The 70515-nt window shown below is 41.2% G+C and overlaps 6 protein-coding genes across 10 annotated transcripts in view; 3 read left to right on the top strand and 3 right to left on the bottom strand.

Annotated features, from left to right (window-relative positions):
• LOC111855777 (inositol-pentakisphosphate 2-kinase-like) overlaps positions 1 to 874 on the bottom strand; it is a 17763-nt gene extending 16889 nt beyond the window's left edge. The window contains exon 1 of the mRNA XM_023835142.2: positions 615 to 874. Coding sequence (XP_023690910.1) covers positions 615 to 695 — 81 coding nt within the window. The 5' untranslated portion in view covers positions 696 to 874. The remainder of the gene's footprint in view (positions 1 to 614) is intronic.
• Positions 875 to 7398: 6524 nt separating this feature from the next.
• letmd1 (LETM1 domain containing 1) lies at positions 7399 to 15387 on the top strand. The gene is made up of 9 exons (XM_023835001.2): positions 7399 to 7580; positions 9119 to 9273; positions 9486 to 9601; positions 10497 to 10579; positions 12173 to 12359; positions 12939 to 13040; positions 13428 to 13580; positions 13671 to 13767; positions 13963 to 15387. The coding sequence occupies exons 1-9, from the start codon at positions 7462 to 7464 to the stop codon at positions 14034 to 14036; spliced, it is 1086 nt and encodes a 361-aa protein (XP_023690769.1). The 5' UTR covers positions 7399 to 7461; the 3' UTR covers positions 14037 to 15387.
• Positions 15388 to 16087: 700 nt separating this feature from the next.
• Positions 16088 to 28707, bottom strand: cd63 (CD63 molecule). Its single transcript, XM_023835003.1, has 8 exons — positions 28554 to 28707; positions 27255 to 27341; positions 17750 to 17938; positions 17386 to 17460; positions 17184 to 17279; positions 16801 to 16944; positions 16605 to 16688; positions 16088 to 16521 (listed from the first exon to the last, which is right to left on the bottom strand). Exons 2-8 carry the CDS (start codon positions 27318 to 27320, stop codon positions 16456 to 16458), a joined length of 720 nt encoding a protein of 239 aa, XP_023690771.1. The 5' UTR covers positions 27321 to 27341; positions 28554 to 28707; the 3' UTR covers positions 16088 to 16455.
• Positions 28708 to 41733: 13026 nt separating this feature from the next.
• On the bottom strand, positions 41734 to 50014 carry LOC111855658 (NGFI-A-binding protein 2-like). 2 transcript variants are annotated; one of them, XM_023834869.1, is made up of 7 exons: positions 49449 to 50014; positions 47380 to 48255; positions 47031 to 47164; positions 45896 to 45947; positions 45164 to 45308; positions 44379 to 44512; positions 41734 to 43349 (listed from the first exon to the last, which is right to left on the bottom strand). In XM_023834869.1, exons 2-7 carry the CDS (start codon positions 48247 to 48249, stop codon positions 43065 to 43067), a joined length of 1620 nt encoding a protein of 539 aa, XP_023690637.1. In that variant the 5' UTR covers positions 48250 to 48255; positions 49449 to 50014; the 3' UTR covers positions 41734 to 43064. The 2 variants fall into 2 exon arrangements, with proteins under 2 accessions (XP_023690637.1, XP_023690638.1); XM_023834870.1 differs by having other exon boundaries at positions 43116 to 43349; positions 44354 to 44512.
• Positions 50015 to 55097: 5083 nt separating this feature from the next.
• On the top strand, positions 55098 to 60825 carry nemp1 (nuclear envelope integral membrane protein 1). The gene is made up of 9 exons (XM_023834845.1): positions 55098 to 55257; positions 55770 to 55903; positions 56201 to 56420; positions 56495 to 56567; positions 58035 to 58128; positions 58287 to 58401; positions 58591 to 58816; positions 58904 to 59080; positions 59157 to 60825. The coding sequence occupies exons 1-9, from the start codon at positions 55146 to 55148 to the stop codon at positions 59362 to 59364; spliced, it is 1359 nt and encodes a 452-aa protein (XP_023690613.1). The 5' UTR covers positions 55098 to 55145; the 3' UTR covers positions 59365 to 60825.
• Positions 60826 to 61087: 262 nt separating this feature from the next.
• LOC111855637 (uncharacterized) lies at positions 61088 to 69896 on the top strand. 4 transcript variants are annotated; one of them, XM_023834834.2, is made up of 7 exons: positions 61088 to 61241; positions 62183 to 63776; positions 63980 to 64086; positions 64821 to 64940; positions 67440 to 67600; positions 67738 to 67840; positions 67962 to 69896. In XM_023834834.2, exons 2-7 carry the CDS (start codon positions 62232 to 62234, stop codon positions 68230 to 68232), a joined length of 2307 nt encoding a protein of 768 aa, XP_023690602.1. In that variant the 5' UTR covers positions 61088 to 61241; positions 62183 to 62231; the 3' UTR covers positions 68233 to 69896. The 4 variants fall into 4 exon arrangements, with proteins under 4 accessions (XP_023690602.1, XP_023690601.1, XP_023690600.1 ...); XM_023834833.2 differs by having other exon boundaries at positions 62180 to 63776; XM_023834832.2 differs by having other exon boundaries at positions 61088 to 61348.
• The last annotated feature ends 619 nt before the right edge of the window (positions 69897 to 70515 follow it).

Below are 70515 nucleotides of genomic sequence, written 5' to 3'. Positions count from 1 at the left end.
CACAAAGTCACACATCCCTCCGTTCACAATGAAGAAAGTTTGGCTAACACGATATCCAGTGAGCTACCTCCTTTCGCAGCGATTAAACAAAACCTTAAAAACCGTCAGAGGTTACTGTTACAGTGTCAATTCCGCCTTCACTTTCGATAAAACTACTCTATGCTACATAGTAACCAGACCATAAGTATATGAGAGAATCTGTGGCATGTAACAACGATGGCTAAAGTTAACCGCATAAACTTTTTGGATTAAAAAAAACTCTTCGAACCGTTTTAACCACTTTAAATCCTGTCATAACGGCTAAGCTATCTATTCTGTACAAACATGAAGGCGTATCTTTTATGACTGTACTACATTTGGCAACATACACTTTCAGTTAAGGTAACCTGGTAAATCACAACGTGACCATAAAACCTGTCCGAAAGTAGCGCTTTCACACCTTCCATGAGAATTTCAATATTCAATTTTAAAACATGGCTCTTTGAATTGAACTGTCAGGTGACTAGTATATTTAACCCCAGTGTCAGTTTTGCCCAGTGCTTCCGTAAATTAATATACTTGCATTCTACATTCAAGAAACAGTAGTTAGCTTGATAGTTAGCTAAGCGACTCACCTGAATATGAGAAACTACTATGCTCTTGTTTCCTTCGCCGTGGTATTTCCAGCCGTTTTCATCCATTTTGTCCAATTCCATAACAAATACCGCCCAGAGCCCTTATAAATTAATATCAGAATCGCTTCAGCTCAATTAATCACCACAAAATTAGTCCGATCAAGTAAAAACAGCACTCCTTCCACACACACAAACCGGTTATCACTGCCTCATTCGCCTGTAACCCATTCCATATTGAAAGGATGTCCCACCCATAACCTAATTTTCTATTGGCTTGTTTTATGCATTGACGATTCCGATTGGCTAGTAATTGACTAAGAATCAGACGGTTTGTATTTATACCCGTAAATGAACTTCCCGAATGTACGGAGAAGTTATGACTGGTACTTTTTTTATTGCTTTTTTCAACAGTATACATACAATGTAAAAAGCATAACAAATACAAATTACATTTTAAAGAAAGAGGCGTACATATTCTTTCTCATTAACAAAAGATTCTTCAGGACCTTATATAAACTGATAGTTTTTACAGCTTTTCGTTTTTTTTTTAGTCCATCCAACGTGTTATAATAAAATTCCAATTCCAACTTAAACTGGCATATCCTCCTGAGACCTAAGGAAAAAAGTGTCCTTCAATTTTAGGTTATTTGTCTTCGGAGGAAATTACATCTTACAATTTAGATTTTTTTCAAATTTATTTTTATTTTTAATTTCACAGCATGTCCTCTTTAGTGTACACCAGGAATAAATACGTTTCCTTACATCAGTGAAAAGATAGATGTAAAAACAAAATGTCCACTACAATGGACATAAATGAATGGGTGGGGTCTCAGGAGAATATATTAGGCTTCTTTGAGGACTATTTGCATTTGTGAACATAAAATTTACCATATAAAATAAACAGATTTAAAATAAAAACATAATTACTATTTTTTCCCATAATAGAATAGAATATCTTTCCCATCTAAAAAAATCTTACAACAAGACAATATTTCAAACAGATGAACAGAAGTGCGGAATGGTTTCTGTGCAGATACCACAAAAGGAACAAACATCAGATATTTCATTTCTGAATTTCTTTAACTGTTTGTTTATGGGATAGATTAAGTGTAAAATTTTAAATTGAATTTCTTTTACTTTATTAGTTACACAATATTTGTTGCTTAAAGTCCATGACGTATTCCAATTGATATTTTCAAACTGGGAATTCCAAAAGAATTTAGACCGTAAGCTAATAGGGTTATGCAGTAATATTCTGATAAATTTATTATTCCACTTCCTGTCTTTTATGTTAATACCATTAATAGTGATATCTGTTCTAGATATTGGCAGTCTGTTTGGTATGTTGTTATCTTGCAGAAGTTGCATAAGACCTAAAGGAATTGCGTCCAAAACGATAGCAAACTCTCTAGGAGATATTGGAACACTGAATTTGGTCAGAAATTCAGAATATGAGAGCAACTGCCCCTCTTGATTAGACAGCTGGGACACTAATAAGATGTTGTTTTCAACCCAATTGTGCAAGAAAAGGGATTTATTCTTAAATTTGATATATTTATTATTCCAGATTAGTTGTCTATTGGGAGGATAATTATGATTATATACAAGAGGTCAGGATTCAAGTGTTTGCTTGTGAAAGTTAGATAATTGGATTGGAAGTTTATTCACAGTAAAATTACACTTTAGGAGGAATTCAATGCCACCAACTTTTTCAAAAAGTAGATTTGGAATTAAGTACCATATCTTATTTTTATTTTCAACATATTGTTTAATCCAGTTCACCTTGAATATTATATTGGATGAATCAAAGTCAAATACACCCAAACCTCCTTGAAAGTTGTGACTGGTAGAAAGGCAAGAGCTGTTTCACAACGCATCAGCTGCATTTTTTCTGGATTCATTGTGCAGTCGTAGGTTTATTGCCTCAGTCGAGGCACCAAAAAAGGGGAGTAAATCATGCGATGACTATTCATTTGCAATGAATATTCTTCCAGGAGACTGTGTGAGGTTAACAATGGTATGCTATTCCACACAAACTCAAATAACTAATAAAGAACAGGCAAAATAACGGAGAATAGTTTGTCGCATAAAAGTACAAATTCCCCAGTCCTATAAGAGCACCCAATTCTCTGAAACTGTATGATAAGCAGCACACCATGACACTCTCACTGATGGTGTGAAACACTGTAATTAAACACTGGCTAATCAGAACTTTAAAACAGAAGGAATTTACCCTTTGTTCTACGCTACAATAGGTAAAGTAGATGGCTAGCCAGTAGTCACCATGCTTCAGTCTATAACATAATGTACACTTACAGGGCTGGGATTCAGACCCTGCCTCAGGATAGTGTTTACCCCAGCTATGTGCTGTGGGCTGCCTGGGGTAGTCCCCAGACTCCCCCACAACCCTGAGCTAGATAAGCAGTCAGAAGTTGGATCAATTATTTTTATTAGTCTAGCAATGTTGTCACCAGAACATTTAGAAGTGCAAACTGTAAGGTTCTAGGGTCTGTCAAAGAACTTGCAAGATGTAAAAATGTAAGATGTGTTCAAAGTTCGGAGAAATGATTCAGATAAGCAAGAACAAAAACTGACTGGGTAGTTTTTCCTCTGACAAGTTTTTCAAGTCTTATTATTACATGTATTCCCAGGAATGCAGCGAAATACTTAAACTACAGTTGCAGGGTAGGGTATCGGGGGATGGGACAAATGCTAGTGTAATCCAAAACCAGACAATACAAGCAGTGCAATACAATACAAGACAGTGCAGGACAAACAGCAGTGAGAGGGTAACCCAAAGCTCCTTAGCCTCCCCAGGAAGAACAACCTCTGCTGAGCCTTCTTGAGGATGTAGCTGATGTTTAGAGACCATGATATGGAATCAGTGATCTGGACCCCCAGAACCTGAAGCTGCTGACTGTCCCGACAGGAGATCCAGCTATGAAAAATGGAGAGTGAAGGCCTCTGGTCATTCATAAAAATAGATATAGAAATAATTATCAGTCTTATTTTCTCAGTCTTTATTGCCTAGGATCTATATGGGGAATTCAAGCTAAGTGATAGACCCAATTAAACACTTCAAAGTATAATGAGTATTAGGGAATCTACACACATCCAGCTCAGACATTTGCTCTATGGGGGGGGGGGGGGGGGGGTCATCTCTTGCTTATTGAATAAAGACCCCTACTAGGTTAAATTGTTCTGCATTTGCAGGCAAGGAGTCTTTTGCTGTGTGATTTGATGACCCATCATGGAGGCGTGCATGGGGTGAGAGGGGTTGTCCATGATACTGAGAAGCTTTTTCAGCATTCTCCTCTCAGACACCTCTGCCAGCTTCTCCAGTCTGACACCACAATGGTAGAGTCATCAGAGCATTTCTACAGGTGACATGACTGAGACCTGCATCTGAAATCAGACGTGTAGAGGGTGAATAGGAAGGGTGATAGGACAATTCCCTGCGGTGCTCCCGTGCTGCTCAGGATGCTATCAGAGCAGCAGCTCTTCAGTCGGACATGCTGTGGTCGATTGCTTAGTCCGTAATCCAAGCTACCAGTGGGGCATCCACCTGCATGTCTGTGAGCTTATTCCCCAGCAGTGACGGTCTGATTGTGTTAAAAGTACTGGAGAAGTAAAAAAACACGACCCTCACAGTGTTCCCAACAATGTCCAAATGAGAATAAGCCTGGTTCAGCAGGTAGATGATGGCATCCTCCACGCCGATATGGGGTTGGTAAGCAAACTGTAGGGGGTCCAGCCAAGGTTCCACCTGCAGACGCAGATGTTTCAGGAGAAGTCTCTCCAGTTCTTTCATTATGTGTGAAGTCAGAGCCACTGGCCTGTAGTCACTGGGGGTCTAAGGGTGGATCTTTTTAGGGACAGGAACCAGACAGGATGTCTTCCAGAGTGTTGGGACCTTCTGCAGTTTCAGACTCATGTTGAAGATCAGATGTAGAACTCCACACAGCTACACAGTTCCCTTCTGATGTCATCTGCTTCCACATGGGACATACCTTTGCTCAAACTGGATATTTATTATGATTCAGCAAATTCTTGGGTCCATGGGTCAGTATATGTACATTTAGGACCTGGAATGTGGATAAACTGGCATGTTGGCTTTAACATGTGTAACCGGATTTTCATGGTGCGATAAATTTTTGTTTCTACATTTGTTCTCTAAAGAATCTTAGTAGTTAAAGCTTTTATTTGTATTTCTCAATAAAATTTTCAATTAAAGTTGAAATTAGTCCATTAAAGCAACACAGATATTTCAAAATTGTGTTTACAAGTTTGACAAGGAATTGATTTACAAATGTTCTGACCATCAATAAAAATCATGGATTGTCAAAACACTTCAGGTTCCAGTCTGATTTTGTGTACGGTATTGTCATTGACACTGAGCACTGAGTCCTTCTGCACTGGAAGCTTAAGGCAATCTTTTGACCTTTTTATGACTTTTCAGTGTTAAATTACAGATTGTCATGCTATGCAATAACTTGTGTGGTTATGCATGACTCAGAAATTAGTCATCAGCCATGTGTTTTCCATGTGTTACACAAGAATGACGTCTTGGGCGTGCCAAGGGCGGACTGACTTAGTTGAGATTTAGACTGACATCAGCATGGACACTCAGATGCTGCTGATTTAACAAAATGTTCAATTGTTCCAGAGGTGGCACAGGGGCCAATGTTTTCTGGGTATCTAGGATAACCTGTTCATTAATCTATCCCTGGGGTAAAATAGGCATATAATACTATAATAAAATATAATTCTATAATTTACCTTACAAAAAGTTGTCATACTTTTACGGTACTATGTCAGTATGGTTGTGCTGGATTGTACTTTCAGTGTTTTTCTATTTTGTTCCTTCAGTTTTTGCTATTGAAACATTTATATTGATACATGGATACTTAGTTTCATGCATGTGGCTATTAAACTGTTAAAGTGTTTTCTTCGCTAAGGCAAAAGATACATTTCATGCATGGTACATTTAATTAATTATGATGTTGAATTTCAGTGCTGTATCATTACAATACTATGGTAAACATTACGTAAAATACTACTGAAAATAAGCTTATATTACCAGAACATAGCATATTTAAAAACATATTATTACATTGGTACTATATGAAAAGCTGTATTTTCATTTCAGATACACTACCAGTCAAAAGTTTTTGCACACACTGAGATTTTCTATATTTGCATGTTACTAACTTAACATTTACTCAAAAATCATTCAATATTCGTTGCTAACAAATAAATGTACACAATGTTCACCATTTGAGTGCCTTTATCAGCATGAAAATGTCATATCTTTGATTCACCAATGTAACCTCTAGCTCTTATAACAGCAAAGAAAATTTGAGGCATTCTGTCTAAACGGGACATTAAATACTGCTTTGTTTCAGGGGATGAAACAGTTAACTAGTGCGGTTAAAGGACGGCCTAGAATTTAACAATGACGTCACCTCACAACCAGTTAATAGGATGTCAGACATGCGCTGTTGCAAGCTCTTTCCATGGCATAAAGGAAACTTGTTTTATTTGAATTATTTTTTCATTCATAGTTGTTCACTCAACTTTCCAATGTATAGGAAAAACAAAAAAATCAAATAAATAAGTAGTTAAAAACCTGTGGTGTGCAAAAAAAATTGACTATGTAGTATACCATGGTATATAGGTGGCCAAATTACAATGGTTTTATCATAATGTTTTCTACTATGCTATTACTTGATGATAATACCATAGTACTTTTTGTAAGGGTTAACTGTGTACAGAAGGTATGGTAAGATTAACCAATTCGCATTGGTGCACCACAGGGGCGTTTCTAGCTACTGCAACGATCAGGGGCTAAGCCAAGTTTACCCGGATCTTGACTTTTTTTTCTGAAGGAAGATTGGCATCTGGGCTAAAACTCAGGGCTAGGCTTAAAATATTCGAGGCTATAGCACCAGTGATTGGTCCTAACGACGTACGTCCCTGATGCACCAGCAAGTTCACGATGCGTCTGCCCCAATTAAAACAGTTTGCACCGGATACAATTCGGAATGAGCTTGCATTGTTATGATGCATTGTTTCTAACTTCTTCGCATCAGTAAAATCAGTGTGCGAAATACGGGGTGGTCCGACACTGCCGATTAACCCATGAGACCCCCTGAAAGCATCAAAAGCAAAATTTCAAGGGCGTCTCAAGATTGGTATTGCGCAACAATAGGGATATGGGGACCCCGCCGAATATTGACGGGTATTTCGCACACTGAGTAAAATCCTATTTGTTAATATATAATTATTAACAGACCAATAATTTTACATTTAGATTGATTCCCCTTTCCAAACTTTCTGTATTTGTAATCAACTCGTCGAATCGATTCATATAGTATCGCATTAGTAGTTGCTTCATGTGCATCTTTAATGTATAGAATCATTGGCAATACATCGACATGTGTATTGCTTCGGCTTCAGTGATGGAGATGCACATCCATAATTTACAATTTTTTATGTATTGCCGTGACTGACAACAGTCATTATTAAAGTGCTGAAAGAAAATGTCTATCTCGTTTGGCAGTGAAACCCTACAGCTGACGTCAAGAATGCGATAGCCGCAAATCGTACGCGTTTGTTAGCTTTGGATGTTTCCAACTGATAGGAACAACTACAACGACAAAAAGAAACTATAACGCAATTCGCGCTTCTCTTGCATCGGGAGGTGCCGCTTCTCAGCTGACACCCTGACGAAATCTGATTGGCTCCTACCCCTGAACTCCAACGGCAGCCGGCGAGCCTCAGCCAATAGCAGCACAGCTCCGGTCGTTGTTGCACTTCCTGAGGCGACGAGCAGCGCTACGCCAAGATGTCACTGTCCCTGGCAGGGGTGTGCAGAGGTTCGGCTCTCGTGTTATTGCACGGAATTCGACCTGCCGGGGTTAAGAATGGCATATGTACCCCAGTTTTGGTTTTCTCGAGATTAAGGTACATGTCGCCTTGGTCTAAGACCTAATATTTTGCGCTGCTAACCTAGTCATGGAGAGTGTCTGCTGGTATGCTAGTTAGTTTTGTTTTCACGGACTAGATCGTGTTAGCGTTAAAACCATTCAAACCTAAAAATATTATATTGTGGAGCTGTCAAAACAGAGCGACACTAACATCCGAAGCGGTTTTTTCCCCTGTAAATACACTGTGAAACGGTTTTCGCTGTCTAGCATGTTAGCTGGATTTGGCCAATTCTGGTTTGCAAAGCCAGAGGGTGACATTGGCTGGGGTCTTTTTCAAGGCATAAATGTAAAGACTGGATCGTCAGATCTATGCAGCAGGTCATTCTGAGTAAAAAAATAATGTCGAAGATCAGTTTAACGATTTCATTTTCGGGAACGTCAAAAATATACTATTCGGTAGAGGTCCTTAAATTGTTTTACCTTGGTTCAGTTTATACATTTTCTTCATACCAATAATCGCTTCCCAACAGCTATGAAAAATTATCGTGCAACATAATAGCACAATACAGGAGACAGGAGGGTTAGGTTTAGGCAGGAGGCTACACTGTATTAACATGATGCACCAAGACTGGGATCATGGGGCACTTGAGAGGCTTAAAAGATATTGGTAATATGATTTGGCGATATTCCAGGTTAGCGCTCAAAGTTAAAGGAAAACATGGTGTTCCACGTGCTATGTAGGTGCACCAAGGTCTGGGGCTATCATGGTTTCAGTATCACGGGTGAAGGTTGGGGGCAGCTGGTTAAGGCCCTCATGCCCGTCGTCTGAAGGGTTCTGCTGAATAGTCATTGGGGCCTTTGAACGCGGTCCTTAACTCTCCGAAAAATGCTCCGAATAAATGGCTGACCCTGTATATGTGTAGGTCTATGACAGAAATATGGATTATGCGAAACTGAAGAATTCCTGTGTACCCGGACTCGCACTTGTACAAATGACAAATCATTTAGTTTAATGTAGGATTATACTGCCACAGTTGTACATTTTTACATTTTGTTGCTCTGTTTCTTATCTTGGTATTTTTGCATTTCCTGTCCTTCCATCCCACAATGCTTATCACCTCTATCTTTCATCTGCAGTCTTTGCCCTGCTAGATCAGTGGTCACCATTGCACTGATCATGTGCTGCCTGTAGCTTGCAAAACACTTCTTAGAAATCAGCTTGAATATGTTATATCCACTTTCAGTTTTTGTGTTTTTGAGCCCCAAACTGTCTTGGCCTGAGTGGATGTGAAAGACGACACCTCCCCCCCCCATCCCCATGAAAAACTTTTAAGACCTCCATCCCCCTCCCACCCTCATTGGTTGACATAAACTTGTGTCAAACACGTAGCTGCGTAGATATATATATATACAGTATATATATAATTTTTTTGGTAGAAGTAGCTCTCTGTAAATACAGTTGGCAACCAGTGTACTACACCCTTGCCCTTATACTGTATCACCTGTATTTTTTTTTGCCTTCTCCTCCTGTTTCTAATGTCATTGTCTCATCCTTTAATGGTTTCCCTCTCACAGCCTGACCCTGTGTAACCATTACTCGTCCTCCAAAGCCAGGCTAGGGCTGAGCCGACACGTGGCGTCCAGGCTACGGTGGGCGAATGAGAAGTATGAGAAATTTCTTCAGCGTCGTTTCCCCCGCTTTTATGTTCTGTATCACACTTTTATGACAGGTGAGTGACTTGTTAAGGTTGCCAAACCCGTTAAAAAATCTTTTGGTTATTGTTGTGCCATTTCTTCGGCTTTTAAATTTATAGTTGTGACCGCACAGCGTGCTGCTTTTCATCAAATCAAATATGAATAATTTGACTAAAGTGGCCTCGATATCTGTGATAAGTCAGTTGTGAGGGAATTGCAATAAAACGAAACCTTTTATAAACTTTAGGATTTCGGCTTCTTTTCCAAAACGCCAAGGAGGTCAGAATAATAAAGACCAAGATGATCAGCAACAATGTAAAATTCCAGAATCTTTCCTACCGTGAGATGGAGACACTGAGACAGGTGAGTTTGTTTAATTTTTTTAACATTTTTAGTATTTTAGAAAAGATGCTGCTCTTTATAGACTCCTTTTCACATTAACTTAGAAGTTCTATAGATCTTACAGAATCCCTGATTTGATAAATATGAAACAATGTTTTTCATGTCTGTATTGTCTTTTTAATAGATTTTTTTTTTAATTGTGTCTATGGTAGGTTTGTGAGTTTAATGTATTCCGAAATAGACATTAAAGTTTTTGTAGATTATTCTCCAGCATTTTATAGATTTAATTTTCTGTGAAGTAATGCAACATGGTACCTTTTGTAAATTTGGTGTTTTCAACTACAGTTGTGCATTTAGTGTCAGACAAGGCACAAAGTAGGGCTGCATGATCTTGGAATATTTTTTTTAAATAAGATAGACATTCAGGCACCAATGTTATGCTCGGTGGAAATAAAATTCCAATTCTGCTACTAATGTTCTTTACTGAGCTGTTCTACGCCATTGATATTTTTCTACAGAATTGCATATCATATATCATGTGGCACAGTGGTGCAGTGGTTACCTCTGGGACTAGGGTTTGAATCTCTGCCCCAGCTCTGTGTGTGTGGGGTTTGCATGTTCTCTCCATGTTGTTGTGGGGTTGCCTCCGCCCCCCTCCCCTCCCCGGTCCCCACAAACATGGTCAATTGGAGTTGCCAAATTGTCCATAGATGTGAATGTGCCCTGGATTATTCCCTGCCTTGTACCCATAGCCTCCGGGATAGGCTCTGGACCACAGCAGCCTCGGATAGGACAAGTGGGTATGGAAAGTGGATGGATGTCATGACTCATCACTCCCTGATCTTGTCTGTTGCTTGTTGAATGTCCTGTTTAGACTAGTACTTATACTTTGATTGTCTCCCTCTCTCTACCTCAGTTTCGCCGAGACATGATAAAAGCCATCCCCCTGGTGCTGATCTCTGTCCCTCCTTTTGCCAACTACTTGGTCTTTGTTCTCATGTGAGTCATACAGTGATTTTTCTCCAGCACACAATCTGAATGCATCTATATGTAGGTCAGCATTTCCCGTCTTAGGACCTTCCAGAAGTAAATGTGGCATAACAATCAGAATAACAGCCTTGTATTCTATAGTGTTGTAATGTTTAGTCATCTCTTGATTAACACCCCTCTAGGTACACACGGGTCAGGTGATAGCCCTCAATTAAGTGCAGGTCTTTTACTTGGAAGGAATGGTTTATTTAAGCTTCACATTGCACCTGGAATTTATGTACAGAAGTGGTCCTTCAATTTTGTATTTTCGGGGGAGAAAAATCTAGCAGTTCCACATTAACTTCCCCTGTCTCACTAAAATAATTGTTGTGTCAGGGCAGCTGTCTTTTGTCGGAAAAAGATACATTTTACAGTTCACCTCAGATGACAGTGTGTGTTTTTAAAAACAGTCTAATTGCAGCTTCAGCTGATCAGGCCCAACTTGATGATTGACTGGTGTTTACCTACATTATCTAGATAAACAAGTGGAGATATGCAGTAATTTATAAATTTTCTAAAGTGGCATATGTACAAAATATGATGTTGCCCTTTATTTGAATGCATCTACTGATCACCTATCTACAGGGCCCCTTAGGTGTCACAGTAGAAAATATTAAAATAGAAATATTAAAATACAGTAGAAAATATCTCAGTAATTTGTGTGCTCGAGTCATTAATCTGTGCTCTCAAGTTAGTAATTCATGCACTCGAGTTACTAATCTGTCCTCTCAACTAAGTAATCCATGTACTCAAATTAGTAATCTGTACATTCAAGTTAGTAATCCATGCACTCAAGTTAGTAATTTGTGCACTCGATTTACTAATCTGTGCTCTCAAGTTAGTAATCCATGCACTCAAGATAGTAATTTGTGCACTCAAGTTACTAATCTGCCCTCTCAAATGAGTAATCCGTGCACTCAAGTTAGTAATCTGTGCATTCAAGTTAGTAATTCATGCACTTCAGTTACTAATCTGTCTTCTCAAGTTAGTAATCCATGCACTCAAGTTACTAATCTGTGCACTCAAGTTAGTAATTCCAGCATTCGAATTAATCACCTATCAGAGAGCACGATTTAGTAACTGGAGAGCACAAATTAGTAATTTAAGTGTACAAATTAGTATGAGAAAATATTTTTTTTCTACCATGACACCTAAGGGGTTCTGTACATATCCATAAAAAGCCTTTGTAAAAAACTTTCGACTTAGTTGAAAATAACGTAACAATACTTTTTCCTAATATGTTTGCCGGTGTACATATAAAGGACAATGTGACAAGTACATTCGCTCAATTCTTATATTTAAGATCTGTATTTATTGTGATTTATATAATTTGAGCATTTTGTTAAAGTATGTAGATCTTAATGCACCAATCACATGACAGAATATAAAGTACTCCATTGTCTTTGACTGTAGCACTAATATCCATGGTCAATTAAACAGCAGCTCACTTTTCTTAATATAAAAGTTACTTATATACCCTAATGATAATAATAATAATAACTTTCATCAGAATCCCCCCCTCCATTATACCCCTCCCTAATTTCTTCTCCTTCTTACCGGCAGGTATTTCTTCCCCCGGCAGCTCCTGATTCGTCACTTCTGGACGCCACGACAGCAGGTCGAATTCCAGAGGATCTACCACAGCCGTCGAGCCGAGAACCACGTGGCCATCCTGACGGGTCTAACCAAGACAGTGCCAGCTGTTGGGGACAGCCGCTTACAGAGCCGGCTTCTAGACCTTTGCAATAAGGTAGAAAACACAATCGGCTGCGCATGTCTGTCAAAATATAAATAACCATGCAAGTGGAAATGACATCTTTTGGTGGATAATAAATTCAGAGAGTAGTGTGTGGCTCAGTGGGTTGGGCCTTTGTATCTGTGATCAGATGGTTGCTGGTTTGAATCCCATGCTTGGCAGAGTAGCTGCAGTTCCACTGGGCCCTCGTGCAACGCCAAGTGCTCCAGGGCCACTGGATGGATGGTTGACCCTACATATCACTCTCACCCCTATGTGTTTGTATCTCTTTAAAAAGGAGAGCAAGATGAAAGACATTTTAATGTACCAGTTCTTGTATTTGTAGAAATCCTCTAAGAATTGTAAATGAAAAACAGATTTACATGTACACAATATCAGTTCCTGAATAAAAGCATTAATTGTATAGATAATACCCCCTTCAGTTCCCAGTCATCTGGGAAATATAAATGTTTAGGTATCTGGTGAATTTATCTGCTATTGTTATGGTTAGGAGGCCCGACTATTTGCCCATGGGAAGAGGGGAGCTCACTACTTCATATGTGGTCTATCCCCCCCCCCCCCCTCCGTCTGCAGGTACAAAGTGGTGCACAACCTAGTGTGCCCGAAATCCAAGCAGTCAAAGGCCTCTTCTCCGGGCCGCCCCTGGGAATGAAGAGGCTGGACGCCGATCACATGGTCTGTTCACAGAATGCTCCGGCACAGCCTATCTCCTTGTCTGTCTATATCGTTCATTTGAAAAATGCAAATTGCCGTACTTGAGAAACGGGTCACGCTTTCCGTTGCTTCCTGGGTATTTGATTATTGCACGGTGCACGGTCCAGGCAATCAGATTTCGGATTCTTCCTGCCACTGTGTTTTACGAACAATTTTCATGATATTGCTGTCTCCGTAATTTGATGCATTTGTGGAAATCGAATGTTTGCAGTAAGATTATGAATCCTGCGAGTTTTGGAATCACTTTTCACATTGAGCTGCATCGCTGGCAAACTGTGTGCTTCATTGATACATTTTGTATATATGGCACCTTTGGGGTGACCTGCATCCTGTGTTCCTTTCGTTTAGAGACTTCTCTGCCCCTTGTTCTTTTTGACCCCCTGGCTTCCAGCCTTCGCCGTCAGCCACCGTCTGCGCGGCCAGGCTTTGGAGCTGCTGCAGCTCGACCGCGCTCTGCATCGGCTGGGTGTGCATGAACTTAGCGAGTCTGAGCTCCGGCAGGTCCGCCCACCCGCTGGGTCGTCCGTCAAGCACATGCTTTCACGTGTTGGCTTTGCGAAGCCTCATTCTGTGCATGTGATTACCCTGCAGGCCTGTTACTTGCGAGGGGTCGACTCAAGCCGTCTCAGCGTCGCTGAGTGCCAGGATTGGCTGATCCAGTGGCTCAAGCTGTCCAATCAGCTCAAAGGTAATTTCTCCCTCAGTGCAAAGGCATCACTCGAGTAGGGTTTGGCTTAGTTTTTGTATGTATTTTAACACCCAAGTGTTTTGAACTGGAGGGGAAAAAAAGAGTTATACATGACCTGAAATTGAAAAACTGCAACTTTTTCATAAATAAAAAGTGTAATCATGCTTTCCTTATCTTTCTCTCTTTTTTTAACAGAGTCAGAAACATCTTTGCTGTTGCATAGTATGGTCCTGCTATCTGCCAACTATCCTAAACCATTTTACCTCTGACTGAAGATGATTGCAGTCTTCTCTTCCATTTCTACATTGCAGCCATCTTTAATGACAGACAGCAAGAAGCGTTGGAGGAGGGGTGATGAATTTATTTTTAAAGGGTTGAGTGTCATTCACACACCTTCATGCAAGTCTCACATCAGGCTTGGTTAAAGCTAAGGCCCCTTATGTTGTTTGCACTCTGGACGTGTTCGTATAAATGGCCACACTTTATTTTTTGCACGGGTACAGAGTACATGGGAATCATAAAGACAATAAAATGTGAAAAATGTCGACCTACCTTTCTCTTATAAAAGGCATTCCTTTTAAAACACAGTAGTGAGGAAAATGCATTTCCTCCATTTGCCTTGCTTAACACACGAATGTGTAGTTTTACTGTCCATAGCTGAACTGTGTCGCTAACGGGTATTTTTCCTTTGTGATGCATGACTTTCAGTTGCGGCCAGAGCATGCTTCTGCAAAAAAAGGAAGCATTCTATAATTGTTTCTAAAACAGTTCCCCAAGACCATCTTGTTTTTTGATATTTACTTTTGACCTATGCATGGATCATCCTGATAATTCAGTGTTTGAATTATAAATATTAATTTATACTGAATTCTTTAAATTGAAGATGGGTGTCTAGATTTTTGTATACAGAATTGGGACACAGAAATTATGTATTATAGTTCAAGAGAAATTATGTTTACGGTCTAACTTTTGGCTTTTAAGCAGTCTATTTCTGTTGTGCCCTGAATTGTATTTGTCGCTTTTAGTACAAGTAATTTATTTCATTATTCATTCCACTTCGCTTGAAATTTTATTTGTGCTTATCACCATATTGAAATACCAAACAAAATACAGTCCTTGGAGTGGGAGCAATGGGGTTTAATGATCACCAGTTCTACCAGTGATCTGTTCTTGGTGCTTTTTATTTATTTGGCTTATAGTCTTTGTGCTACATAATGTGGAGTTTTTTGTTTTTCTTTTTTTACATATTCAGGCAGTCATTTTCAACAATACTGCTTTAATATTTACAGCATAAAATTTGACAGGTGTAATGTAAATATAGTTGGTGTCTTCATGTCTGGACTGAGTTCACTTTCAAGTTTACTCTGAGTATTTGTGCCACAGAAATTAAATTGAATAGAATATTCAATAGAAGACTTTATTTTTGAGTGAGAAAAATGAAGGCAATGCTAATATCACCCAAGTAATTGGAAATATCTGCCTTTCAGATATATTTAGGCTTAAATTACAGAAGGAAATAAATTTCAATGGTAAATATTTTGTCCCAGTTATATAATGCAGCATAATGTGATGAGCAAAAGAGAAATAAAACCAGGTAAAATAAAATGCTTTTTGTCTTCAGCCAAACTCAGTGAGTATTTTGTGCAATTTACACAATTTGCTGGATTAGCAAAGGACAGCGTGGATCATGCCTAAAATCCCATTTTGTTGTGTACAGCTTGACATCTTGACCAGACAGGAAAGACTACATGTTCAAGATCACCTTAGACTGCAGGAATCATGGTGTTTTATCAAAACATGTAAATACTTCTAAGAGGGACACGGAACAGAAGCAGTTTGATAGGGCTGTGATATGCATGAAATGGGAAAGCTTGCAATTGTGTCGGATTTGCCTGATTCTAATTAGACTTGATCAGTGACATGCAAACAGCAGAAGCGACTGCACTAGCTGGCTATGATGTCATATGCCGCAACGAGTCAGAAAGCAAAGTGAACATTGCATTTTGCAGTATTCCATGACAGTACCATACTTGACTTCACCCTGTTCCCATTCCCTCACAAACATTTGTAAACCTGAGTGCATGTCTGGGTGCTTGATATTATACACCTGAGGCAATGGGTCTGAATGAAACACCTGAATTCAATGATTAAGAGGTGTGTCCCAATATTTTTGTCCATATAGCATGTATAAATACATTTCACATATATATGTACACATACATATATACATATACATACATACATACACATACATACATACATATATATATATATACACACACACACACACACACACACAAACAGCACACATGGACATGGAATAGATCCAGGTTTTTAATGAAATTGGGAAACAACATTTTATAAAGGGATATTCTGAGTTTAAGGAGGACTAGAAATTAATGAATGGCACTTTTCTCTTCATAGATTGTGAGAAGTCCTACTATAACATGAAATACACTGAACATTAGTATAAAGACATCTTAAAATGATTAAAGTGCCCCCACTTTCATTTAATTTCTAAACAGCATTATAAGAAAAATATATTTTCCCAGCCAACACACAGATAAAGTTTAAGAAACATAGAAAAAGAACAGTAAATACAGTAAAGAACTTGCTGTACTTTTTAAAAAAAATTACGACAGGTACTATTTAAAAAACTGCCTTTTGCATAATCAGTATAGGGGGTGGTCACATGACTTCATATCCACTGCGGATGCCCTTCATCAACATGCAGGCGAACACAATGCCCATGATCTGAAACAGAGAAGTCAATGGTGTCGGCTGACCTGACAGACCAGCAGTTCCTTCGTTCTAGACTGTACATGTGGGTTACTCACCTGAATTACAGCGATGACAAGGGCTCCCACAATCACCCATTTCATGTTGGTCTCCAGCAGGGTCTCCAACGTAGGCTGGCAGCCCTGTGTTAGAAGAGCAGCAGAGTTGCCTCTGGTTTGTCTTCACACTCGATGACCCCCCCCCCCCCCACCACCACCACCACCTTTACTTTCAACTGAAAGCATGAAGACTCACCTCCTGGTACACTTTGTTGCCATCAAGCATGTTCCCCTTCCCACAGCCTGTGGTCTGGTTTTTACAGCAGGAATCTGGCACGGACTTACCATCTTGCTGGTACATTTTCCAGTCAGACGAGGAATTTAGGCCACAGCACTTCAGCTAAAAGATAAGCAAAAGGGCCAGCTGGAGTTCAGAGGAGGTTGGCACACAGCAGATAAGCAGAACACGGAAACTGTCCTCAAGAAGTCACATGGATGTGTAACTTACAACAAGGCCACAGGATATACACATGAGATATGTAATACGTGGAAGGGTTACACACGGAGAAGTCAACCAGGAACTCCCTTTGTACATTGTCATGACCTTTAAAATACAAACGTATGCTTCATACAACTCACATTTTTCTGCAGAGAATTCATAGTCTCTTGGATTTCTTTGCTGCTGTTGTATTTGCTGATCAGGTCTTTAAGCTGATCATTAACTATCCCATTCAGCTGGATGTGGCGGGAAAGAAATATGTAATTAAATCCATATTCTCATTAGGGAACAGGGAAGGTTGGGGGTTAACAACAACTGTGGAGGCAAAGACAGCCGACTCACTTTGCCCCTAAAGACATATCCTGCGATGGCAATTCCAATCTCAGCGAGGACGATGATGGAGAGAAACACGGCAAACTTTGAAAAAGAAAAAAAAATAAATCCATTCAATTACTTGTAAACATATTTTGAAATCAGGAAAAGGCCACAAAAAAAAATCAAAGACCATCTTAAAACAAAGCAAACCAAAACTTAGAAATTAATTCCTTTCAGCACTGTCTCTAAGCAAACCTTTCAGTTTTAGAGAGAAGGATATAAGTCTATACATATTTTGCCACTGAATTTCATTTAGAAAATGTTCCGATTATCTAGTTCCTTCAAGAACGTAGAAATGTTTGCAAGGCAGTGAGCAGAGGTGCGTCATTACCATGGTGACCATGCAGTGGTTCTCCTTCCAGGCCCCACAGCAGCCGAAAAATGAGACGAAGAAGATGACGAATCCCACCACAATAAGGACGATGGGTGCAGCCGAGCCAGATGCATTTTTCATCACAATTGTGTTGTTTATAGTCAGCTGCACCAGGATACCCACTACGATTACAGCCAGACCACAGAGCTGGAGGGAGAAATTGAGTTGCACGTCAGACGTAGAGGTTAATTATTTAATCGCATGTATTGTACAGCTGTCTCTCACACTTATGCACTGTTTATTTTTTTTTTATATTCCGGAGTATATTCTGTAGTATTTCCTTGAAAGAAACAAATCTAATCAGGTGAACAAAATGTCAGTAAAGACATGGAATAACTTCAGCGCAACATGCAGAATGGTCTCTCTCCTCCCTAGAGTAGGAGTATCTGAAATTACCCGGAATAGTCGATTAAATTACACAGTTGCAAAAAGTTTAAACTTAAGATCCTCATCATTCAATATCCAGAGCTGTAAACATTTAATCTGCCTTTCCACAGCAAGCTCTAATGAGCTGTGTAAATTTAAAGTCAGTCTCACAGGACCTCAGTAGCTGAATAGTCTATGAGAGTTACATCCTTCCTCCTTAGAGCCAATTTATACTCGACGCTCAGCGTGTTCACATCATGGCCACCACACGTTTCCTTTGTTGATTCCACACCAATGTGAAGAAGTAATACGATGCATGCACCAGTTGCAGCAGCACCAAAATTTGAATGGCAGTATGGTCACCTTTTGTCGCGGGACTGTGTGCTTATATACGGTACAGTTAGTATTAAAGTACCATCTGATTTTAAAAAAATTAATGGGTGGAAGAACTGTATATTTTCAGAGGCAAGAGAGAAAATATTCTGAGCACTATCGAGTCCCTCTGTGCACAGCATCTTCAAATGGCAGTTTAAGTTTCAAAGGGTGTTTTTCCATCACACCAAGTAAAGTACTTTTGGTATGGTACTTTTGGTGCTTTCACTTTTCCATTGACCTCTGATCCAGTACCAGTACCAAAAGTTCCAGTACCAAAAGTGCCAAAACAGCTGGGGTACTTCTTTGGTACTTCGGTACTTTGGGGTGGGACTTGGAACACTTTCTTTGTCGACTGGTTATGCGAATACCCTGCCTCTGAAACAATACAAATGCCTCCCTGAAAACAGTTGCGAACTCAGAAAATGAGAAACAAAGTTAAAATGCGATTTGGTCATAAGAACATACACAACAAAAAGATCTGGATGGCATGACAAGTATTTTGTTGAATATACTAATATAGCAAATATATGCATGCTGTCCCAGTGATGTGATTTTGTTAGAATATTGATATTTTGTTGTAATAAATATTGGGATATTTATAAAACAAAAAAGGAGTATATTTCTCACAAACCCATCTTTGAGTGATTTAAATGGCAAGGATGAAAATGATTACGATTGTCTTGGAGAATGCATGCAAAGTATGCAAAGTTTTTTTTTTCCCTATGAGAGAGTAAAAATATTTTAGCTAGACTTCAACTCCCTGTGCTATAATGTCCGTATAGAACTGAAAGTATGAAAAAGCCTTCTTTTAATATAGCTGACTAGCAATGAAAGAATTGTATGTGCATAACAAGTGATGTTGGTATTATATTGCACACCGTATAATATACTACAGCCATTTTTTCGAATTCAGTATAATACACCCCACCTTGCGTCATTCGGCACCGGTACAAATTTTTTATGCTAGTGGAAAACCAATGCTGGTGCGATGGAAAAATGCCCTAAGAAACTAGTGTTGTGTACAAAGTATAATGAAATCCTAACTTGAAATTCTCACAAGACTACTTTCTTAAAAAATGTCAATTTTCAATACAGTTCTGATATTTATAAAACTTGGTCATAAAATTGACAGAGTGGGGTTTACATTTCGCTAGATCTTTTATGTTCTTCATGGAAAGAAAATTTAGTAAGCTGTGCAATTTTAATGGCCGCATCTTTTCAGGATTATGCATTATACATTTAACATTAGTTACTACTTTTGCAACGGCTCTGCATGTGCTGAGAGCCAATCCTAATAATTTTCATCCTTGTTGTAAAAAATCACTCATAAATAGATGTGTTTGTGAGAAATTGATTTTGAACTATTTCTTTCTTTATAAATGCTGAAAAAAACTTAAAGAAATGGATTTTCCCTCAATATCGTGCAGCCAAATCACGAAATCCTAACTACCACGAGATATCTAACAATATATAATGCAACATTCAACACGGGTAGTAAAGCGATATGTGGCAGAACGAAGTACCAATATGATGTGGAGCAGTGGGCAGAATGCAGCAGAATTACAAAATTAGCAAGTCGATTATTGTGGGGGCAGCGAGTGTCACAACCTCATGCGAACAAGTGAGACCGGAAACAAAGTAAACGACCAAGGTGGTTTTCCCACACTGCCCCCAGGTGGACATGACCTTTAATCCTTCAGATAGATGTAAACTGTGCTGAAGTACAGCCAGTACACTACTTGCGTAGCATACGCATCGCTTCAAGTATATCTCAGCCCTTAGTCTAACATAGTGGCCCTGAATTCACAAGGCTAGCTGGTGTTCTATCAGGGAGATGAGTTATACAGCTTGATTCTTCTCCATCATAATGCTCTACAGCAGGGTTATTTAAATCACGGTCCTCGAGGTCCGAGCACTGCTGGTTTTCCAGCCTTCCTTTACCTGTCAGTCAGGTGTGAAGCCTCTGACCAATCAGAATCAGTAATTATCAAACTACCTGGGAGAACTGAAAACAAGGCCTGGATTTGGAATCGAGGTCCAGATTTGAAGAACCCTGCTCTACAGTAACCATGTTCCCACCATGTTACCATGCTAATTAGGCTCCCAAGGACCACTTGGCCCAACACACAAGGGTGTCCTGCCTATGAGAAACATGGAGTTTTTAGGCACACCATCTTAACTCAAATCAGGGAAGCAACTCCCTTTAAGATAAATCTGTGCATTTGCATATTTCTGTTGCACAGCTGACTTGCACAAACACAGTTAGCAGTAGACAGCCTCACGACAGCTTGAACTTTGCTTTCCTAAAAATGGTACACTAGGAACCTGTTAAAAATAATTGACACTATTTTGTATCTTAGCATCATCATCCTCTGCAGTCACTGCTAACAGAATGGTATGAAGCCTAGCTACAGCAAGGGAGTTAGATCTCCACACTACTCAGCCTGACAAACATTAACAGATCAAATTTCACTGGAACTTCCCTTATGAGAAAGAATGAAGCAGCTGACAGTTCACCCTTCTGCTGAACTGAATTAAGATCAACTGCACATGCAGGAAAACTTGTTAGGGACAGGAACATACCCTCCCCTGCCTAAAGCAAATTTGTATTTGTTGACTGCTCTTATTATTTACCAGGATTTTTAGCTTCTTGGTCTTTTTGGTCCTTGGGTGACTAGGAAAAGATTAACTAGATTAACACACACACACACACACATTGTCATTTCTGAAAACAAGACTTGGCTGTGCAAAGACCCACACCTTCTTTCACATATACTGCAGTTGCATTATGTAGTCATAGATAGACACGCCCCATTTAAGAGCTTCAGAGTTAAGGGGCGTGACAACCCCTGGTTTTCCTCTGAGCTTGGAGACATTCTTCATGACCGCAATTTAGCTTGGGCCAAAGCAAGAAAAACGGGCTCTTCGTCTGATTGGCTTGTTTTTAGGCAGTTAAGAAATAAATGCTCTTCTTTTATTAAGAAAGCAAAATCTGACTTATCTGTCAGCCACTACAGAGACTTTAAATGATCCCAGAAAATTTTGGAAGGCTATAAAATCACTTTCACTAAACAAAGATAGTATTAATGTTCCTTCTTTTATTATGAAAGAGTCTGCAGTTGTTCATGATAAGCTGGAGATATTGAACCATTTTAATGAGCATTTTATTCAGTCTGGTTCTTTGTGTGACATTGCTGGTCCTGCTACTGTGGCACCTTGTAGAGATGTACCAGTCTCTACAAATGTCTTTAATTTCTCTCCATTTTTAGTGGCTGACGTTTACAAAGCCCTGAAAAAGCTGGTTCCTGAAAAACCTCCAGGACCTGATCTTATAGAGCCTTACTTTTTAAAAATAGCTGCTGATTGTGTTGCAAAGCCTCTAACGTACCTTTTTAATCTCACTTTAGAGAGCAACACCATTCCCAAAGTATGGAAATCTGCATTTGTTTGTCCATTATTGAAAGGGGGTGACCTGTCAAATTTAAATAATTATAGGCCAATTTCTAATCTGTCTGTTTTGGCCAAAACTCTTGAAGCCCTGGTGAGTAATCAGATGACAGACTTCCTGCATGTACAGGATATTTTATCCCCAGTTCAGTCAGGTTTTAGAAAAAAACATAGTACCATCACAGCTGCAATGAAGGTGATAAATGACATCTTTGTTGCTCGTGATCAGAAGCAGCATTGTGCATCACTTTTTATTGATTTGTCAAAAGCTTTTGATACGGTTGATCATGATGTTTTAAAGATTAGGCTTCTTAATTCACGGTTCTCAGAGAAAACTGTCTCTTGGTTCTCAAACTATCAGTGACAGAAGCCAGTGTATTAAGCATGATGGTGTTCACTCTAGTATTTTACCAATTTTTAAAGGGGTGCCACAAGGCTCTGTGTTAGGCCCTCTTTTATTTACTATTTATATAAATAACCTTGATCGGCATGTGTCTGATGCAAACTTTCATTTTTATGCAGATGACACAGTTATTTACTGCTGTGCACCTTCTCTAAAGCAAGCCATTGAACATTTACAGAATGCTTTCACTGTGGTTCAAAACACTTTGCTACAGTTGAAACTTGTGCTCAACGCAGATAAAACCAAACTTATGCTTTTCACGGACCCTCGGAATAGACCACTGAATGTTCCCTCAGTTGTTACTCTTGATGGACGGGAAATACAGATTGTTACAGTTTATAAGTATCTTGGTATTGTTATTGATGATTGCCTGTCTTTTAAGCCTCATGCTCACAGCCTAGTGAGAAAGTTGAGGCAAAAATTGGGTTTTTATTTTCGAAATAAGCTGTGCTTTTCTTTTAATGTTAAAAAACGGCTGGTGGCATCCACTTTTTTTTATCTGTGCTGGACTATGGTGATATTTTATATATGCATTCATCTGCTCAATGTCTTCATATGATCGATGCAGCCTATCATGCCTCGTTGAGATTTATCACCAACTGTAAAGCTCGCAGCCACCACTGTGAGCTGTACTCTCGTGTAGGATGGTCTGCTTTAGCCACACAGAGGCTCTGTCATTGGTACACCTTTATATATAAGGCTATTCTTGGTGTGCTTCCATCCTATTTATGTTCACTTCTTTTGAAAAAAATGACTGGTCATTATTCTCTCCGTTCTCAGGCTGTTGTTTTGCTTTCTGTTCCACATGTTAGAACTGAGCTGGGTAAAAGGGCCTTTGTTTATTCTGCACCCTTTACATGGAATTTGCTGCAGAACAACTTAAAACTTAGTAAATTGATTCCTTTGAGTGTTTTTAAGTCAAAAATGAGATGTTTTGAGTTGGATTCCCTCACATGTCAATGTTTTAACTGAGATTTCATTGTAAAAATTGGTCCTCGAATTGTTTTTTTCTTTATTTGTTTGTTTTTTGTTTTTGTATGTATGTACTGGCATACTGTTGTGATGTAACTTGGCTGCCTATCTTGGCCAGGTCTCCCTCGCAAAAGAGATTTTTAATCTCAATGGGCTTCTCCTGGTTAAATAAAGGATATAAATAAATAAATGTTACCCGTTACTCTCATCTGCATTTGAGAGATAAATTTACAGGAACTAGAGGGTTTGTTAAAAATTACGCAACCAAGATCTCTATCATTTTTTAAAAGTGCACAATTTAGTTTTAGTTTAGAATGCAAAGATCCAGTGAAATTCTGCCATTGCCTCTGAATGGAAGCCCTCCCAGAGCTGCATGATAGCTGCCTTAACAAAAACAGTTCGCACAAAAAAAAAAAAAAAAAAAAACACGCAATGAAACACACAAAAAACTGGAAGTGTATTAATAACCTGGGCAAACTCGTCCAACCACCAAATTATCTGTTAATCTGCAGTGTAATAAATGCTTCTTGAACTTCCCAAAACAGGATCAAGCCAAACATACAATGGGCTGACTGATTCCCAAAAGAAGACAAGGAGAAATTACTGTAGATCACAAGAATCTGGTGTGTGGACACACAATTAAAAAATTTGTCCAATATTATGCCACACAAAAATCATGGAACAAGAAGAGATTTGCAAGTCTCACAACTACTGAACCAGTCTTTATGCTTCATCACATTCCTGCAGGTTAAACCACAAAACTTCAAATGCCCATTGGATCCCAAAATGGTACCAGTAAAAACTTACAGGAACATTGCATTTATTTTTATTGTAAAACATTTACTTCCTTAACATTCAAATATTCTGTTTCAAAGGATATTTGTGTAAGGTGTCCTTTTTGATTTGTTTGCACTAGGTGTACCATCTTTACACTATATATGTATGTTTGTCTGCACTCTACGTACCTGCTGTATGCACAAGAATTTCCCCGAGATCAGTAATGTTCATCTTAATCTTAGGAACACTAAATGGTTTATAGAGTGGCATATCCACATTACAATATATGCTAAAAAATATCCAAAGCATAAATATTTTTCTACAGGAACAATCTTAGCAAGATCATTTTAGCTGTGTTCTTAGAGTGCAAAAACATAGGCACACTAACTTAAATCCAGTGTCTCACCAATAACACCTTCTGTTGCTTAGCACAAAAGTTACACCAGTACAAATATTTGAGGGTGGAAACAGCATGGATAAAGCAGGAACTTCCAAAATTACATGGCAGGAATGAAGGGATGTGTACCAGTCTACCACAGATGTCCACTGAGAAATACTCTGAAGCTAAACTAATTTAAAAAGCTTAAGCAAGTGTCATGTTTCACAGATGTAAAGGGCATGTAAATTAGTATGAATAATAAAGATGCACTGATTGCATCGGCCAACTATTGGTATCGACCAATGCAGCAACAATCGGCCATTGGTCGATAGCTAAAAATGATCCAATATTTACTGCCGATAATTCCCTTTAAAATGGTGACCCATATTGGGTTGCACACCTGCGTACTAAACACTCAGAAAAAAGTCTGCTGTGTGGAATTAATGTTAGTGAAAATGTTAGCAGAAATGCATTTCTCACATTTCACAAGGAGGATCTACTAAAAAACATTTCAACACAACAAATTTGATTGCTTTCCCTAAAGCAAGACAATGAAGAGAGAAGGCTGCAGCAGTGCCAAATAACGCAATTACTCGGAAAATCACACACTTTTTATGAACAGTTATAAAAGCTTATACAATTATAAAATATAGTACTTTTTTATATTTTTGGCATGTAATTATTTTTTATTTTATTTAAGCAGAACCTCCCAAGCAAACCAGTATCGGTGTCAGTTTTCGAAACAAATGGCCTTTCGTGTCAGCCAAAGATTTCCTTATTGAGGCATCAGCAAACATTGTGGGAGATCTGTATAGGTGGTGTCTTAAATTCTCATAGACCATCGGTTTGAAATCACTGAAAAGGATCCAATGGAAGCACTGACCCCAAAACATAATGCATCACATGACATGTTATGACACCTCCACACAGTCATAAGATTCAGATTTCATCACTCTTCCACAGAAGTCTGGCCATCCTGGTTTTAGTGATGGTTATTTTCAAATAAGCAATGGTTCTGTATTAGGATCATTCCTTCCCTTGAACACCTGCTTTAAGACTGATTGCCCTAATCTCACTATTTATTTAAGCACTACATGATAACTGCACCCCTTAAAGCCTGTGCAGAACCTTACACACCTTGAAAGGCTACAGAGAAAAGATGGCAGGTTTTTATGGATAGATGACCCTTATAGCAATAAAAACCATGTTTAAAAGATATTGATATAACAGAAGCTAACAGCAGCGGGGCACATTTTACTTTCTAACCATGTGACTAAAGTGAATTATTGCCACAACCACAACACATTTGCAAATGCCTTCATGATAAGAAAGATTTCACAGTCCTTTTTAAATGCTTACTCTACTAATTTTGGTTTTTAATATCTGGGGCAGAAGAAAAGGAAAAACAAACATCACCTCTGCACTACAAAACAATAGCTGAAGAATTGCCAGCTTTCCGGCGTTTTCCGCCAAGGTCGTGTCACATGGCACTGGCACAGCTCACCTGTGTCAAGTATACTGTAAAAGTCAAGCTATATGTGACAGTCAAAGACAAAACTAATAAAAAACAAAAACACCTCAAAAAGGTATTTACTTAAAGAGCTCTTAGTTGAGGATGTCATAGAATCCATCTGTAACTTGAATGCAGAACAGAATAAATTCTCCACTACAATAAACACACAACCCAGCCTATGAAAAAACAATAAGCAGCATTCTCTCAAATATTTCATGTTATTTAACAAGCCCATATTTTAAGTTCAGTTCACATACTCCTTCCGTGACGAAAACCCACTAATAATGTTAATGACCATTACTAAAACATCTTAGCATTAGCGACCCTTACTCAAATGTTGATCAGTGGTGAGAAAAGCGAACACAGATGGTATCTGCAGTGACAGTGCCGTTGAATATGCAGAAGGAAATTGTAACCGTTTAAGATGGCGCAAGTCTGCGGTTACATCAAGCCGGAACAGTAACAAGATGTAGACAAAGTTCTTTCAAAATATGTTGGACAGTATGCAGAACTACCAATCCTACAATTATTCTAAGATAAATGAGTAAGTTACTATGAAAAACATAATTGACTTAGAAATTTTGTTGTTTCTGGTTAAACAATTGAAAATGCTAACAAATGTTGGATAGCTATTTACGAATAGATGTTATCATTAAAAATCTTATCACAATGCAATTCACATAAAGTAAAAAGAACCTAATTCTATTTCTTATAGGACAAAAGCTTTTTCAAGGCATTGATCTTAAGTTATACAGATATATATGACAAAGATTGACATTCAAAGAAGAACTGAAGAAAAAAAAAAGTTTACCACAGCACTCCCTATGCCATACTGACTAAAAATATATAAATGTCATACACAGTCTTATCTCTTGGTTGTCAACATTCAACAAGGGTGTGGACAACAAGCCCAGCTGAATGATGATTCGAGGGGCAAAAAAAACTCCCCACAAAGTTAAATAAATGAATAAATCTTGAAGAATGGAAAGGATGCAGGGTGCTCAAGATTTCAAAAATTTGCAAATTCAAGCTAGAACCATTAAGGAACTTAAAACAATAAATCTCTCTCTAACACACACACACACACACACACACACACACACACACACACACACACACACAGGAGGAACATAACTTTAGGTTAATCTGGTCACGAGTTCTCACTGACCTTGTGAACAGATATTCATACAGATCAGTAACGCCCCCGCCCTCCCTACACCCTGGTACTCACCCAGAAAATAAAATTAAAAAAGAAAAGCAGGAACTTGACACATTTCACCCCCCCTTCTACAGCCATGTTGTCTGTTGATCCAAGCTCCTAGATGAAAAAAGTACATAGAGGAAACAAAAAAGTTTAACTATAAATCAGCCGAATAAATAAATGTTTAACAGACCTCAAACATTGATGATGAAATTAAAGCAGGGAAACACATGGTTTAAAATCATATTGCTCAAACCCATAAATGGCCGTTAGTCACCAAATTTCTCAACCTGTTTTTGCCACAAATGCATACGTTATGGACTAGTTTCTGTACATCTTTTGATAAAAAGAACTCTTCTTTCCGTCTTTAAAACTAAAGTGGAGCCCATACGGCGTGACAAGTATGAAAATTTATGTTAAATGGCTTAATAAGGGCATGGCGATCCGGTCTGAAAAACATATGTAGATAACCCGAGAATCCCACTAGAAACTGACAGGCCAGTTTTTTTTCCGTTTCCTAATCCTAATTCCTAATTAGAGCAGATACTGTAGTGTTTAATGGGCGTTATGAACAGTTAAAGGAAAAGCGTGGGCTCAACGAACACATGACTAACTCTCTCGTGTTAACGTCTCTGGGGAAGGAAACGCATGGCAATAAGTTCCTGTACAGGATCACAAGACGTCAAATCTGAACGAGGCATGATCAGTGGTGTTAATTAATATCTAATAAACGAAATGAGGCCCGTAACAAGTGCCAAAGGTAGGTTTGATTTAAAGAGGTGCCTTCTCTGCATTGGTAGACATTACTCAAATATGATGGAAATTAATCCGGCATCCATTTTGTTGGCCGTAGGTACAAATAATGGGTAACATCTGCGACCGTAAAAGCCCCCTCTCGTTTCTTCACGTCAGTAAACGTAAACGTCATTAAAGCAGCAGCACCGCCAGTTCATTTATGTCGCCAAAGTTTTCTCCGCGAAGTAACTCACGAAGATGAAACTTGACGAAATTACACAGGAAGCCCGGATTCACTCAAAACTTTACATTTATATCCCAAGAATTGGTTAAAAAGTGTGAAAAAACGTATAACGACATATTTTGCAAAACTCATTTAAGGAAACAATTTGGTAGAGCAAAGGCCTAATTAATATGCATATATCGTGTTCAATAGTCTTTTAACCAAACTGGCACAAACACAGTCTTACCGAGAAGGGGAAACTTTCCCTAATGCCACGAACACATCTCTCTTTGTATAACTGATTTTGCTTATTTAAACTCAAATTATATTACAGCATATTTTTTCAAACACTACAATAAACAATGACTTACCAAAAGGCTTCTCGAGGGGGTAAAAATCCCAGGCTACCTCCTTCCGACGTACAGCAAACTGCTCGGTTAGATGGGTCGTTTGTTAGCGATTCCCCGGGCGTCTTGCGACGTCAGCTCGTTTATCACGCGGCCGCGCCCCCTCAAACTCAAAGCTGCGTCTTCGTCTTAAAAAATCGTCTTATACTCAAAGTACTGTTCTGACTTGCAAAACATTCAAGATTTATTTTTTACTATAACAAAAGTTGGTGAGAAAAAGGTTTAATATTTTAGTATTATCAACAATCATGAAGGACATATTAACTTTTATTCTTTGTTTTATTATTTAATTTTATTTTCTGTTTCTGTTTTCGTCATTGGTGTTGCAATACTCTAGATTATTTTTTTGCCCTCTATCCAACGGCACAGATCAGAAAACCTAGATATTAATAATTATTTTGACCTAGGAAGTAATTCTCCACAATTTTTTGTATTTTCAAAATATCTTTTTTTAAGTAACACTAATGACATGAAATAAAATGACAAACATTAATTTGAAATAATTTCTAATCTTAATTATTTTGTTTTGTTTATTTACATATTTGGTAAACCTTGTATCTACATTAAGTCTGACAATATTATTAATAATATAATTAATAAAGATGTTAATCTTATAAAGCAAAAACTGTGAAAAGTAGTTTTCAAAATCTACATGTATTTAGCTTGCTTAAGTTTTCATCTCATTAATTTGAATTTCGCATAAAATGACAAAGTATTGAAATTCAGTAATTTAAATGCAATCTGTTAACCTCATGAAATGTTTGTTCAAATCAAGCCATTTTTTAAAACTTTTCTCTACACAATCCAGAAGGGCTGTATATGTGAACACGAATGTATGAATCAGTTGTAACAGACATTACACAAACTTTACCCTGCTAGCTCCCTAGTACAAAGTCTGGGTAATTTTCAAATTCACCGCAAACGAGTGGGTGGGTGTGATGATAACATTTCCTTCTTGCAACTGGTACAAAAATGGAAGAATACAAACACTGAAGGGGCGAAGAACTTTTTTTTTTTTTTTTTTACACAAAAAAGATCCCAACAAACATGGGTAACTGGAGAGACAATGAGATTCTGTGACTTCTATTAGTAGTGCTGACATTGCGATTTCTGCAGCGTACTTTTTGCATCATGTCCTGCCTCCTGCATGTTCTACACAAATACCACCACTTGTTCAAACCAACTGTACTATATCTAGTAGGTGTGAACAGGTCTGACACGGACAGTCTCCATTTATGTGCCAGATGAGTGAATAAGAGGAGTACATGTTGGATAAATGAAAACTATTATGAGACATAAGGCCAATCCCAATGTTCACACTCATGGACTTTGAGGTGCATTCCCATTAAGTTCTTGAGGGCTTAGGGCTGTCCCACTGTGAAATTGTCACATGCACGAGGGCTCTCTCGCAGGCATTTTGAGTCCTTTAAGCACACTTTCTGTAAGTCTGCATTTCTGTACACTTTGCCTGAGGGAATTATCCACAATTCATATCACTATGTTGTAAAACTCTGGGTTATCAGGGAAAGCTGGGAAGCGTAAAAAATCATGTTTTACCTTTTGATTAATGATGATATTTTCATTTAAAAAGAGTAAATTGATTACTCTCATTTCTCAATTACCTCTTGTCCGCTCTGTAAGGCAAGCGTAGTACGCGTTCAGATTAGGGAGTTGGTCCCTTAAATATCTTGGCTGTGAAGTAAGTACAAATTTAAAAATAAAAAGCCCCAAGCCCAGTAAGTAAGGAACATATTTTGGCATGGTCAAGCTAACATCGCAGTGTACTGTCCCATTCCTATTTATGACATTTCGAGCCCTTGCAGCTTCTCGAACGCAATCACTTACCAGGTGACGCCAGTTAAGTCTGTGAGGGTTCAGGGCTTAGGGATCAGGGGGGATATTGGGATTAGGCCAGATACTCCTATATTTTATTCCATTTTGTAATATATTTTGCATTATACACTTGTATCGTTATTTTGCAACTGTATTTTGCTATTAAGAAATAAGGTATTCAAAATAAATGGAGGTTTTGCTGGATGCAATATAAAGAAACACAGGTACTGCATGGCAACTTCACCAGTGCTCTGTCAAAAAAAGAGAGGGACCTAGTATTTGAACAGTTGACAGATGCCGTTAATGCAGTGTCGGCTAGTGAGAACGGTGACAGAGGTGAGGAAGAAGTGATTTGATCTGAAAATAAGCATCAAAGAAAAGGATCGCAGTCCATAGATCCCACAACTGTGCCACAGGGGATGACCGAAGCACCACGTCAGTGTCACCTCTGGGTGATAAAATAGCTGCCATCATCCCTAACAGGAATCACTCCAGATGGTGACACTAACAGCAAAGCTCCACCACCCATGGATGAGGAACCGGTAAGATACTTTTGTGGTTTTGTTTAACTAGCTGTAGCATGAAATGTGTGTCATACACCAACAAGTGGCTTATAACGATGCTCTAAGACTATTGCTAAAGAAGCCCAGATGGACACGTGCAAGTGAACTGTTTGTGTCAGCTGGTGTCAGCATGTTGAAGGCTGTTTTAAGGAGCTTTATGTGTTCATTTATCTGTCGACTGAATAAGTCTGATAATAGTGTAATTTTATTATTGACTAATAGTGAATATAGTGCTATACGGTACACCTCTGAACTTTGGAAACATTGGTTTGACTGACTCTTGAAACATTAGGGGTATTTTTACAGTTGATCTGCCTATTTCTGTTTGAATGGGTTTTTTTTATATTTATTTTATGGATCATGAGTCTGCAAATAAATAAATATTCAATATTCAATATATATATATTCAATATGAATATTGCGGAAAATCAATTGTCAGACATTGCAGTTGTCTTGTAAAGCATATAGTTAGTGACACTGATACATAATTTCTTTGGGCATGGATGTTATATAGCTTTGGAACGATACCCTTGTCATTGGCATGACCAGCCTGCACATTCTTTGTGTGTACATAACAATATAATTGTATTTGTCAATCTATCAAGGTTGATAATTGACTGGGAGTCCATGCGAATCCTCTGTGTAAATTGCTTTGCTTCACATTTCTCGGCCGCTAGGGTTTTTTTGTGTACGCATAGTTTACACACAAAACTGTTGTACGCACAGCACAGTTGATAAATGAGACCCCTGGTGTTAATGATTGTCATCAGTGTTACAAGAAAGATATACATCACCCAAGACAGTAACACCAATGACAAACTCCCATAAAAAGATGCATTTTCGAAGATGTGTCAATAGTAGGCTGACCTATCCATGACTAATCACACTAAACCATTTATACCATTAAATACATTTTTGTTAAAAAAATATTCTAAAAGAACATAAAATCATGTAGCACTAATTACACAATCGTGTGGGAAAAAAAAGTTTCTATATATATCTACTTACATAGAGCTGCTGTTTTCTTTCTTTTTTTGCTCCTGCTTTTGTTTTTATTTAGTACTTTGGTATAAACTTTATAAAATAAAATGGATTGATTGATTGAATTTGATACTGTTACTGCTTTGACTCGTCGGTCGCCTGCAGGTCCCCCCACTCCGGATCATCGGGGGCGTGGCATACGAGGGGATCAGACGAACAGGTCATGACAGAACCCTCCCAGGAGGAGGAGGGGACCTTGTAGGGGGCGAGGAGGAAGGCAAAGCCGCGGAAGGTGACGGCACAGCCACAGCCGGCTAAGGTGCAGCCGACCGATGATCCGGAGTGGGGGGACCTGCAGGCGACCGACGAGTCAAAGCAGGAGAACTTGCAGGTGATCCCTGTTACGCTGCTGTGATGCATTCGGTGTTCGAATGCAGCCTTAGACGGCTGCAGCCCCTGAATTGGGACACAGCTTATGTACATTACCTGAACAGCCTCTTCATGTGAATTTTGACCTAGGAAGTACGTCTCCGCAATTTTTAATATTTTCAAAATATATATATTTTTTTAAGTAACACTAATGACATGAAATAAAATGACAAACATTAATATGAAATCATTTCTAATCTTAATTGTTTTGTTTATTTACATATTTGGTAGACTTTGTATCTATATTAAGTATGAACCAATAAGATAAGTGAAAGATATTTTGGGGGAAAAAAATAAATCATGCGAACCAGTACAGAATCAAACCCTTATATGTAATTGGGCAAAAAGCTGACTGTTTGTTGCATGGACCTCCTTGAAAAATTAAAGCTTTTACATAACCAAGTAAGTCAAGGGATGTAGTATCCAGGCGCGGTGCACGGAACGCGGAAGCAGGAGGGGGACGCGTAGGACTGGGGAATATGGGATTTAATGGAGACAGGGAGCAGGGACAAACAGGCAGCACAACACCATGAGACTTCAATGATAAGACTGGGGAAACATACTCGAATGGACTGAAATACACAGGACTAATTGGAAGTAACAAGAAACAGCTGATGACATTAGGATTTCACACGAGGTTGACGAGGGGGGCGTGGCATACGAGGGGATCAGACGAACAGGTCATGACAGAACCCTCCCAGGAGGAGGAGGGGACCTTGTAGGGGGCGAGGAGGAAGGCAAAGCCGCGGAAGGTGACGGCACAGCCACAGCCGGCTAAGGTGCAGCCGACCGATGATCCGGAGTGGGGGGACCTGCAGGCGACCGACGAGTCAAAGCAGGAGAACTTGCAGGTGATCTCCAAGCAGGAGCCCAGGGGACCACAGGCGGTCACTGAGCAGGAGCCGGAGGGCCCGCAGGCACCCCTCAAGCCACAGCCAAGGAGACCAAGGGCGAGTGGGATCAGACCCCGACGCAGGTGTCCCCTCCCTTTCTGGGAGACCGAGAGGCAGGAACCTGGCCGAGATCTGTCCTGCCGTGGCGACAGGGGAGTCATTCCCCCGGAGGGTTCCAGTGGGGCCAACAAAGGGTCCCACTCGAGTTCCTCCGCCCCCAAGGGAGAAGGAGCAGTGGTCGCGCAGTCCGGGTCCTCCTGGGGGACAGGGACTGGGGTCCGGGGAGCTGGCTGCGAGGGAACTGGGTCAGGAGCCGGAGGGACAGGAATCACGGACAGAGCAGGAACCTCAGGGAAGGGCGGAGCATCAGCCACCGGGACTGGAACCTCGCAGGCAGGCGGTGGAGGCACAGGGACAGGCAGGCCAAGAACTGCAGGGGGCGGAGCATCGACTGCCGGTGCAGGAACCGCGGGGGGCGGAGCATCGACTGGCGGTGCAGGAACTGCGGGGGGCAGAACAGGAGATTGCACCCCGGCCGTCGCCTTCCTGGGGATTTTGGGGACCTGCAGGATGGCATCCCCAACTGACCAGGCCCCTTTAAGGGCCAGGCGTGTTCCCTGGAAGGGGTGCGCTGCTGGCATTGGTAACTCAAGCTTGTGCATCAGCCCAGCTGCGGTGACAAACAACGGCGCGTAACAAAGACAGACTGAAATACACAGGACTAATTGGAAATAACAAGAAACAGCTGATGACATCTGGATTTCACACTAGGTTAACGAAGCGGGCGTGGCACATAAGAGGATCGGACAAGCAGGTCATGACAGGGGACATGTGTGTCAGCATATTTTGAAAATGACTCACTCATTATAACCATTATGCCCCCATAAACCTCACATGGCTGGACAGTGAGCCAGGGTAGGGCGGAGGCAGCGTCGAGGCATTCATTTCTGAGATGTCCGACGTGTAGGAACTTCCAAGTTAATTTGTGTAAGCCATAGCTGTCAAGTCTCCCGTTTTGGCCGGGAAACTGCCGTATTTCACCCCTCTTTCCCGCCATCCTACCGTATTAGTATTTTCCCGTAAATCTCCCGTATTATCATAAAAAATTTCCTCTGCCTCTCCAAACTGAACTGTCAGTAGCCTCGCGAGAACTGCCACCTACAGTAGTCTGCCGGTCATTTACAACATTAACCAGGTCATAAATGCGGAGGTTAAAATGGCAATGCTGTGTGCTAAAAACAACGTTACTTTCACCTTCTGTGACGACTTCAACAAGGATACAAAGTCTGCAACAAATCTGTATAATAAGTCATTAGTGAATGCCAGAGAGCCACATGAGTGAACATGAGAAATTAAAAGAAAGTGTGTAATGAAAATAAAATTTAAATGACAAGTGGTTATTTTAGATTTCTTGTACACGTGTCTTAAAACGTAAGGGATACTGGAGCTTGGTTGGGGTGGTGGGATGGCTCGCGGTGGGTGCCGGAAAATGTCCCTTATTTTCAAATCCAAAACTTGACAGGTATGGTGTAAGCTTCCCATTACTGGCATGGTAAACTTAGCTTTAGGCCTGAGAAAGGAATAGTCTGTAAATATAGTCATGTAATGCATTAGCTGCGAGTAGTGCTACCCGTCTGATCGTTCGTGTTTTTGTTGAGGAATTTAAGTCTTACAGTACAATTTCTACCTGCGAACGTGTTTATCACTCCTGCTGATAACGGCGGGGGCTGTATCACAAAACAGGATTTATCCATTTAAACTTCGGTACCTTAAGTCCGACAAGTTATCTGGTTAGACAAGAAATCTTGCTTTGTAATAGGCTACAGACCCCAGAAGTATGTTTATACGTAGGTGTGGTGTTTTCAAATACTGTTCAACACTTTCTATTTACCTGCATTGTTGGGGGATAGATTTTTTGCATTTAAAGTTATTATAATTGCATTATAATGAAAACCAGAAAATATCATGGTTGATAACTATTCACTCACTTTTTTGTATTAGTACCGTAATCCAAATTTACCGTGATATACACGCTGGTCATTAGATTAAATTTAAACGAGATTTACTTGTGCTGATTTCTGGTCTACTTGTGTTGTACCATATGAATATCCTCCTGAGACCCAAGGAAAAAAGTGCCCTTCAATGTTAGGTTATTTGTCTTTGGAGAAAATAAGACATCTTACAATTTAGATTTTTTCAAATTAATTTAAATTTTTAATTTCACAGCGTGTCCTCTTTAGTGTACAACAGGAATAAATATATTTCCTTACATCAGTGAAAAGATAGATGCAAAAACAAAATGTCCACTACAATGGACAAAAATGAATGGGTGGGGTCTCAGGAGGATAGAGAATAAATATTTCAAAGCTTGTGTAGTCTCGCCACAGATTAGACAACTTCTGCTGTTAAGGGAAACAATGAACTGCCAGGTGGCCGTTATAATAACGTTAGTGTTGGTCAGGTGGTGCCTGCTGAAGCTTTGGTGTTTCTCCCCAGTTGTGTTGGAAAATGACTCGAAGCCCTATGATGCATCGAAAGACTGCACAGCGACATCTATCGGTCTACAAAAATTACTGCAGCCGACAACGATCGAAAGGTCGGATCTTTCAGACATCCGCAGTCGATAGCGACAACTAGGCAGCCTCCCACGGCCATCCAGAGGAGGAGTCTTACCACAGGGGGGGGGGCGACCGGGGGGGCGAGGGTGTTGTTAAATTGCTGTGAATTTCGCATCATCATCTGCTATGAAAATCTGCACTCAGTAACATTTGTTACCTGGGGGTGGGGGGTCTACCTCGGTAAATTTCGCAGTGGAATGCCCTGCCATTTTTGGCCGGGGGCGAATGCTCCCTCACCTCCTCCACGACTGCACCCAGAGATTGGACAGAGATCTCAATTACCGCAACCTCGATGGCAACTGCCCAGGCAAGGTAACGGAGAAAAACGGAGAAAAACCGAACCGATCTGTTCCTACAGTATTCGTGGGGAGGAAGCGCCCCTGTACTGCGGACTCAATGCTGATTTAAATATTTACAGTAATTATTTGCTTTTGTTATTTTCCATTTTTGCTGGGACTGGATGGCGACCGGGTGGCATAACAGGGGAAGCCTGGGGTGGGAGGTGAGGCAAATTAACTGACTTACAGTAATAGAGGCCTTATAATGGGAGATTGAAATCCAGTAACTGGGGGGCAGCTTTCTGCCATTCAAGCTGTGCTGGTTAAGATTTTATTTTGAAGCATCGCCCTTCAACAGCTTGAGAGCACTGGCATGCAAAATGTGGCCCTGATCACACTGGAGCTCCTGTTCACTCTCGCCACCTGGGAGTGAGCCGCCCAGATAAATATCCATCCACCCTCATCCAGTGGCAGGTCATGGAAAACTGGAGCCTGTCCCCGGAAGTACAGAGCACAAAAGTCATAACCTGGGGCCAGTTTAGAGAAGCGGATTCACTTATAGCGCGTAACTTCATACTGTGCCTGGGAGAGAGAGAGAGAGAGAGAGAGAGATGCAAGCTAAAAAGCGAGACTAAGAAATTAGTCCCTGCTGCTTGCCTCTTTGAACCTTCCTGCCTTATTTCTTGGTGCAAGTTATGGTTTGTTCCATGTGACTTACTGAGCGTGTGCCTTTACCTTCCGTACCTCTCCAGCTCCTCCCTCCCAACTACTTTCAGACACCCCACATGTACTTGAACTGACTCCCATGACTTCTGAACTGATAACATCCACTAACTTCACTTCCATTACTACGACTAAGACTTCCGCCTGCCAACTGTATTATCTCTTTGCTGGTTTCCTAAATAAAATCCCTGTCCTCCGCATCTGGGTCTCTGGGCTTCTGTTCTCATTACACACACAAATGGGCTCAAACCGTCAACCATGGACGCTGCTGTAACACCCTGGCATATATTGAGGTTGGCCAGTGGCTGTTATTTAAAACTACAGAATTGTATGGTAACACTGCTCAACTCTAGCAGTGACACAGACAGGAAAGCCAACATTTTAAACAGCACTCCCGGTTACACGCAAGCGAAACACACGCATTCCATGACAAATATTACAGTTATGACATGTACTCCTAACATAAATACATGAATGCACATTAATTTATACTGTTTGAAGATAAGTGTTGTGTGCAATGCAAAGTATCCTGATAACTACAGAATTTGTGCTGCTGACCTAGCAGGACAATGTAGCAAAACATGGCAAATACTGCAAAGGAATTTAAAAGTTAAAGTTTCAAGCTTTACTGTTACATGTAGTCCGAGGAACACGGTGAAGTTCTTATGTCACCATTGCAAGGTTGGGGACAAGTGCTTTGGGGGAGAGGACAGACAGCAGTGCAATACAAGACAAGACAGTGCAGGACAAACAGCAGTGCAATTCAAGACAAGACAGTGCAGGACAAACAGCAGTGCAATACAAGACAAGACAATGGAGGACAAACAGCAGTGCAATACAAGACAAGACAGTGCAGGACAAACAGCAGTGCAATACAAGACAAGACAGTGCAGGACAAACAGCAGTGCAATACAAGACAAGACAGTGCAGGACAAACAGCAGTGCAATACAAGACAAGACAGTGCAGGACAAACAGCAGTGCGATACAAGACAAGACAGTGCAGGACAAACAGCAGTGCGATACAAGACAAGACAGTGCAGGACAAACAGCAGTGCGATACAAGACAAGACAGTGCAGGACAAACAGCAGTGCGATACAAGACAAGACAGTGCAGGACAAACAGCAGTGCGATACAAGACAAGACAGTGCAGGACAAACAGCAGTGCGATACAAGACAAGACAGTGCAGGACAAACAGCAGTGCGATACAAGACAAGACAGTGCAGGACAAACAGCAGTGCGATACAAGACAAGACAGTGCAGGACAAACAGCAGTGCGATACAAGACAAGACAGTGCAGGACAAACAGCAGTGCGATACAAGACAAGACAGTGCAGGACAAACAGCAGTGCGATACAAGACAAGACAGTGCAGGACAAACAGCAGTGCGATACAAGACAAGACAGTGCAGGACAAACAGCAGTGCAATACAAGACAAGACAATGGAGGACAAACAGCAGTGCAATACAAGACAAGACAGTGCAGGACAAATAATAGTGCAATACAGGAGAATACAGTGCAATAAGAAGTGAGTAAACAATTAGTAATATATATGCCCAATGGGGACAAGGATGCAAATACACCACAGAATAGTAAATTAAATATTGATGAAGTGCAAAGTGAGATATTAATAATGCACTGGTGACAGATGCAGGTCACTGGGTTGTTCAGCGACCTAATGACTGAAAATCTCCTCCCCTAACCGGATCTGGGTCTCAGTAAATTTAAACTTGTAACACATTGTAGAGAAGACTATTTGTTGTTTCTGCTATTGTCTAATAGGCCATTTGTGGGTGATTGGTAATTCCATACCAAACAACAAAGTAACAGTGTAGGCATGTCGGTCAGTGTCAATCAAAGTGTTTAGTGTATTAAACCTTTAGCCCAAATTGTGGCAAATGCCTCATCAAGAATAGCTGTATAAAGTAAGGTTGAGACTTAAAGACTGAGACTGTTTGCTCTCTGTTTGGTTCCCCCCCACTTCAAAAATCTCTATGTTGCCCCTGGCCCAAACTACATGCTTTTAGTGAGGAAAAATCAACCATCTTGACTTAAAAGCTATGTCTTGAAAATAATATTGTTTTTTCCTTTCAATCATCTCTGTAAGTTTCAAATTTGTCCTGACAGTTCCTGCTAATAAGAAACATCCACAGTCTGACGGTGCCCCTGCCATCACTGTGTTTTGAAGTGGATGATTTCCTACGGAGATGTCGTGTTTTTCCACAAATCATATTACTTTATATTCTGACCAGAATGTTCCCTCTTAATTTCATATAACTGCAGAATATTTTCCCTCAAAAAAAGTGTTTGTTGTATATTTCACTTGGGATTCACGGTGGGCTTTATTCAGGTCTCAGGAGCAGGAAAACTTCAAATAAAGATTGAGGTTTTGGGATATTTGTGGTGGCATTCACACCTTGATCAGTCTAGGTCAGTGTTTCCAAATCCGGTCCTCGGGGACCCACAGACAGTCCACGTTTTTGCTCTCTTTGGGAACTCAGGGGGAGCAAAAAGATGGACCAACTGTGGGTCTCCGAGGACTGGATGGGAAAACACCGATCTTAATGATAAAACCCTGTAGTCCTTCTGTTAGTGCCATCGACCTTATGGTACCTTGATCAGTCTATCTTTTTAAATACCATGTTCGTGATATAAATTGCATTTTGATCAAAATATCCATCAGATTTCAACAGGGTGAGGAATCCTTCATCATACCAGTTCAATAAATAGATTGTACGGGACAAACGCACAGCAGCATTGCTTCCTAGTGGTCACCTCGATAAATTACAGCCAGTCTTTCTGTACTGGAATAAAGGCTGTTTGAATGCCATTTAATTGCCTGAAAGAAAATACTAATGTGTGATGTTCATATATGTCTTTCCAGAGCATGAATGAGTGTTCTTCCTGTTTATGAGATAAGCAGGCTGAAGGCTTTATCATGCAGCATGAGTCATGCTGAGTAATAAAAGATTTGCTATTGGAGACCTAACTCTATGTTACAAACAATACACCCAAAGGTAAATGAAACACATTTGGTATTTCTTTGTCAGAATCCAATACAATCTTTGTAGTTCCTAAGACACAAGGGAAACCTTGAGAAGCACAATATTACTATTGGTGCCAAATACAAAACTCAAAATATTGGTATGTAATTTGTTTCAAAGACATCACCTAAAACTCATGCTTTGCACCATGACCACCCTTAATCATTTATGTTCAGCACCAAACTCTGCTATAGACATGTGACCTGTTGTTCTTCATATTAAGCAAATAATGAGCCAGCTATTAGGTATAAAAGGTGAAAGCATGCAATCAGGCATTCTCAGGATTTTTTCTTTCTTGAATAATATTAACAATCGCTAACTTAGCAATTAAGTAAACCCTCCTACCAATGAGCATAATATAAATGGGCAATTGATCAATAAAAAGTGAGATCAGGCGGCTGCCCTAGCGACTCAGTCCAGATAAGTGGCGGACAGTGGATTGATGGATATGCGACAGATGGCCGGATATGGGAAGTGACTTTGACACATAGCGTAAAAGATGCTGGGTTGCATCGCAGAAATTATCAAAATGTTTCAGAGAAGATCCTGCTGTATTACACAAAAATGGAATTCAACTTTGAATAAAATAGTCACATGTCCATTGGGCCCCTGAACAAGGCCTTTAATCCCCCAAAATGCTCCAGGGCTGCTGGGTAAAAGACCTGACCCTGTGCTCTAAAAGAAGAGCACGATTGTATATGCGAAGAGATGCATTCCAATGTACCTGTACTCATACTTGTGCAAATGCCGAATAAAGCACCATTTCATCATCAAAAGTGCATGATGAATGACAAAATAACAGTCAATTGAGTCACGGTCACATATTTACCTGCTGCAGTCAAGCTATTGAAATTATGCCTTTGCAGGAGAAAAATGTCAGATTAACAGAATGCAGAAACTTCTGCACATTTTTCCCCAAAGAACTAGGTTCATGACCATGACGCCATGGCCACACAGCACAGAAACAGATACTTCCATTACCGCTACAGACCTCTGCTCCTAATGGGCATGAAGACGCTCATTCCTCCTGCCCACTCTCCTTCCTCTCAGAAAGACCATATAACACACAATTAACTCATTCCTGCCAGAGAAATCCTGGAAACCCTATTATAGCTAGAGAGTCCATTGAAATGGGAGGGGAGGTCTACTAACGAGGAAGAAATATAGAGGCTGAAATGTTGATGTAGCTTATGGGAGATACGAGACTGGGAGGCCAGGTTTGGACCAGTAGGAGCTGGTACGTCACGGCGATACACAGTCGTATCAGCGAGTGCCGCTCTGCTCCGAGTCCAGCAGCGCCGTGCCAGGATCTTTTACTCTTTTGAAGCTGGTAAACGCGTCCACTCCGTCGCCAGCTCCCCCTGCTCTGTCTGGGCCCGTGAGGCAGCATCCTCTATATTTAGCCTACAGGCTGTGAAGGTCTGTGTGGCCCAGGGGTGAGAGCGCTGGTGACATCAGAGGGGGTGACTCACCGCAGCACAGGCTCACTCTCTCAGGGATTACCGGCGCAGAACTGACGAAAGGACCACCCCCGCCTTCAGGAGGGGGCTGATTAGGACTCTTCCGGTTGTAATTTGGCCAGGATGCACAGTATCAGAAGCAAACTACTAATAACAAAATCTGGAAGTGATAAGCAAAAGCGATATGATTTAACGTGAAGCTTGTTTTGCTGAACTGCGCCCAACATTTGCTTTTGTGTATGTGTGAATTACGGACAGGATTTTAAGATACGGTGTCCAGGGCATGTTTATATAAATATATATGAAAGACATAACGCTTGAATAAACAATAAAATAAACCTTTATTGAAAATTAACAAAATAAATAATCTACTGTACAACATAATAAAAGCAAGAGGTTGGTTAATACTTGTGAGGAAGAGGGTATAACTTTAGGACAATAACATTAATCATACATGTCTGGTTCTGAGGGCAGGTCTCCCATAATCTGTCGCCATTATCTTAGGCTTCAATTTCTGTGCGTCTGTATGGAGTTTCCCCGTTAGCCATTACATGTTACATTAACTCAATTACAATTACTGTAGCTACTATGGCAGGAGATCCATAGAGGATGTAGAGCAAATTTTACAGAACCAAGCTCCCTCCGTCTCTGTCCCCCTGAGCTTGGTTGCTACACGTGTAACAGTAACACACATTGAATGGTTTGGGTCTGGTATCCTGACACAAATTGACCTTGTCCCAAAGCACGCACCCAACACCGTAGTGTTCAGTTCGACACTAATTTACAAACAAAGAACCTGAGAGAATGTGTGGGCGTGTCTTTCTACTCATGCGCTATCAATCAAAGCGGCTTTAGCGTTTCCATGTCCCCCTCCGTTCTGGTTCCAGCGAGCGGCCGTGCTCGTAACACAATAGGTGAAGTGTATTAATAACCATAATCACAGGTGTTTAACCTACATCTCATCCTTTAAAGGAAACTATTAGTTCCAGTGCTGAACATGGGGATGGAAAATTTTCAAAAAGACCCCCTTAGTTCCTTTGGTCTGACAGCTTGACACCACTTTTCCACCCACATATGCCCGTCATCAGCGTGATGGGGGGCTTTATGTCTGTTTTTTCCTTTCTTAAACTCATACTACAATATTATCAGGATTACAGGGTTTTTGTTGCTTTTTTTTGCGAAACACAATTACTAGTTTCAAATGACCAGAAACAACATCCAATTTGAGGGACTTGCCCCTCAAATCTCTACCTAATGCAGGATAATACAATGGAAGAAAACCATATAACAGCTAAGAGATCAAGATTAAGAGTCTGATGAAGTGTGGTCCATCTACATAATATCTAAAGAGCAGGCCAGCGGCTTGCCAAGTGGACTACAACTACAATAATACGCACACAAGATTAGTTGCATAAGGCCTACATTGTCCAAAAAATTAAAAACATGATGTCCGAAATAGGTCTTAGGCTGTAGGTTAAAAATGCCAAAATAATCCCAGATCTTCCCAGCCCTGTAACATTTCCCAAAATTAAAATCCCTCTGCTGTAATCATTCTGTTACATTTTCAGTGACACACATCAAAGAGAACGGAAACAAAGGAGTAGCACCAAAGGTGGAACATAATTAAAAGAAGCTAGATGAGGCGATCTCAGCTCAGCCCAGGCCTGAGTGGGATTTCTGCAGGCTCCTGTCCCTATGGTAGACTGGGATGCTTGTTGGCTTTGACAGGGCTAGAGATCTTATTGCTGGAAGGGAGGGGATTCGGGGTAGAGGGTATGGATGGCTGGGCAGGGGGGGTGAAGCTAAGACCTGGCAATGAATATGGGCAGCGGACTTTTTATTTTCCACTGTGGTCGGAGTCGTCTTTGGTGCTGCAAGAGCTGCTGCGTCTGCGGGGCTTGGCGGAGCTCTTCTTGTCGCATATCTTGTCTTCAGCCTCTGCGAAAAAAAGTAGGAACTCTTGACGGGGATACCACAGGTAATCATGACAAGGATAATCTTGATGGGGATACCACAATGGCATATTTCCTACTTCAGCCATTTCTTTCATTTATCTTATGTTTATTCTGACTGTAGGTACAAAGTCTAGTGTAAAAAGTATGTGTAAAAATTCATGTGTACATATTTTGTCTTGAATTGTCTTGCAAGCCCAAGGCAAATTTCTAATTTGTTTAACACACTCAGACCACGAAGATCTTTCTGATTCTCTGAGTTTTCTCAAATCACTGAACGGTTGGAGGATACTAGTGTTGAAGCCTTAAGTGGGTGATTGGCTGGTGGAGAACATTAAACGGCCATAGAAAAAGTTGAAGGGGGAGTTAGAGGCTAAGAACGTCACATTGAAATGAAAGCCTTTCCTGTCCCTGTTTTTTTATGCAAAAAGCAAAAAAAAAAAAATGAAATAGCAGCAGCTCTCTGCCCACTGTTGTTATTTTCACTCCTCTGAGTCAGTGCTCTTCCCCTCCTACCACTTCCCACTCAGCCATCCCCTCCCCCCGCCCATCTGCGGCCGCCCACTCCTCATCACGCGTTGCTCTCAAACACACTCTGACGTAAAGAGGGGGTGGGGGGGTTCCAATTTCATGCCCCCTCGGCAGCCCCCCTCGACCCACTCCCCCCCCCCCCCAGATCCGCACCCGCCCACCCACCTCACTTCCTTTCTCTCAACATCCCAGGTGGCGGCTCTGAATTAGCTCACGCTGACGGCAAAGAAGGAAAGCACGCCTTTCATAGCTCAGCGAAATCTCTAAACGCCAAAAAAGGACATTGTGCTTCCTCCTTAAAGCCTCCGCCAGACCATCAAAACATGAATCTGCATCCAATATAATCCAGGTCAAACAAACGTGGCGTCCGCATTACCGTGACGATTGTTGCCAGATGACGCAAGAATGTCAACAACAAAATCAACGGGCTGGCATGGTGTTATTAACGTATCGTTTCACCTGCCATCTGAGTCAATGGGCTGACCTTGCCCCCGTGGCCGTGCGACACCATCCTGGCCAGCCGTAGGCCTTCGTCCATCAGCGTCTGCTGCATGAGGTTGCGGCTCCACGTGGGTGGGGCGCCGCCATCGATGTTGGGGCAGGGCGATGAGCCCAGGCCTGATGGGAACCGGCCCACGAGTAAGACCCACAAGAATATACACAGAGTCATCAAAGCTGCCTCTGTCAGATTAAGAAATAACAGGCGCCCCTCTAAGCCTCTGTAATAACGTTAAGGCGGTCTCGCATGCCTGAGCCTAATTACGATTTTAATTAGAATTATCGCTGTGACTGTCAAACCAATTCTCTACAGCTGCGGTGGATCTGCAGTCTGACCGAGGCGGGTTTTCAGATCCAACATAGGATGTCGCTGTTCAGCCAGATCTTTTGCCATTTTTTACGAATATCATTGTTACTATCATAAACATTTTATATTGAACAATTTCTGCAAGCCTCCGATCTCAAAAATCTGAAATGTTTTGAATAATATACAATGAAACTGCATAGTAATAAACTGTCATGATTTTCATGGGTTTTATAATGGAGGACAACCATATCCAGATTATAAATCCAATTATCCTAACAGGTTGACTAAGTAGTAGCCCATGGTAATGCAGTTGAACTGTAAATGGCTGATCAAACTCGTTAATTATAACTGACATGGTAACTGCCATGTGACTTGGAAATCCAAAATGAAAAAAACATTGTTGAAGGTCCCAAGAGTAACAGTGCGATGGTCATGACAGAAACTTTGTGTGACCCAAACCTCACCTTGCGGCATGCCATCCACACTTTCTCCCGAGAGGCTGTCATCATCAGGCCCTGACCTCAGCACCTCCTGGTGCCCGCTGTCGGAGCCGGCCGCAGAGCCCTCGGAAATGTCATGAGAGGAGGAGACACACTCTGAAACCACCACCTGTCACAGAGACCAACAAGTAATTCACATATGACTGTTGGTGGTTTGGTTAATGTGTCACAAATCCTGTATTGTATATAAAACAAAATGAAACAAAACAAAAAACTTTAATTCCAAAATACCTTCTATTTTCTGTAATTCTTTCGATTGAGTACTGCTGCAGTTTTTGGATACCGTTTCTCGTGAGTTCTTGTAAAACCAAGAACTCATTCTTGGGACGATGCAGCGGACTAATTAAGCACACCAATTAGTAATATGGAGGGTGGGGGTTTACGTCCCTGAAGGAAACCTGCTGTGGTACCTTGGAACAGGTATTTATAAACTTTTGAAGAAATTCCATGACTGAGCACCATCATTAGAATAATTACAGAGAATTATGGATGTAAGTTTCTCTTTTATGGATATTTGTTGTTATTAAAATTCCCTTAAATCTTCACTGTAGTCCACATAACTAGGAAGCTCTTCCTTATGTTCAATTGGTTAGGTGAGGTGAGCGTAAGAGTCTGAAAACAAATTTACTTTTTACTCGTTTATCATGCAGACGAAAATCTGTTAGCTGTAGCAAGACAAATATCGACGGAGTGTACCTCTTGCTTGATCCTCTTTGGTGGTAGCAGTGCTCCATCATCAGTGTTCGTCCTTGAAAAACCAAACAGGGAATGTCAGGGTCGCCGGCAGAAATGCATACATCAACAGGACACCTACCAGTGAGTACAGCTCATATTTTAATAACCTCAGCATTTCAATGCAGACATGAAACTGCAAGACCGTGTCAGCGCACATGGGATGGTGTGGCTTCCGATAGTCATGCATAACCACAGATTTTTGGTTGAGTTTCCATGTTATCCATTTTTTACAATAAGACAGCTATACACTGGTACAGAGATATGCTGTGCTCCCGTCTGTTTCTAGAGTCAGAATGTAGGGCTGAGTTTTAGCCCTGGATACACAAGTGTGATGCACGATGTTAGCTGATCTTCTGCGTTTATCCACCACCCCTTTTACCCGTACAGGCAGTCCCCCGGTTAAAAACGTGTGATATACAGACAACCGGTACTTACGAACGGCCTGCCATAAGGCATATTAGGAAAAAAATTGGGTTAAATACAATGGTTCATAGTAATGAATGCACACACAACTTTGTGATGTTTGTGAAAACATTGCACAGCTTCCGTGGTTCATCGGCTCGAGGTACAGTACCATATGTAGTTATTTTTCTTATTACTGTATGATTGTTGATGTTAATATTTTCTTTATGACTTACCTACAAATTCGACTGAGGACTTGAGGACTGCCTGTATACTGTGCGTGTGTGTTGCCCAAGCCTGCCTCATCATTATAGACATGCAATGACAAAAAACCAGCCTAGGACTCACTCTAATAGTGAATTTCAAATGGCACCAGCAGGCAGAAAAACACCAGTGTTTGTGTTAGGTCTGCTTTGGGGCAGCTATGTTTGGGAACACTCCGGTATATAAATAAATTGAAGTGTCCTGATTTCTTTGTTTTCACCACTGCCTCTAAAGACCACTCCCACTGGGCACACCCAGATTTGAAGTGTTTCTACTGATGTTTCTTAGACGACTACATGGTTTAGAAATTCATATTCATCTCAGATGTCCTCCCCACACGTGGGAGGATTAGAAGAGCAGTTAAAAGGACTGATACCACCTATGAGATCTGACAGCGAGACAGAGCTGCGCCGTGCGACGCCAGACTCACCTGGCATTCTTGAGTGTGGAGGTGTAGGCGCACTCCCGGGCCACCTGCCTGGCCAATGAGAAGAGCTCGACGCGTCTCAGCAGCAAGGCGTTGTCACGGATGCAGAACTGGGCCGCAGCCTCGTTGATGATCATCTGCATGCCAACACCATGGTGTATGATATTAAACACACACTTTTGTCGCTTAAGCATCCACAAAAAGACACCAAAGTCTTGAATGAGCATGTTCGTCATTGACTGCAGTATTGAAAGGTTCTCCCTCACTACACAATAAATAGAGTGCAAATGAACTCCTGAATGGAGATTCCTTATATGTCCCATGCATTTGATTTTCTTTCCTAAGCCTGTACCTCATGGTGCGTGAGCTGCTTGCCCTCTCTGCGCTTGGAGTCAAAGCGCCCATAGATGAGGCTGTATTTGCGAATCTCTTCCTCCTTGGCGGGATCGTGCGGCTCCAGCTTGTAGATGTGGCCGACGGTCTTTGCAAGCTTCTTATTCAGCTTGAGCAGAGCCCTCACCTCCCCCGGGTCGGCCTTGGGCACGGTACGCAACAGCCTGTCCACGCTCTCAGCTACCGCCCGTGCCGTCTCTGTGTCCAGCTGGCCACCGGGCCAGGCGGAGATGGACGTCGAAGAGGAAGCAGAGGTGGCCGGTGGGGGGAGGGGCGGGCTGGGCTGGTCATCATCCACCCCCGACCCTCCGGCGCCATTCTTTTCCGGATCGGGGCTTAGCCAGTGAGGGTCCATGGGTGACAGCTTGTCCCGGTAGATGCCATCCTGAGGCTGTGGGGAGGCTTGGGAACAGGGGCTCTTCGGGCTGCAACTGTGCAGCGGAGTCAGGGAAGCTCGCTCCTCCCTCTCACAGGGAGATCCCGGCTGGCCATTGCTCAGAGACTTCCCAGTCACACCTGCCACCCCACCTGTGGCTTCAATCTTAAACAGCGGGATGCTGTTCAACGGCACGCTGGCCAGGGGCTGGTTGAAGACCGTTGGGTTGGCAGCCCAGTCACGCAGGGCCTTCTGTAGGCGTCTCACGTGCAGTGGCTTCGTGGCCATGCCCACCAGTGCCATGATCTCCAAGAACTCCTCCTCCCCGGCCTCGCACAGCTGCTGGACATCGTCGCCACCCTGCTGGATGAAAGTGTCGTAGTAGGCCAGGAGGTTGGCGCGCTGAAGCACTCGGTATAACTGCAGCTCTCCCAGTGTGCGGGGAAGGGACATGGTGACCTGAAACGGAGGGGTAGTACTGGAATAGTACTTCACAGATGTGCTAACTTCACTCCCCATAAAAGTAATCAAAAATAACTAAGGCAGTGCCATTGCATACAATTGTACCTCTATGACCTACTGAAGATGCAGGCAAAGTATTGGCATCAGTTGCTCACAGGAGAGCAAATTATTTACCATTGCAGAAATATCACAGGAAGACAATGCAAGTTATGCACAGTTTTAAAAGAAATCTGTTGTAGGAAACATATGAGAAAAAGTTCTTTGTATATCACCCCCACCCCCAGTTTTGGTATCTCGGTGATTAGCCAACCCAACCACTCTACAGGAAAATCCTACAAAATTCGTAAAAAGGACAAGCTAATATTGGATTTAGATCAAACTCTTCAAAATAACTTAAATATAATTTATGAGAAATTGACAGCATTTTTGCTGGAAAACTACTTTGGAACAAATGTCACATTCCCTTGCTGAAAACAATCAGAACATCCGACGAAACACGGTGGACGCACTTTTACGAAACCTCACTTTGAACATCATGCGCTAGCGAAGCGTGTGCCTGATTCGAGTATACGGACTCATTTGAGAATTCATTGTAGCTATATAGTTAGGCAAATGTAAGTACTGGAGCTGAGTAGGCTGGCCAGAATGAAAGGGAAATATGGCTTATATTTAATGTGAGAGATGCAGGGACCCACGGCTCTTAGATTTTATATTGGAAGAGGCTGAACGAGCCTATCAGGACAAAGTTATCAAGTTTTCAGTGGTACTTATTGTGCGTCAATGTTTTGAATATATTTTAGCCAGATGTCATTTAATGCCACTCCGATACTGACCAACTATTTATTTATTCATCCATTTAGTTTTTTGTTTGTAAATGTATTTATTTACTGGTAAGTCATACAATCTGTGTTCACGCGCCTGAGAAGACAGTAATAGGAAGCAGACCGGTTTCACACTGCCACGCAGCTGGTCATAATCATAAACCGCTTCCGATTTATAGCCCGTGCACATCTGGATTAAGTAAATGCAACCCAGATTTATTTGGGGATTAAATGTATTTTCCTTACTGTAGTAACAAGGTTGGCCATTCCAGCAGCAGAATGAAGCTCGACTTTAGGTTCTATGACAATAATAAACTATCCACAACGTATCAATCGCGAAAATATAACCAAAAGCATTTTAATTCTCACCTCGGTGGACCGGCTACGGTTCCTTGAGCAGAAATTAACTGAAGATCCGAGTCGTCTGCTAAGAAGCGGTATCCAGCTGGCAGGACAGCCGGGGTAGTTTCGCTGAAACTGGACGCAAACGATGCGACGAGTAGCAAACAATAAAAAAGACGAAAATTCAAGGGAATCCCAGTGGGTATGGAGTTTGCTTACTTCCAATACATCCAGTTAGTTGACTAGCTGGTATATACATCCCTGTAGTAACAGGCTACTGCTCCTTGCACCCTTTCTCACCGTAGAAATCAGTAACCAGGTGTTTAACTGGCAAAAGAACTTAAAGAAACTTTCGATTAATCTTCGTATCTTTCCCGGACTGCTGTTTGGTTTCGGCAACTGCAAAATTATAAAATAATTCTTTTTATATTGTAATAATTTTTGTTTGTTTTGCTTGTTTTCTGTCTCTGGGTTGTTATTAGTTGCCTGTTGTCCCTGGCTACTGCTCTCCCTCGGAGGACCGCATTGTTAATGATAGTCTTTTGCTCTATGTGTGCGTGGGTGCGGGAGACCCGGGGGCGGATTGCAGCACGCCATCTGACCGAAAAAGAGCTTTCCTCTCCCGGGTAGAGGCGGCTATAGAGTGGGGGTGATCGGGGGAGGGGGCGGGACTACAAGGCTGCATTGGTTATTATAATATAACCAGTTCGTTAACCTTTACTGTTTAACATTTACAGTAAAAATGGACTTGTCGAGTTTCGCGATCCCACCTCTGATGTATGAAATAAATATCCATCCATCCACCCATCAATCCATCATCCATCCATCCATCCATCCATCCAACCATCTTCCAACGTCTTATTCTGAAAAAGGTGGCGAGGACAAAATAAATGCATAAATAAATAAAAAACCACAGCAACAAATTTGTGGTAAACATAGTACAAGTAATCAGGATGCTGCTCTCATCATGTAAATTTGATTTCAAATTATTTTTTTCCAAACGTATATAAAATACTTTGTACACGTTTTTTTTTTTTAAATGCCTTCACAGACCCAGTGAAAGCTGTGACCTGCACACTCATTTTTCAAAGCACCAAGCCGCTTCTTAAATTCGATAGCAGTAAACATGCAATGTGAAGAAAAAAAGGATCATTTAATGAAAAATAGTAAATAGCAAATCAAACCTATGAAACCCATCCATTTAAACGCGCTAGTATGCGTTTAAATGATTATAGTATTTAAATAAATGTAAAAGACTTAAAAATGATACTCCCAACAGATAAATATTTCTTTAAAAAAAACTGAAATATACTAGCCAACTGTAAGTCTGAGCGCTTGGCAGCGCAAGCCTGCCAATGAGAGGTGCGTGGGCTGCTTCCGATTGCGTTTGATAGATTCGATGCGTGACGCTGTGTCCCACTGATACGGGGATTCCGCTGCTATATAACTCAGAACTTGCCAGATTGCGTTTTAAATCAATTTAAAGGCAGCCCTGCCTTACTATGGATTTGCTGTACTCTGTTAGAGAATCGCTGCAAACCATCAATGAGTCAACATGTTTTTGTTTGTGTTTCAAAGAACCAGACTGAAAATCCCCTCTCTGCTGCTGCGATTCGTCTGCAACATTCCCATCGAGCAAGGCCTTCTTGGACAATTCAGTATGTTTTGACACAACACTGCAGTTCCTCACACAAACACTATGAACGTAACTAAGCTGTAATTAAGTTAGGCTATAATCATCATCATCATCATTCACTTCTTTGTATTGTCCCCCAGGAAAGGGAATCTGCCTTTAAAAATGGAATTTAGTAAAAACAAGTATGAACTGATAATCTAAAGCTACACCTCTTAACTCACGGGTGAGTGCCTTAAAATTTTAATTTCAAGCGTAGGATCTATTTAGTACATCTGAGAATCAAAGACGGTAATGGACATATTACAGAAATTAATGTGTTTGCCATTTCTGTGTTAAATGTTCCATATGACACTTCACTCCCCTGGTTTCCTCTCCCCCTTGGTGATTGACGCACATGTTCCCACCCCCAGATGGGGACTGCTGATCCCCAATCCCTGTATCAGCTCCCGCTCATCTCTCAGCCACCCACTGACAGCAACTATTCCTCAAGGAACCCATTAGCGCGGTATCCGGAAGAAGTAGAAATAGAAAACCACATGTCCGGGAGCGTAGGAGGGATGCAGACAGTAAAAAGACGGTGCTACGACATGCAGGCCTACTCGTGTGTCAAATGATGGGCGTAGGGTGGGCAGTGCAGGGGGCTGCACCATTTTTAAGCAATTGCGTCAAATCCACGGAAAATGTGAAAGGAGTATCAAAGGTATTCCATAGTGATAGCTGTTCACAGCACATGACTGTGCTACTAAGTTTTGATCACTCATATATTAACACACATAGTGTGTGAATGTGTCCTGTGATGGACTGGAACCCAATCCAAGGCGTCCTTTCCCTTGTATCCTGCCCTTCTTTGAATAGGCTCAAGGCTCACCGTGACACTATGCAGGAGAGGTGATTATGGAAAATAAAGCATAGATGGATGACATTAAATATATTGTTACAGATGTTGATGTATCATTGTTCTTGATTTAGCAAACAAAACTGTTGCATTTTGTATTGCATCTTTTCTGGATATTGTTAAACTTTGTTCAACAGAAGCAGTATTTGGAAGGGTGCACTGAGGGAAAAAATTTGACTTGCAGCTTGTATATAAAAATATTATTCTGAGATGGTAGTCCACAATAAACTTGTCCACTATCACAAGTGTTAGTTATCCAAACTTTTACTGTTCTCATTGTTTCAGAAAGCATCACAAATGCCTGTTAGTTAGTAAATTTTATGATGTAAGAGTATTGGCTTTAGAAGATTGGTAAACCTGGGCATGTTGCAAAAGACACGCTGCAGGTTTATTTGAAGATGTAAGAATGGAAGAAATGTGAACTCAGAAGGTAGGCAGATAAATCACATCTGCAACAATATACATATCACACACATTCCACAGACATGAGTAAGTGTATTTAGGACATTATGCAGAAGGACAGCTTTAAACAGTTTAAATTTTTTTGCCAAGTAGGCGGACACAGTTCTTGCTACATTCAGAGATTGAATTGTTCTTGATAGAGGACCTGGTACTCCATATTCCTGCAGCACCTCTCAGAGTATGTGCCTGAGCATGCCATCATTAACTTTTTCCACAAAGCACATCTGAACTGTTAGCATATTCCTACAAACAGGGGAGCTGTAAAGCAGGGGGTGTTAGGATGATTGTAAGGGCCCCCCAAAAATGCAGAAAATAATTAGATGGGTGTGGATTGGGGGCCCAATATAATACTCTTTCATATACTCTATTGGTGCTCCTGCCCACAAAAGTGGATTCCACAGCCAGACTGGAATGAATCCACATTATTCCTCCTGAATCTTAAGTCTGACCACCGGGCTCCTCTCTTGTAGCCTGGCAAGCTGAGAAATGTGATCACCCTATAGTTGGCACATACACTCTGAGGCTGCTTTTTAAAAATGGGGACCTGCAGTCAGGAGATACTTTACCCACCATAAATATCACACCGAAGAAGCACATCAACCACATCATCCCAAAAACATCCAGCGCTTTCAACATCTCTGCGCAGGTTTCATGTAGCCATGCAGGCTTTCCATTACTAATGACTCTGACCGCTATAGCAAGTTCAGCTTAAATCCAAGGACAGATCTAGGGGGGAGGCATGACCCAAGTAAATATGTTGCCACCCCACATCAAAATAATAAAAACAAAATATGCATTAGTTTTTTTCAGTGTGGAGCCATATAATACACATGATGCGTTGTTGCCGCACCCAAAAATAAAGCGGGTCCCTGATTGCTACCCCACTCAAACTTTTCTGTAGGTGCCACTGCAAAGTCATCCACCTGATCTACCAAAAGATTCCAACACTGCCTCCTGGGGGGGGGCATATGCACCACATTGGCGAGTTCCTCTGTTTTTTCAACACACTTGACAACATCACCTCTCCCTTCTAAGGTGTTGAATGATTTGCCAAAGCATGTATTGGGGCCGCCCCACCCTGGGTTGTTCCCTGCCTTATGTCCGTCATCTCCGGTATAGGCTCTGGACCCTCCATGACCCTAAATAGGACCAAGGTTAGAGGATGGATGGATGATTGTTTGGGCTCAACGGATAGTCTCTCTCCATGGCCTATCTACACCTCTCCCATTTAGGGGCATTTGCCTCAGTGACTACCCTGACTTCATCGCACACAGAAGTTTCAGCCAGACATTCCCAGCAGACCTTAACTGTCTATTTGGGTTGTCCTGATCTATCTGACCTTCAAGCAGTAAGTGATTGATTGCTTTACCTCTCTATTAACCCAAGAGTCCAAAATACATGGCCTGAAGTCAGATGTGCAGTGCAGACACAAGCACAAAGTCAATCATTGACCCATAGCACAGTGGGGCCATGTACACTAATTGGTATCCTTGTATTCAAACAAGGTGCTTGTTTTAGGCCATCTGTGGCTTAAATGGAAGTCAGCAATATTTCATCATTTGGGTTTAAATCCAGGAGGGCAGTCTCTCAATAGGGCCACAGAGTCTGCGGGTGGTACTCTTTCATTACAGGTTATTTATTTACCAGATGCTTTTATCCAAAGCCATGTACATTTTTCAAGAAAGCAGAGTCAGACAGTCCCTAGAGCAATTGGGGATTAAGAGTCTCACTCAAGGGCCCAACAATGAAATCACTCTGCTGATCCTGGGATTTGAACAGGCAACCTTCCGATGACAGATACCCATGCTTTGAGCCACACTACCCCGTTTCAGCTACCTCACCCACTTTCTCTAAAAATGCAGGGCACTCCAAACCACTGGTCCGCGCACACACACAAGCAAAGTAGTTTTCCTCTGTGCAACTAACAAGAAAAGACGATTAATCAAAAAAGTGTAATGTGTAAAAACAGGGTGTGCAAATAAGTACAGTACAGTTAAAGCATTAATATTCTTCGTTCTCAAAGCAAGTGTCCATTGCCAAGATCTAACACATCTGGGTGGTGCACTCCCAAATAACACTGCATATGATTCACCTTTTCAGCTGTCATTGCAAAGAAACAAACAAATGTTGAATATAACCTATATAAGTGATAACATTTATTGGTTTAATATAGCTTATTTTGGTTTTATCGTTAGATAAAAGTTTTCCTCACTTAACCAATTAATCAAAATACAATGTAACCTACTTAAATGAAAGATTTTTCAAAATTAAAGGACCTTCGAATTAAAACAGACCTGAGCCAGGGGGCTACTACTAAAAATCACGGGTAACTAACAACTACAAACGATGGGGGGGGGCTCCTACGGACACTAGGCTGAAGATGGATACGCGACTTTCTACCAACATAAATCGTTGAAAAGAGCCAAACCGTGGGATTTATTCTTATTTGGTTGCTAAGAGCCTTTACGTTGAGTTTTAAAATTCTCTCGATTTGCTTTCATTGATACTAGACCTCGTCAATCAATGTAATTGTGTGTATCACTCACCAATAAACTCTCTCGAAGTCGTAGGAAACACCTCGATGATTGGATAAACCGCAAAGTGTGCTCGCAGTTGGCTCGCTCCTCACGAACGTCAACAAAAATAGACGATCGGATTGGCCACGGCATCAGCGTGCCTCTCTGAGTCGCTACGTGAGGAGACGCAGCAGGTTTCTGTGCACATAACTGTCATGGCGGGATACATGAAGTGTAGATTGGAATTTTACAGCAGCTGCGGAAGCATAACAGCAGTTTTGTTATGTTTTATTTTTTATTTCATTACAATAATAGACCATACATCAGGTAAGAAATTTGTGTAGTATCTTTTTGTGCTTGCAATGAATGCCACTTATTTGTTAACTTACTTAATCAGAAATACAATTTCAAATTTGTGTTAACTCGCGTCTAGGTAAGTAGTTTGATGTCTCAAAGTATGGGTTCTCTCCGAAATTTCGAGATAAAAGTGCTCGTCGTTTATTTATATTTTATTTGAACGATAATTAGCTGAAGAGCTATATACGTCTAGCTGATTACAACGGATAGATGTGTATGCACTAGAATATTGCCAGCATAGTTGTTCTGGCTAACTTTAATTGAATAAACATACAACTTGTAGTTTTATATTTTTAAATAACTAATTTACCAGGGAGCATTCACAAGAAGTATTCGACATATTTAAACCCAAGCTATCGTAATTTTTTATAGCGATAGCCATATTACCCTGTAGTTATTTTCGGTTTCCTCTGTGGGCGACATTTGGTAAACATTTGGTCGGGCGCGTCGGTTGTTTATTATTTATTTTTTGTTCTTCCCAGCCCTTACAGGTAATAAGCTGTTAATAAAAAACATAAGTGATGGGGAAGAATTGAAGGAACTCAAGAACCAGCAATATTTTTGTTATCAGAACTATAAGGTGCCCGGGTGGAGAGAGACATGGACAAGAATTCAGGTATGATAAGTTAAAGGTTTATCCTGCAAGCAGGATGGTTGTAATCAAGGCTGTAAATTATGCTTGCCCACCTGCCTGAGTAATTTAAAGGAAAGGTATGTACAAATAACTGAACACTAGCCTTTTGGCAGTTATTTTTTATTGAACCAGTCCAAATCGCTAGTAGCAAAAAAAGTTTCACTCCTGGATGTAATGAATAATTTGCATCATTAGATTGTAGAGACCTTACCAGCAAACATTCTACTGTGATGAGTATATTTAACAGTAGTCTGTAATGTCCCTGGACCCCGGTCACAGATCCGAGTGTGCAGTTCCAAGCAGTTCAAGTTGATGGTGGTTCAGGATGAGGAGGAGCTACAGGAACTGGAGTACCTCAGCATTTGGAATTTGATGCAGCTTTTATTACGAGAGCGCTCCAATGAAACCACCATCGACATCAGCCTCTTCCGTGCCAAGACCTGCTTCCGGGTTGACCCAGTTGACCATGAAAATCTGTACACCGTTAAGGTCATGCGAAGTAAGTGGCATTTTGACTCCTGCTTTTTGTGTTTTATTTGCTGGATCCCAAGTTAACCACATTCTCTTTCGTAGGGTTTGACATTTACCTGTTCTCTGTATTTCTGGCTGGATTACTGTTGTTCATCTTTGCAGACATGCTTAGCAGGTAACACCATATTAACCAAGCATTTAATGAAATATTTATTGATTATTTTAATGTATTAATTGTTGTATGTTAATGACATCCAGGATATTTGGTTGAAAAATTGGTTATCTTGGGTGGACTGGTGGCCCAGTGGTTGGCATTGTTGCGTCACTCTCCTGGGACTGGCGTTCAGGTCTCCACCACCATGGCTCCATGTGTGTTTGCATGTTCTTCCCATGTTGTGGGATGTGCTCTGGGTCCCCCACCATAGTCCAAAAACATGCTAAGGTGAATTGGAGTTATCAGATTCCCCACAGGTGTGAATGTGTGTGTGTGTGTGTGAGTGTGCAGTGCCATGGGTTAACTCCCCATCCTGGGTTGTTCCCAGCCTGTTTCTGTAGCTTCCAGGATAGGCTCCAAACCTACGTGACCCTGAATAGCATAAGCGGGTACTAAGGATGGATGGAACTGCTTATCCTGCCCTGGTTATATTGTCACAATTTTAAGACTCAGTGATGATAGAACTGAATCTGATTGTGAAATTCATGTCTGTGCTGGAAGTTGTCCGTGAGGGTGAACATGCAGGGCAGTACCTGTCTCGGCAGGTTATGTCTCTGGGTCTATGGCACATCGGGGCCATGTACACTAATGAGTATCCTTGTATTCAAACATGATGCTTGTTTTAGGCAATGTGGCTTGGATAGAAGTTAATAACATTAATCCCAAACCCTTAAAACACCTAATCCCAAATACTGACCAAGGGGAAAGGGAGAAACAACTAACCTTCTATTCTGACCCCCAGGTCCACTATCAGTTATCATTATTTTGCATAAGGCTCATATACTGTCCATAGTTTCAAGATAATTTTTCTTTTTCTTACTTTACAACAAATACCTAGATGTTTAACATTATTTTTACACTGTGTATGTCCAGCTCTGGAAAAAATTAAGAGACCACTGCATTTTTTTATAATCTGCATTTTTAAATCCCGGTTTAATGCTGGTTCTGCTGACAGAAAGGTATAGAGCAGCAGGTTGCTTTGAGGCTCAATTTCAGCAGTACAAATAGCAGCACACAAGAACAAGGTGAAGCAGGAGACACTGGCAATAACCAAAAGCCAGCCAGGTAGAGGGCAGAAGCAACTTTCTAATGCCAGAGATGACTGTCAACTTATCTGGCAGTGCCTCATAAATCGCAGGATGACCTCAAGTGACCTTGAAAAAGAATTCATAACAGACTCCTAGAAGCAGGACTGAAGACCCATAAAGCAAGGAAGAAGCCCTTCATCAAAGAGAAGCAGGGAAGAGCCAGGTTGTAGCTTGCAAAAAAATAAATTATTCACAGATGCACATTTATAGATTGAGAAATGAGTGAAACTGAACATTTTTCTGTAACCTAATTTTTTTTCCAGAGCTGTATGTATGCAGATTGTCATTCATGTCAGTGACCGGTCAATCGCATAAGCATTTTGTGTGATTTCTCCCGCAGGAGTCAGGTGTTCTACTATTCGGCAGGAATGACCACAGGCATGGTTGCCTCCCTCATCATCCTCATCTTCATCATGGCTCGCCTGCTGCCTAAGGTTTGTAGTCAAATGAATTGCCACATAACCAGTTTAGCTTTATGGGTTCGTTAGCTCTGTGTTCATTTAATAATTTAGTCCTTGGTGTATTTGATATAAAAAGTCCTGCAGAACACTGACTTATTTTGATGTTATGTTTCTTTTCCCCTGTTTTTCAGCGAAGCCCCTTTTACGTGTTGATAGTGGGAGGTTGGTCCTTTTCTGTCTACCTGATCCAGCTGGTGTTCCGGAACCTCCAGCTCATCCTTAAAGAGCACTGGCACTTAGCCTTAGGTAGGGCTACGTACTGAAGTTACCAGACACGTCTCCTTTGTAAGCTTCCTTTCCACAAGGTCAGTCGTCAGAGAAATGAGAGAAAAATCCTAACATGGTTAAAAATGAAAAAATGCACATCTTATGGGGGGGGGGTGGGGGGGGTGGTTTGTTGCAGTCTTTTCTGTGATTGTGGTGTTTTTACTGCAGGTTACACCGCAGTGGTGGGATTCGTCAGCTTTGCTGTGTGCTACCGCTATGGCCCCCTAGTGGAGCAGCGCAGTATTAATATCCTGTCCTGGGTGCTGCAGCTGTTTGGCTTGCTGCTGGTTTATGCTGGGATCCAGGTGCAGCAAGTAGCACTTGCCATTATTATCGCTGCTTTCTGTTCCAAACACCTAGAGCACCCTGTTCGGTTAGGGTTCATTGTGTACAGGTAAGTGTGTATGTCATCAGCTCTAATTTAAGCTATTATTTTTCTTTTGTGCTGCAAGTTCACCTCCTGCTGTTATATTTTCGACAGCAAGCTGAAGCCCAGCTGGCCCCGGAAGCTGGAGCCCCGTCGCCTTCTAACTGAAGAAGAGTACCAGAAGCAGGCGGAGGTGGAGACACAGTACGCCTTGGCAGAACTTAGGGAATTCTGCAGTAGTCCTGAATTCAACACCTGGAAGACTGTGTCTAGACTCCAGTCCCCTAAGAGGTAAATGGAGAGTCATGGGTGAGGCAGCATGACCAGCCACAAGTTCTGATACTGATGTGCTGATCATCTCACGCAGGTTTGCAGACTTCATTGAGGGCTCCCCTCATCTGATGCCGAATGAAGTGTCTATCCATGCCCAGGAGTATGGTCTTGGAGGGTCCTTCTTTGAGGAAGAGCTTTTTGCTACAGATGAGGATGAAGAGGATGAGGATGAGGAGCATGACCAAATGAGAAAGATTGAAGGAATGCAGAAAGACTACCTCAGGAACCACAGAGGTGTGTAAGGGAGGCCAGCTGGAGAGGGACCTGGGGCGGGGCCAGAACAATTTCGGAAGATGCTGGAACATCAGAAACCAACAAGCCCTCAATGTCTCCATAGTGCTGCAAACATCTGGCAACGTGTCTGTGAAGTCTCATGGTGGCTATCAAACTTTCTATTCTGAAGTTTTTGTATAATATGGTTGGTTCAACTCAGGACAGGAGATGTCTAAATCTATCCCAGAACCTGCAATATTATTGTTTTATTTTTATATTGACGGTACTTTGTTTTAGATGGTCTGGTAGTCCACAGAACCAGTGATCTAAGCCCATCTTTTTAAACCCAGTCCCCAGGGACCGCCAGACAGTCCATATTTTTGCCTTCAGTGATCTTGATTGCTTGGTTCAGGTGTTTTGGGAGCTGGGAGGGAGCCAAAATGTGGATTATCTGGAGGTCCCAGAAGACTGGGTTTGAGAAACACTGTTCAAAGTCAAGCATAGAAGCCAACTAGGACCATTCAGTGTTTTTGTAGTAGGTCCAGCTTCAGATCTTGTCCCCTCTAAAAGCTTCCCAGTTCAGACTAGGTGGAGTTCTGTCAAGATCGTTACCAAAACATATTTGTTTAGAAATTGTTGGTGACTTACTGATCCAAATTGGTGCCATACCTTTTAAATCGCATCCATAAGCAGTTAGGTCTTAAGTGTTTGTGCATGTTAGTTTTTCTCCTTTATATATTTTTGTGTATCATAATATTGTCATTTTGTAAAGGTTTGTTTTTTGTGGAGGTAAATTTCCCAAATGAATGCTTAAAAGCTTTGCCCTTCGTTTCATTTTTGCTTAACTTATTGTGCTTTATGGTTCAGTAAGTCACCATGGCATTTGAGAAACTGGTAAAATTTGTATATGCATACTAATAGGATCATGGCATATGATCTAACGTTTCTGAGAGACATAAATGAGTGCAATTCATTTTTGCAGAATATATGATCCTATTGGATTGTCTCCCTCAAACATGCATATATATATATATGAAGCTTAAAAGAACTTTAAGGAAAACAAAACACCTTGCAACATTCCCTGTATTTTAAAAGGTCAGGTTCATGATTGTTGTCTTTAAATTTTGTGGACATTTCTGTTTTAAAATCCGATCTGTATTGCACTGTCACTTATAATTAGAAGTTTACCATGTGAAAGTGAACTGAAATTCCAACTCCTTGTTTTGACACAATATTTAAGTTACTGTAATGCATTACTGATTTTAGGACTTTTTTTTTTATTTTAAATTTGTCGACAAATATTTTGTTGTTTTGTTATTATTGTTAATTCATTGGCCTTTCTCTCCTGTATATATAAGTTTCTGTCACGGTTGTATTTCTAAATTTTGTTTCAACTGTGAAACACAATTCTAATTTCACTCTTGTTTTTTTGTGTGTTTACCTACCTGATGTGGATGGGGACGAGTAAAAATAAATATATTTAAAATATGTTCTGGAATCTACACTGTATTTTTTCACTGTAAAGTATAACTAAAATGTATGAAGCAGAATGGAACAATTGCAGTGCAAGTTGTGTGAAAGATATGAAACGCGCATTTCTGCATCAGTTAAGGCGTGATTATAATAACAAGCATTGTGCAGGCATTCAGCATGTAAATACTGAAAACTGCCGCTACGCCAAACGCATTAGCGACGCCCCCAGAGACCTTACCTCATCCTGCCGGATTCCCTGCGCCTTATGGCCGGCCTCAGCTTACCCACTTCCGCCCCTCACTGCCAGGGAACCGGCCGGGGGGCGCTGCGCTGCGCTGCTTACCGGGAAGTGAACAAAAACAAGCGAGGAGCAGCGATCGCTACCGGGAGCAGGACACGGAGGGGCAGAACCGCGAGCTTATGATGGACCATGGTGACAAAACTCATGCACTCCATAATATAAGCCTGACGCTTGGTTGTCTTGACAATAATAATAATAAAGCCCGCTTGCTGACCCGGACGTCAAGAAACGCTGCATAGGTAACTGAAAAGCAGCTAGCTGCAGCAGCTCTAGGCTGCAGATATTTATAACCTTAATCTCTAGACAACTGCCACAAATGTTCCGATAGTAGATCAGCTGGCAGGGTCTTTTCTTAGGTAGCTTTATGAATTGTACCAACGTGCAGCTGCGTTTTGGATACATTAAAACAAGGGTGGCTATTCTCGATAATTCAGCTCGCATCCGCCCTACGTAGCGATGAAGCGGGATGGACTGACAGGTCTTTTCCAGAGTACAGTTTGCATGGTGGTCTTTCTCTCCTTGAAGTAGGCTGTAGCCTGGCAGATGATCGCCGCTCACCCCGATGCACCGGCGGCCCGATCATTACGCTATGCGAGTGGAAAACACTGCATTTTGCATAAATGTTAATCAGATGTACGCAAGCAGACGGATTCATTTCAGACAACACAAATAAGTAATAATTTGATTAATGTAAAAGTTTTACTCTACTGTTTACGGCGGTGATATAAATGAATTTACCGTGACTTGTTTATCTTAGTTCTACATGGTCATGTCGCTGAATGCATTGTTAAATGCTAACGTTGCCTGATAGCAGCTTATTATTTTAATATTTGGCGTATTGCCGAAGACGGTTACATTCGCAGTTGTACAGTTTAATTATCATGGCATTTCATGAGCGCTTAACTTAGGTTAGTAGTAATGTACATTTTCCAGTAAACTAATTCTGTGTAAACTTTTGTGAGAAAGCCAAGGTATTTGCTTGTCCTCGTTAACGGAGCGATGTGTGTAATGAACTGCTCATTGCTTCTTAAAGGCACGGCTTTTTTGTTTCTCTGCCCTCTCTATTTCAGCAGGTTTGGGCAATTCGGTGGGACATGAGGGCACTGGAAGGAGAGGCATGGGATGGAAGTGCCTTGCGGTGTGGGCGTGAATGCACAGGAGATGGAAAATGGATTCAGGAGGGCAGGTGGTGGTGACAGCAGACAAGGAGAAAGCTTATACCAGGAGTATCACTGTAAACCTGATGCATCCTCTCACTTAAGGACAGTTGAAGGTTTCATGGGCCAAGATGGACTGTCGGTGCCCCCTGTGAAGAAAGTGAAGACATGCAGCAGACCAAGGGAGTACTGGCAGGACCAGAAGATGATTGAAGGGCAGGTGGAGATTAAGATGAATTTTGAGCCTATGTTGGCTGAGTTGTTAGATGTTAAGCTAGGGGAGATGTTTGAACAGACCAAGTCAGATTTTGACATCCCTTTGTCCTCGTCCTCATCCCATCTGGTCAATGGAGTCATACATGGTGATTGTGGGAGGGGATGCTGGCACCATGATTCAGGGGAAGAAAGACCAGACAGTCTTGACCTTAGTTCCTCTTCCATGGAGACTTGTCCGCAAGATGGAGGAAGCACGTTGGGGTTTGGAAAACCAGAGGAGGACGAGATGGCCTCAAGAGAAGAGGAGAGTGATAGATTTTTTGGACTTGGTGACTGGGGGAAATCGGGCCAAGGTGCAGGTGAGGGGGAGGAGGACCAGAAGGGTGAAGGAAACAATGGTGGCGGTTCAAGGACATGCAAGGATCCAGGGGCGCAGCGATTTGGGGACAGAAAAAGAGTCCGGGCCCGTGGTGGCAAGACGGCCATATCGGGAGAGCGGGACCTGAGTCATCAGCAGCACTCATTCTCATTTTCCAAACCAGCGCCTTCTGGAGGGCGACACCGGCAAGCCAGGAGACGGACCAGCCACCACCACCACCACAGCAGATCTGATGGCTCTGCTCTGTCCCGTCTCTCCCAGAGCTGCCGAAAGCTGCTGTCTGAGTCCCTGTGCCCATGGTGCCTGTCTTATGTGTGCATGGTGGTGGATCTCATCGTTTTAGTGGCCCACCACTGTGGCGAAGTGGTGGAAGGTGTCGGGGTTGCGCTCTACCTTTCGGTTGGCCGGCTGCTCTGCAAGGCTGCAGACCTGTCCGCCGTGAAGGCGGAGGCCAGTCATTTGCTGCATAGGTTGACCTCCGCTGGAGTGGCTTTAGCAACCTGGAGTACAAAGATGGCAGCACATGGCTACGGGGCATGGCTTTTCTGTCTCAGGGTTCTGTACATTGCCTTGCTCCTGGGCACTGGGTGGGTGAGAGGCTTCCTGGGCAAGGTAGCTGCGGAGAGGAGCTGCCGGTGGTGGGATTCACTTCGGCGCTCAAGAGCTTGGGCATGGATGGTGAAGATGTGGGGCAAAGCCCAGACAGCTATGGGGAGGACTGGCCTTCCAGAACCACCCTTTATTCCCAAGCCTCCCAATGACTCAGGGAGAAGTTACCCTGAACATGAACTGGAGCGCCTGCTTGCATTAGCAGAGGTTCCCGAAGAGGAGCTGGATCCATTTGTCGTACTGGGAGTAGAAGCTGACGCCACAGATCCTGAACTGAAGAGAGCCTACAGGCAACTGGCTGTTCTCGTAAGTTACTTTGTAAATATAAACACAGTGTTTGTTTCCATTTTAATGACATTGCAATGTACAGCAGGAACACTAGGTGGCAGTAAAGTATTGCTAATATATGGTACACTGCAAATCTGGAGCGCTTTAGTAACGCAATGTGACCTACTAAGCGTTTGACTGCCCTAAAACTTCTCTATCATATTTGTATTTCAACGATCTAGGTTCATCCAGACAAGAACAAGCACCCGTCTGCTGGAGAGGCCTTTAAGGTCTTGAGAGCAGCCTGGGATATTGTTAGCTGCCCAGAAATGCGCAGGGAGTACCAAATGTGAGTAACAAAACAATTCCTAAGTTAAAAAAAAAAAAGTTTTCTTAGACGATAGGATTCAGGCTGTGAAACGCATAAATCTAATATATGCAAGAAATTTAGTTTGAATATATCATATACTTACTGGTTAATGGACCCCATAAGATTTTGTTATATTTAATTAGAACCATACAGGATATTAATGTATGTTGACCTTGGATTAAGCCTTTAAGTATTAATGTAACCATATCATACTGATGCATAATTATTTTGTAGCAAGAATAAGAAATTGATTTGTTTATAGTGATCTTTTTAAAAGGAAGAACTTGGGCATTGTAAGATAAGCACTTGAAATTCATCAAACACAGTTTATGTTATTTGTTGTATTCATTTGGTTTATGAAGTGCAGACTTAGCCATGAACAAGGACATTTAAAATGAGCGCCAGTATGTCACGGAGGTCCCCCTAGACTGATTTACCAAAGTGTTGTCTTCTTACATAAATTGAATACTGTTTAATGTAGCCCAAGTAACTCATTTTTTTTGAGATTACCAAGTTATGAGGAAAATATTTATAAAAGAATAAAACAATGATTTTTTTGTTGTTGGGTTTCAACACAATTCCATGCAATGCAGTATAACAACACCAGGGGCAGTAAAGGCCGTTTTATGGCGCGCATAGTATGGTTTTTATGTTTAATATATGGTAGTTTGATTTATTATTTACAGCCTCTGTCCTGTTGTCTTGTCCCTCAGGAAGCGCATGGCAGAGACTGAGCTGTCTAAGTCCATGAACGAATTTCTCACCAAGCTGCAGGATGATCTAAAGGAGGCCATGAACTCCATGATGTGCACCAGATGCAATGGCAAACACAGGTGTGTTCGGGCAGCGTAGCCTCAGACTGATGGAGAGCCCTTGGTTTTGCATCATTAATTGTCTTTGGGCGGCAGTTAGGGATGGGTATCGACACCGATACTGCTTATCAATGCCGATACTTATCGATACTCTTATCAGTACTACTCTCCATAATGTGGTGCAAAAAATAGACATGACACGAGGTGAAGAGATTTAACAGTTATTTTAGCATAACTTTATTGCTAAAATAAGTTAGTTTCCTGTATTCCTGTAGTTATGCTGTACTATCCTGTTAGTGCCAGATGGAGAAGGTTGAATTTCAGACTGTATTTCAAACCACTGAAATATTGGCAGCGTATTTGTAAAGCGAAAACAAAAGGACAGAATATTACCTCTTGAATTATGAAGATGGCATTAAAACACATTGAATGTTTCCAACTGAATTTGTTTTCTTGAAACTTATATTGAAGCGAAAGTAAATGTGCTGAATTCAGGTGACTTAATTTTAAAAATGAACTTCATAAACTGTTTATTTTGGAACTGAATACTTTTGCATTGATTATTTTACCAATGAAATTACAACTGAAATATTTTCAGTTGAAATATTCTGTTTAAAAGTACATTCACATTAAATTGCAACCCTCAAATATTCAAACTTTTTGAATGCAAATTTCATTTATTCAGTTAGTGTAGTTCAACGTGCATTTTTGCATCATTTACTAAAGTGAGCTCACACTTTTGAATGCTTTACCCTATCTGCCATGATGACTGGAGAGGACAGTATAAAAATACGCACCTGATGATCACATGACGTCTGCAGCGTCGTCGTCATTAGGGGACAGTTTAGAATTTAAAAACGCTGCTATGTTAGGGTGCTTTTCCACTGCAACAGGTACGATACTTCTAGTACGGTACTTTCGGCACTTTCCCTTTTCCATTGACTCCCATTGACCAGTCATGTTCCAGTACCGAAAGTGCCAAACTGGGTTGCTTTTTTGGTACTTCAGTACTTTAGGATGGGACTTGAAATGCTTTCTTTGTCGTTTTGGTTATGCAAATAGCCTGCCACTGAAATAAGACATAACCACAGTCTTGGAAAAAGTTGCAAACTCAGAGAATAAGGATAAACAAAGTAAAAAATATATAAAAGTAACAATAATGGATACATGGACAAATGAAAAACCAATGATTTAGTTGGAAGAACAGATACAAGAAGATCAGGATTTCAGGGACAAGAAATAAAGTATTTTGTATAATATACTAGGATGGCACGGTATTATTTTGTTATAATAATTATTGGGGTATTTATAAAGCAAAAAGAAGTTCAACATACATTTCTCACAAACCCGTCCAGGAGTGAGTTAAACAGCAAGAATGAAATTGATTATGATTGTCTCAGAGAACGCATGCAAAAGCAGTTAAACTTCAGTCTGATTTCAAAACCTTTATTAGATAATCTGTAAAAAGGAATAATAAATAAAATTGCAAAGCTAGCTAAGTTTTTTTTTCCTGTGACAAAATAGAAATGTTTTAACGAAACAAACTCCCTTTGCTATAATGTCAGTACAGAATTGAAAGTAAGAAAAGGCCTGATCTTAATCTAGCTGACTAGCGATGTAAGAATTGCATGTGCATAACATGTGATGTTGGTATTGATATTGTACACCATGCAACTGTTTAATATACTATAGCCTTTTTTTGTATTCAGTACAAAATACCCTGCCCTGTGTTGTGATGTTATTCAGTGCTGGTACCAGTTTTTACACCAGTGGAAAACATTCTTTAAGTACCAAAAGTACGGTACTTGATGCGGTGGAAAAGTACCTTTAGAATGAATTAACGGCAGAAGCACTGATAGTGGCACCATTTGTCCAGGAGCTTATCGATAGTATCAGAATCGGCCAGTCCCGAACCAGTACCAATTCAGTACCGGTTCTCGATACCCATCCATAGTGGCGGTGCCAGTTCCTGACCAGCCTGGTAAAATGATTCGCGAGTGGGAGCTCTAAGCAGCACGCTGGGAGATCAGCAGATGTATATTCTAATACATGCGTCTTAGAAACACCCAAAGGAGTAACAAAAGAATGATTAAATGATTTGCTAATCTGCAAATGTACATATTTAGACATTTCTTGGTTTGTTTCTTCTTGTCCTGTCTGTGACACACTGTGCTTTCCTGGGAATTTTAAATGTATATTATGTGTACACAAATATATTTACATCTAAATCTAGATAATATATATCAATTCTATCAATTAAAAGGCATCACAACTAGTCATAACAGAATGTAGATCTGTGTAAGCGATCATTAGTAAATATTTCTGTTTTTTTGTGTGAAGGCGGTATATGCAAGATTATCGTGTCTTGATCTGACCGCTCTGAGTATCCTTTACAGTTTTTTAGACCCTCTGTTTCACTGCTGTGTATGGGCAGATTCCATTGAGTCATGTAAGAATTATCATTTTGAACAGGGGGATCTTTTTGTATGTGTATGCGTGTGCCTGTGTGCGATTGCGCAGGAGGTTCGAAATGGAGAGGGATCCCAGCCAGGCCAGGTTCTGCGCCGAGTGCAACAAGCATCACGGCGTAGAAGATGGTGACCTCTGGGCCGAGTCCAGCATGCTGGGATTGCGTATAACCTACTTCGCCTTCATAGACGGGAAGGTGTACGACATCACGGGTAATGCTCAAGCCGTCTGCGGGCTTCTGCTCAGCCGCAGCAGAGAATGAATGAGACCTAATGCTCATTTGCGCCACATGCGTCTCTTCTGGTCTGACATAAAACGTTTAAGATGGAGTCTCCCCCCTTCTCTTTAGAGTGGGCCGGTTGCCAGCGGATTGGAATTTCTCCCGATACTCATCGCGTGCCCTACCACATCTCCTTCAGCTCGAAGCACGCCACTGGCGCTACGCAGCAGAAGTAACGTTACATTTCGGCCTCCGGCTGATTTGCACAACTGCTGGTTTTATCCGTGCTGTGTTTTGTGGCGTGATAGAACTATTGCCATTATACCTCTGAAAGTGATTCTGATCTTCTCCAGGGCTTCTTCTGAGCCGCCTCCTGGACCAAGCTCTCCCGCCGACCTTTGGGACGTCTTCAGTCGCATTTTCCAGGGAACAGTTCCTAATGGCACTGCAGCCGGTGGAGGCTTTTATCCCCCCTCGCCCTCGTCCTACCAGCCCAATGGTTCAAACACCTCTTTTCCGACCTCTGCATCACAAACGGGACCCTTTGGCCCAGGGGGGCCCAAGGCTGAGGGTCCCAAGCCTTCCCGCAGGAGAAAGAAAGTACGCAGGCCATTCCAGCGCTGAGCAGAGTTTAACAACTGATGTTTTATGTCTTAGGAGCCTCTGCATTTGCCCTCCACACCTCTAGACATTTATGAGAAGGTTCGTGGACAAGGCTACTGACTCTTAAATGGAGGGGAAGGGATAGTTTGTTCCATTTTTGTTTCTTTGCATTTTTTGTTGTGAAATGGAAATGTAGCCATATGATCCTAAAGCTCAAAGGCGCAGTTGGAGGCAAGGAGCCTTTGATGCTCAGAACCATAACTTCACATTCAGAGAATGGCCGAGGGTGATCTCAGACAGGACCTAGCAAATGAGCTGTCATGAATTCCACTGATTGAAGGCCACCTGCTTCATGTAAATATGGACTGGGGGCTCCGGACCACCTGCGCTGTTTGTGGGCTGGTCAAGATGTGTTACGGAGGGATGCTTCAGAAGGTTTCACTAAATAGCACCTCTGTTGCTTCCTTCGTTGTCAAATCTGACTCATGGTCCACCATGTCTGCTTCCCTATTGATTGAGATATAGCAAATCGTTAAATGGCAATGAGGACGTGTGATAACAATTGCACTTATGTTTCGTTCAGTTCTCATATTTTGAAGTTTAAATGTGTTCAATGAAAGCAATCTTGAGTATAACCACCTTGCCTTTTTGCGCTGTAAAAATGTAGGAGAAACTTCAGAAGAAGATTCATCGACATGGGGGAAATTCAAAGATCTGGACGCTAACGTCTGACTTGAAGCAATATGCGTTTTGTAAAATTGTTTGTGTTGTTTTTAGTGCAGAAATATGTGATAAATAACTGATCCTGCGCATTTCCTAGGATGTTCTGTGTGTCAGTGTAGAGGGTATGTATTGATGAAATTCATGGAATACGTATGGAGTAAATACAAATTCTTAAATATTTTAACTAAAGCAGTTGTCCTATTTGTACTGAATGTTTTTGATGAAGTTTTAACTGATTTATTTTAAGGCAAAGACTGCACCTCCTTAGACTGAAACGATCTCTCTCTCGCTCAAGGTTACTTTGGATGAGTCTAACTCACTCCTGTCCCAATGTTTTTATTGGGAATATTGTGATTCTGTGGTGATTCAAGAGAATTACTCTGACTATAGATTTCCCGCACCCTATCGCTCCAACTGATGATTCCAGGTAGGGGTTTGAGATCAGTAGCTAGTTTTAGGCAATTTTGACAGGACATTGGTTTTACTGTCGGCTCCATATGACTTCTTGAAGTCTGTTCACTGCAGTGTGTTTCAGTCTGTTTTTATCATTTTTATCAATCAACCCATGCCCTCCCACAACTGCTATAAAGTGAATTATACATTTAATTCTGAGTTCATGAGTTTCAGTCCTGGGTGTGGAAGACTGACAGATAACAATAGTTTCAATGCTGCTGTTCCCTTAAATGGGTTAGATCAGCTGTTTAAAATAAGTGGATTTATACAAGTAGGGTCCAGATTTGTTCTTTTAGTAACTTAATTCATAGATAAGTCGATTGATAGACTATTCCCATCTCTGATGGCTTGCAATATTTAATGTAGTGATTTCTGTGTTTTCAGTGGAGGAGAGTAGTTTATTTTTCAGCAATATGGGACCACCTCCCTTGTTTATATGTTTGGTGATTTTTATTTTTGGAGAAAATTAAATGGTTGATCTGAAGTAATCGCAAAGGAAAAGACCAACCCATATATAAAAAAACACTGGAAACATTTGACAGTTGTTGGTGTCTGAAAAAATATATTATTTAGAAAAATAATATGAAACCTTTAACACGAGATTTTATGAAGTTTTTGTTTTAATAGTATCTTTGCCACAGTTGGCAGTCTGGAATGTATTGGTGCTGAGGGGGGCTGCGTTTTTTACTTTTGTGAACTTTGGCTGCTAGACGAATCGCAAAAAGAACAAATTCTCAACAGTTTGTTTTACTTGTTAAACTTATCACGACACTGAAGACCGTGAGCAACACCTCTTACTTGACCTCAATCCACCTTTCCATTACTGTGCTAAAAATGTCTGCTTTTTATGAACTTATACATTAATCGATGGATTGAAGCAGCAATTGAAGCAGGAAATGCACCAACTCATCAAGTTTCATTACGACTGATCACCAAACAACTACTGGTGACTCATCAGAACCCAGTTGACTTCCATAATTAATTCAAATTCTGTGGTCAGGTGACCTTTAGTCTAAAGGTGTAGTTCCAGGGAGCCACAAATCATGACACAGGAAACCACAAAAGGGCATCTTTCTACCCGCAGGTCTGGCACGTGTCAGAGAGATCCGTGCTCACCCTGTACCCAGG

The sequence above is a fragment of the Paramormyrops kingsleyae genome, chromosome 6 (genome assembly GCF_048594095.1).
Source record: "Paramormyrops kingsleyae isolate MSU_618 chromosome 6, PKINGS_0.4, whole genome shotgun sequence".
Classification (NCBI taxonomy): Eukaryota; Metazoa; Chordata; class Actinopteri; order Osteoglossiformes; family Mormyridae; genus Paramormyrops; species Paramormyrops kingsleyae.
The sequence above is the reverse complement of the archived record's forward strand: the minus strand, read 5'-3'. Positions and strand labels throughout refer to the sequence as shown.

Coding starts and splice junctions, on each gene's coding strand:
- LOC111855658 (XM_023834869.1), bottom strand. CDS start 48,249: ATGTCCCTTCCCCGCACACTGGGAGAGCTGCAGTTATACCGAGTGCTT. Junction 45,309..45,895: donor CAAAGAGGATCAAGCAAGAG/GTACACTCCGTC, acceptor TCTCTGTGACAG/GTGGTGGTTTCAGAGTGTGT. Junction 44,513..45,163: donor TGTGGATGGCATGCCGCAAG/GTGAGGTTTGGG, acceptor GGTTCCCATCAG/GCCTGGGCTCATCGCCCTGC.
- cd63 (XM_023835003.1), bottom strand. CDS start 27,320: ATGGCTGTAGAAGGGGGGGTGAAATGTGTCAAGTTCCTGCTTTTCTTT. Junction 17,939..27,254: donor TTTTTAATTTTATTTTCTGG/GTGAGTACCAGG, acceptor TTCTCCCTCCAG/CTCTGTGGTCTGGCTGTAAT. Junction 17,280..17,385: donor GATATGTCTTTAGGGGCAAA/GTGAGTCGGCTG, acceptor CGCCACATCCAG/CTGAATGGGATAGTTAATGA.
- nemp1 (XM_023834845.1), top strand. CDS start 55,146: ATGGCGGGATACATGAAGTGTAGATTGGAATTTTACAGCAGCTGCGGA. Junction 58,402..58,590: donor GCACTGGCACTTAGCCTTAG/GTAGGGCTACGT, acceptor TTTTTACTGCAG/GTTACACCGCAGTGGTGGGA. Junction 59,081..59,156: donor AGACTCCAGTCCCCTAAGAG/GTAAATGGAGAG, acceptor CATCTCACGCAG/GTTTGCAGACTTCATTGAGG.
- LOC111855637 (XM_023834834.2), top strand. CDS start 62,232: ATGGAAGTGCCTTGCGGTGTGGGCGTGAATGCACAGGAGATGGAAAAT. Junction 63,777..63,979: donor ACAGGCAACTGGCTGTTCTC/GTAAGTTACTTT, acceptor TCAACGATCTAG/GTTCATCCAGACAAGAACAA. Junction 67,841..67,961: donor ACTGGCGCTACGCAGCAGAA/GTAACGTTACAT, acceptor GATCTTCTCCAG/GGCTTCTTCTGAGCCGCCTC.
- letmd1 (XM_023835001.2), top strand. CDS start 7,462: ATGTCACTGTCCCTGGCAGGGGTGTGCAGAGGTTCGGCTCTCGTGTTA. Junction 13,581..13,670: donor GCGAGTCTGAGCTCCGGCAG/GTCCGCCCACCC, acceptor ATTACCCTGCAG/GCCTGTTACTTGCGAGGGGT. Junction 13,768..13,962: donor GCTGTCCAATCAGCTCAAAG/GTAATTTCTCCC, acceptor TTTTTTTAACAG/AGTCAGAAACATCTTTGCTG.